General features: G+C 39.4%; 1 protein-coding gene across 2 annotated transcripts; it reads right to left on the bottom strand.

Moving 5' to 3' along the window:
- Positions 1 to 19,263: 19,263 nt before the first annotated feature.
- TXLNB (taxilin beta) lies at positions 19,264 to 56,414 on the bottom strand. 2 transcript variants are annotated; one of them, XM_082634015.1, is made up of 10 exons: positions 56,332 to 56,414; positions 53,666 to 54,118; positions 46,711 to 46,802; positions 41,031 to 41,201; positions 36,877 to 37,071; positions 34,875 to 34,994; positions 31,060 to 31,134; positions 24,182 to 24,274; positions 21,961 to 22,056; positions 19,264 to 20,714 (listed from the first exon to the last, which is right to left on the bottom strand). In XM_082634015.1, the coding sequence occupies exons 2-10, from the start codon at positions 54,102 to 54,104 to the stop codon at positions 19,668 to 19,670; spliced, it is 2,328 nt and encodes a 775-aa protein (XP_082490141.1). In that variant the 5' UTR covers positions 54,105 to 54,118; positions 56,332 to 56,414; the 3' UTR covers positions 19,264 to 19,667. The 2 variants fall into 2 exon arrangements, with proteins under 2 accessions (XP_082490141.1, XP_082490142.1); XM_082634016.1 differs by lacking the exon at positions 53,666 to 54,118.
- Positions 56,415 to 72,089: the final 15,675 nt, after the last annotated feature.

The following is a 72,089-nucleotide window of genomic DNA, read 5'->3' as shown; positions in this document are numbered from 1 at the left end:
ATCTAGAACTACACTCTCCATAAGGTATCCATTTAACACACCGGACTGTGCAAAATAAAATTAGTTAAATAAAATAAAACACAAATTTTAGTTCTTTGGTTTCAGTAACCACATTTCAAGCACCTGCTAGCCCAAGGAGGCTGGTAGTTACTGAGTGAGACAGTGCAGCTGTAGAACATTTCTGTCATTGCAGGAAGTTGTGTTGGATGGTGCCAGTCTAGAGTGCAGGCAGTGGTCACATCTTTCTACCATGCACTGGTCCTACCACATCAAGGATATGGTCATGCTGGGTCTGAGTAACACATTTCAGGGGGACATAGACCAAATAGAACATTTTAGATCAGAAGGCCTGGAAAATGAGAGAAATGAAAATCATGCCCTACGAGGCACGTGGAAGGACCTGGGTAATTAGCTAGGAGAAGGGACAGCACCTCCTCTATGCTGAGCATCAAGGCTAACACGAGGAAGAGGAAGGAGATGGCCTCATGGCCCAAGGGGTAAACCAAAGACTGAATTAGTGGACGTTAGAGGAAGCAGGAATTGTTATGCTATGCAAACTCAATAATTTAGAGGGATTCTGGAGTCAGACAGCCTGTGTTCAAATCCTGCACTGAATCTTCCTTTTTGGATGAATTTGGGCAGGTTATGTAACCTCTCTAAGCTCCATTTCTCTCATCTGTAGAATAGGATCATATTAGTATCTTCCTCACTGCGTTATTGAGGAGAATAAAAAATATTATATAGACAAAATTGAATATCTAACAAGTTAACTAGTATTATTATGTCATATTCTGTCTGATATAAGGAAGATTCATCTAAACACTGAATGAGCTGCTCTGGGGTTATCAGTTCCCGTCGCTGGAGATGTTTAATGTGATGACAATTTTTGGGCAGGGAGTATGGAGGGGACTGAAACTCTGAGTAAGAGGCTGAATTGGAGTATTAAGTTTCCTTCCTGTATAAGCATGTATGGTTATTTTGTTTTGTTTCATTTTCTGTCTGTTTTCACCAAGGCTGTCCCTAAGTCTTGAGCATTTTTGACTCGGTCAGGTGACAGTTCATACTTTCTTGCTGACCTTGAGGGATGGAGCAGGAGGGAGAGGAAGGGAGGGAAGGAGGATGAATGAAGGCTGAGCCTCAGCCTCTGGGTCCTCCCCAGTACCCACCAGTCGGTACTCCTCAAGAAGAGACTAGAGAAGCATAAGGCCAATCCTCAGACCAGTGCACGTGTTCTGGAGAGAACGAGGGCCAGAGCAGCCTCAGAGTTCTGTGGCAGGTTCTGAGCGAAGTCCAGAGTGGTGTATGCCTGTCCTCCCAGCAGCTCACCTAATGGCTAACTGTGGATTTGTAGTAGCTGATAGTTGCTGTAAGTGCCCTGTCTAAACTGAATTGTAGAAATTAAGGAATAAGGCATATAAGAAATTTTATCAGGTCAGCAGTCAAAATGATCGGATGGAAACATTTTCAAAACTACTTTGCACAGGGCTTCCCTGGTGGTGCAGTGGTTGAGAGTCTGCCTGCTGATGCAGGGAACACGGGTTCGTGCCCCGGTCTGGGAAGATCCCACATGCCGCGGAGCGGCTAGGCCCATGAGCCATGGCCGCTGAGCCTGCGCGTCCGGAGCCTGTGCTCGGCAACGGGAGAGGCCACAGCAGTGAGAGGCCTGCGTACTTCAAAAAAAAAACTACTTTGCACAGAACCTTGCAAAAAGAAGGGGGTTGGGTTGGATGGAAAACATGATGAATGAATCTTTATGGGTAAAAATATGAGCTAACATAAATATTTAATACCTAATACTCAAGTTTTTGCTCACCTGGACTGTATTCAAAAGTAAAATCATAGTAAAATACCAGATACCTTAGCAGGGCCTCAGATACAATTCTCACACTAGTAGCTTAAGAAGTTTTAGTTTGTGAATATTAATTTCTCCCTTAAGTCTATGTATCTTGCATCCAACAGGGCACTTCTTTGCCCATTTTCTATCATTTGCGTTTACCTGGTCTCCTGCCAGAGGAGGAGGCTCACCTGTACAGCTTATTAGAATATGCCTGGATGATGGCTGTGCCTCGTGGCTAAAACACCTGGATCTCTCTGTAGGGAAGGGGTGTTCAGGTTCTGCTGTCCAGCTGCAAAAGTGTGACCGCATCACTGTGTGTTGGGGTCTTGACTTAATAGGGTATTTATTTACTAACTAGCCTAATGTCTGTCTGTATTTTAAGATTTCCTGATGTCATTAGACACTAAAAACGTTTAAAAATGTATTTTCCTAATCATTGTCAGAAATATGCTATTAGCACATGTAGAGGAGTTTGTGAATACAGGGAAAGGATTTAACACTTTGAGAGTTTTCCTGGCAAGATTTTCTGAAAGGCAGGCCAAGAGGATGCTTAGGGCATCTGCAAAACAGCTATTTTGAGAACAAAATTCCAAATATTTTATTTGTTAATTGGTAACTCAAGAAACAAACCAAAACAAAACAATAAAGAAGTCATCATGACTTCTTAATCTAAGCTTAGTGACAGTAGGGATAGAACACAGGGAAACATGGGAAACCCGGATTCCCCCCAATTCCATACTTTGAGATATACTCTGTGGAGTGAATTGTGGCGGGTTCCTCGAGTGGGTTTGTCAGTTGTGGAGTAGAGATACAGCTTTATCATCTTTCTAGTGTAGATCATTCATTCTTCTGACCCTAATGCCTCACCCAGCATCTGGTTCAGGGTGAGTCCTTAGTAACTGTGGTCTGTGTCAAACTGCCCTGGCTGGCTTGCCCACTGCTCACTTAAGTGGAATACAGCCTGGATCCCAACTGTAGTTTAGTTTCGTTTGTTCAGAGCAAAATAAACTTTCTTGAGACTTTTTCAGCCTAACCATGGTAAACAATCACTAACTCTGGCAGAAGACGAGGTCACCTTAACCTCTGTGTAAAGGTGGTTCAGGCCCGTGGCTGGGTGCCGGGCCGACCCGGCTAGCCGCGACGCCGGCTACGTGTGCAGTGCTCAGTAGGTGGCGCTCGTGCTCTCTTTGTGCCAGAGCCGGCGGCAGCCAGCGCGGAGGCCGTGGGTTTGGTCCAGATGGTCAACTCAAAGCAGCTCCTTGGGCAAGCAGCTGCACAAACCCATGATCGGCGCGGTGGCAGCCGCTTCTGACTGTCCCTGCTCGCAGGTTGGTTCAAAGTAAAGGCCTTTGGAATCCGTGAGGCTGGAGACAAGAAGCGAAGCCACGGTCTAAAATAAGCAGGTTAGGAGTCTGCTCTCTGGTTCCGTGTAAGAGGGTCCGGGAGCAGCTTGGAGGCTGAGACGAGGCTGCAGGGAGGCTCTTCCCTCCTGTAACTCTGTTCTGGAAAATCTCATCAATGTGGCCAACTCTCTTGGAACCAAATTAGTGAAAATCAAGAACATCTTGAACCAGTGACAGAATTATATTTTTTATACCTATGTGCTGGCTTCTGGTCAGTCTTAATTTCTAACATTCTGTCTTATTGCCAGTATAAGAGCATTAGCCCTCCTCAGACAGCGCCTCCCTCTATTTGGGGTATAGAAAATATGGTCACCATAATTACCCTCCATTTTCTGACAGCTGAGTCTCAAGCAATGTTATGGACTGAATGTTTGTGTTCCCCCCAAGTTCCTTTGTTGAAATCCTAATCCCCAATGTGATGGTATTAACAGGGGGGGGCCCTTGAGAGGTGATTAGGTCATAAGGGTGGAGCCCTCATGAATGGGATTAATGCCCTTGGAAAAGAGGCTCCAGAGAGCTTTCTCACCCCTCCCACCAGGTGAGGACACAGTGAGAAGATGGCCATCTATCAACCAGGAAGCAGGCTCTCACCAGACACTGAATCTGGTGGCACCTTGATCTTGGGCTTCCCAGCCTCCAGAACTGTGAGAAATAAATTTATATTGTTTATAAGCCACTCAATCTGAGGTATTTTGCTATAGTTGCCTGAGTGAACTAAGACAACTGTATTCTATGTCAAACTCTGCAGTTGCTGGCTTGTCCCCTCTTCCTACCTAATTCAAACTTAAACTCTTATACAACTTGATGGGAAACCATGAGCCACTGGGATTTGGTTTTTGCTAGTCTCAGTTTATAGGATGAATACCTGCCATGTTAGCAAATCCTTGTCCACCTTGAAGAGAGAGGCAGTAGCTGTCTTTTTGAAATTTGAATGGATACAAAGCAACTTCTCAGAGAGATGAATCCACTTGTGGATCATCTCCTTTGTGTCTGACAAATGCCTGGCGAATATGCTGCCACCACTTCTCTCTAGGGTAGGCATTATTAATTTATCATGGCACACTTTCCTGCTGGACCAGTTGTGGCCTCAGATGCTTTGGCACACGGGAAAAAACTTATTTGTCTGGTTTCAACTATGGTTGATCTTTAATATTTTCATTATATTAGATAATAATAAAGGTCAAAATATTAGCTGAAACAAAAAAACAGATCCCTTAGAGTTGGTTCTTTAAAGAAACAGAAACTCTAAGGAAAGCCATAGGGAATCATTTAATTTTAGAGCTCAAAGGAAGTATGATGAATTTCCAGAATCTCAAGATGATGAAGTTGATGCTCAAAAGACAAGCTGGGTGAGAATTCTGCTTCTGGTGAGGGTGGAATCACTTGTTGCAGGGTAACCTTCCCTCCAAGAACAACTAGCAAAGATGGAGAATATGCATAGAATACCTGTGTGAAGGCACTGGAGTGCTACTCAGACAGCAAAAATTTGAAGGGACAAGGTCCTTAAGAAAAAGAAAAAAAAGAAATGAAGTGACATTCTGACTGGTTTTCTCCCTCAAGGCACTTGCAAATATCCAAGCTGTGGCTGAGAGGCTGAGAAGCTAAGCTAGGTTTCCAATAGTTTTATGGGGCACGAAGAACAAAAATTGGTGTTTAGGGACAGCCAGTGATCTAGGGTCTTGGCACCACTCAGGTTTTAGGTTGGGACCCTCAAATTACTATACCATAGGAAATAGAAGACTCTTTAAAAAGTCAGAAGCCCAACTTCAAGTCACTTCAATTTATGATTAGGTAAGATAATCTGCTCCAAGTTAACTGCCTGTTGGAAGCAAAAATAAACTCCCTTCAGGAAGATAATGCAATCTAGAGCTTTAAATTATCTCAAAAATTTTTAATAGAAAATGCCCTGCATTCAGACAAAAATTATCTAGTATTCCTCAAGGGAAAATTACTGAAAACTGAGTGGGGAAACACTCAAGAGATTTGAATATTGCAATTATCAGGCATGGAAGTTAAAATAATTGTGATTAGTATGTTCAAGAATTGAAATGATGAGAAAGAAATTGCACTGGAAACTATAAGAAATCAGATGGAATATCTAAACTTGAAAATTAATATCTAAAATTAAGATTTCAATGGATTCATTTCACAATGGTTTAGATATAGTTGAAGAGAGAGAACATAAGCTGAAAGATGACTCAGGGGAAGGCAGAAAAGGATTAGATGGAGTTAAACTGAACTAAGGCCCTGCTTTGGCCAGAAAGTGGTAAATTTAATACTATTTATTAGACTTTAATAGTCAGAGATGAATGCTGAAATCTCTATGGTAACCACTAAATACATAATGCAATATTGTATAATTAAAAATAGCCAGGTAAAGAGGGAGAAATGGGATAATAAAAATAAGAAAAATTCATAGTCTAAAGGAAGACACAAGAAGAAAGGGAAAAAAGAAACATAAAGCCGAAGGAACACATTAAAAACAAATAGCAAGATGGTGAGTTTGATTTTATATATATCACTTATTGTATGTAAATAAATACAAATTCTAATTAAAAGAGAAAAAATGTCAGAATGAATAAAACAAAATAAACAAACAAAAAACAAATCAAAACAAAACCCAACTCTATGTTGTACACAAGTGCATGATACAAAGTATAAGAATCCAAGAAAGTTGAAAGTAAAAGGATGGAAAATGACATAGCATGTAACTATTAACCAAAAGAAGCTCATTTACCTGTACATATATCAGATAAAGTAGACTTTAAGGCAACAAGTGTTAATAAAGATAAAAAGGAACATTTCATAATAATAAAATGGTCATTCCAACGTAAGAATATCACAATTGTAAATTTATATACACCTGATGTTGTATAAGGTAATGCTTGGTAGAACAAAATGGAGAAATATGAAAATCTGCAATTACAGTAGGAGATTTTAACATACCTTCCTCAGTAACTGATAGAACCAGTGACCAAAAATCAATCAGTCAACCAGGATAAAGAAGATTTGAACAACATGATTAACAAAACTGACCAAACTGGGACTTCCCTGGTAGCACAGTGGTTAAGAATCCACCTGCCAATGCAGGGGACACCGGTTCGAGCCCTGGTCTGGGAAAATCCCATATGCCATGGAGCAACTAAGCCTGTGTGCCACAACTACTAAGCCTGTGCTTTACAGCCCGCAAGCCACAACTACTGAGCCCGCATGCCACAACTACTGAAGCCTGCATGCCTAGAGCCCATGCTCCCCAACAAGAGAAGCCACCTCAATGAGAAGCCTGTGCACTGCAACGAAGAGTAGCCCCCGCTCGCCACAACTAGAGAAAGCCTGTGTGCAGCAATGAAGACCCAATGCAGCCAAAAATAAATAAATAAATTAATTAATTAAAAAAAAAATTGACCAAACTGTTGTATACCGAATATATAGAACATTGCACTGAACAACTACCCACAGAACATTTACCAAAATTGACCTATGCTGAACCATAAAGAATTTCAAATGAATTAAATCCTACAGAATATGGTTTATGACCATAACAGTATTAAACTATTAATTAAAAGCTTAAGCAAAGATAAATAGAAAATTTTCTGTTTAGAAATGAATCAATATACCTTTAAACATATGTCAAAGAAAAACTAGTGAAAATTAGAAAACATGTTGAATGATAATAATCAATATAATAGATCAAAACTTGTGGAATGCAGTTAAAAATATTCTTAAGTAGTCTTTAATTCATATGTTAGAAAAGAAGAAAGGAAGAAAATAATCTAAACATCTATCTCAAGAAGTTAGAAAAAGAACAGCAAATGAAACATCAAGAAATTAACACAAATTAATGAAACAAAACAAAATGTGCAATTAAAAAAGATAAAATAGATGAAAACAAAAGCCAATAGTTGGTTCTGTGAACAATATAATTGATAACCCTCTTATAAGACTTATAAAAGACATAGGGAGAAGGCATAAATTACCACTATCACAAGTGAAAAATACTACAGATATCACAAAATTTTTAAAAAATTTAAGAGGCTATCATGAATAATTTGTGCCAATAAATTTGAATATTTAGGTGCAATGGATTAATTTCTTGAAAATATGGCATTCAGTAACTGATAGAAACAATGGGAAAATTTATTAAAGAAAATTAAATCCATAATTTAAATCCTTTTCACGCAAAACTCCAGACCCAGATAACTTAACCCAAGAATTCTAATATTTAAAGATAGAAGAACACTTAACATACACAAACTCTCCCTAAGAATAGACAAATAAGGAACACTCCCCAACTCATAATGACAAGGACATTATAAGAAGAGAAAGTTAAAGCAATCTCTCTCATGAACATAGATGCAAACATCCTAAACAAAACATTAGCAAACCAAATCTACTAATGTAAAAAGGATATTACTTCATGACAGAGTTCAATTTATTCCAAAAATGTATATTTAGCCTAACATTTGAAAATCAATCACTGTTATCTATCACATTAACAGAAGAAAACAAGAAAAATCATGATTGTCTGACAGATACAGAAAAAACATTTTATAAAATTCATGTCTATTTACAATAAATATTCATAGCAAATGAAATAGAAGGTATCATACTTAATCTTATAGAAAATGTCTACAGAAGTCATAACAGCAAACATCCTATTTAATAGTGAAATATTATGTGTTCCCTTGAGATCAGAAACTAAAGAAAGAAGACTGCTGTCACCAGACATATTCAAATTCTATCAGAGGTCCTTACCAGTACAATAACTTAAGAAAAATGAATAAAAGGTATAATGAGTGGAAAGTGAGAAATAAATGACATTATTTGTAGATAACATTATTGTGTGCTCAGAAAATCCAAAAGCATCTAAAAATGGCCTATTAGAATTAGCTAGTGAATTTGATAACCTTGCTAGCTTCAAGGTCAATATGTAAAAAAAAATTATATTTCTACATAAAATCAACAAACATTTAGAAAGTAAAACTTGGCTATGTCGTTTTCAATATCATCAGAAAACACCAAACACCTAGAATTAAACCTAATGAAAAATGAGCAAAAACACCCCCAAAATGATAAATTGTTATTGGAAAATATTTAAAGAAAACTGAAATAAATGGAGATACTTACCACATTCATGGATTGGAAAACTCAATGTTGTAAAAATATAAATTCTCCCCAAATTGATTTATAGATTAAATCCAATCCCTATGAAAAATCCCTGTGTGTGTATGTGTATATATGTGTGTGTGTAAATTGATAAGCTGATTCTAAATTACACATGGAAGTAAAAGGCTAAGAATAGCCAATACTACCTTGAAGAACAACAAAGTAGGAAGATGTAGATTATCAGCTATAAATACTTATGATAAAGCTACAGTAATTAAAACAATGTGGTGTTCGTGCAAGCATGAACAAATCAATCAGTGGAACAGAAGTCTAGAAAAAGACCCACCCACATATGGACTTTCAATTTATGACTAAGATAACACTAAAGCAATGGAGAAAAATGTTTTGCTTAAATAAGTGGTGCTTGATGAATGGCCTATCTTTGTAGAAAAAATTGATCTGCCCCCTATGTCAATATTTATTCAAAAATTCATTCTGGGTGGACTGGTAATTCTGGTAAACACCAGAGCTTCTGTAAGATAATGTGAGAGAATATCTTCATTATTTTGGGGTTGACAAAGATTTCTTAAAGAGGACACACATGTATTTGTCAAAAGGTAAAATATTGATAATTGAACAACATTAAAATCGAGAAATTCTGTTTATCAAAATACATCATTAAAAGAATAAAAATTCACAGAGCCACAGATTAGGAGAATTGATTTGCAATTACAGCTATTAATAAAACATTTCTTTCCAGAAATATGAGAAAGTTACAAATGAACAAGAAAAAGACAGATGACCCAACAGGAAAAAAAGGGAAAAAAATCATGCATGTCAAAAAAGAGGATATCCATCCACTTGGCCAGTAACTATAAGAAAAGATGTTCAACCTCATTAATCATCCAGGAAAGGCAAATTCAAATGACAATCAGATACTGTTACACACACCCAAATGGCTAAAATTAAACTGCCTGATGATACCAAGAGGAGGACATGGAGCAACGGCAGCTCTCATACACTGGTTGTTGAAATAATCGGTACAATCTCTTTGGAAAACGATTTGGTAGTATCTCCTATAGCTGAAGAGGCACATGCCATATAACCCAACAATTCCTCTCCTAAGTATATAGTTAGGAAATGTCACAGCAAAGTTATTTGTAGCAGCCAATAATTGGAAACAATTTAAATGTCAGCCAGCATTAGAATGGACAAATAAATTGTGGAATAGTCATATAATAGATCACTGTATGACAGTGAAAATGAATGAACTACTCCTACAATCATGGATGTGTAACATGGATGAATCTCACATGTATAGTTTCGAACAAAAGAAGACAGACACAGAAGAATACTTTTATAAAGTAAAAAACCCAAACAGCAACAGCATACATATACATATATACACACAGAAGTAAAACAAATCCCTGTTGCTGTACATCAGGAAGGTTGCTCGCTCTGGAGGTGTGGAGGTGAGGGAACTTCTAGGACGCTCGGCTATGTTTTATTTCTTGACCTGGGTGGTAGTTTACACGAGAGAATTCTCGTTGTACTAATTCAGTATTTTTGCAATAAATGGATTTTAAAGATATGTTGAGAAATTAAAGAGAAAAATGAGATTTTTAAAACATTTTGATGTAAGTTCAATGATTATCATTGTAAACTCTTCTTTTTGGTGTGCCGCACTTCAGTGATTTCAGCTTTCTCCTCATCCTTCTTTCCCAGGGCTCTCTGAATGCAGATGGGCAGCAACCTGACTCTCACCCTCTTAAACAAAAGGGGAAATGTTTGATCTGTAAAGGCCAACTGGATTCAGGGGCTCAAATGTGGTTATCAGGATTATGTCTGTTCTCTCATCTTGCAACTCCACTCCCTTTCTCTTTTTTTTTTTTTTTTTTTTTTTGCGGTACGCGGACCTCTCACTGTTGTGGCCTCTCCCGTTGCAGAGCACAGGCTCCGGACGCGCAGGCCCAATGGCCATGGCTCATGGGGCCAGCCGCTCCGCAGCATGTGGGATCTTCCCGGACCGGGGCATGAACCTGTGTCCCCTGCATCGGCAGGTGGACTCTCAACCACTGTGCCACCAGGGAAGCCCCTCAGTCCCTTCCTCTTGACACTATTCTGCACGAAGACTATCTTCACGTGGTAGACAGAATTCCAGCAGAAAGAACCAAGAGGTAGATTTCACTGGGCCCTTCTGAGTAAACTTAGGCACACTGAATTCAAGGGGCTTCAGTGCCCACAAACCCCAAGATAACAGAAGAGTAAAAACAGTGTGGTTGCCGTGAAGCAAATGCAGCTTCATGACATGTCAAGTAGCCTCCCGCCCCTCTTTACAGCAGATTGAACCCCCTCCTCTGTGGAAATCCTGGAGCTGCTGCTGTCTGTGAACTAAACACCATATGGAGTGTGATGTTGCTTCAGGCTGCCCCGGAGGCTAGGATGGGTGAGGGCGGCTAAGGGTCTGTGCTTGATGGCCCCATCTATGTATCCAGGACACAGTGCTTCCTCCAAAGAAAGGATGCGGGCAGGCAAGAGCCATGTGTCCGCTCTTTGCTAAATAATTTTTACTTTTGCACATTAGAAAAAGTGTAATGCACACTGCCAAAATGCCCAAATGGACAAGAAAAAGACAGACACCCAATACTGTACCCACAGGTTATGACTACTGGTTTGCTTCATCCTTGCTAATATTTGATATTATCAATATTGAAATTTTTGTCAGTCTAATGAGAAAAAGTGATAGCATCTCATTGTTTTACTTTTTATTGGCCTGATGTGTTTCGGTCATTTTCATTTCTTCTTCTATGAACTGCCCATCCTATTCCATGCCAGTGGTGTACAAATGGGGGATGGGGCACACAGCAAGAGTGATCATCTCTGCCAGGGAGGACAATTTTACCACTGATGCTATTCAGGATTGCTGTGCATGATGATGATAAAAAGAAGACTGGCTTGCAGTTGGTCTCATTACCATTTAAAAATTCTCTGTAGACAATGCCCCCTCTCCCTCATCGCTGGTGCCTGGGTGGGGTGCTCCTACTGTCTCTCCCACGTTCTTCTGAGTTGTTTGTCTTATTGCTTTGTATGATTTCTGTTTATATTTGTTTTTTTTCTTTTTTTTTCTGTTTGTATTTTGGATATTAATGCTTTGTTGTATTTGTTGTGACTATCTTCTCCCATTCTGTTCTTTTTTTTTTTTTTTTTTTTTTTGCTGTCTGCGGGCCTCTCACTGTTGTGGCCTCTCCCGTTGCGGAGCACAGGCTCCGGACACGCAGGCTCAGCAGCCATGGCTCACGGGCCCAGCCGCTCCACGGCACGTGGGATCTTCCCGGACCGGGGCATGAACCCGTGTCTCCTGCATCGGCAGGCGGACTCTCAACCACTGTGCCACCAGGGAAGCCCTCCCATTCTGTTCTTGTCTTTTAATTTTATTTATGGTTAGTTGTTTTGTTCTCTTTAACTTTTGAAGATCATCAGTTAACTTGTATGGTAGGCAATTAATTTGTTTTAAAAACTCTCACTCTCCTTCCTTTGGGCATTGCTTTAAATTACTCCCAGACTGAATTGGAGGACTTCTGGATCAGTTTTCTAATGACTGACAAGGGAGCAGCCAGATGGTCTAGCTATGACAGCACAGCTCATCAATACTAGATATTTTTGGGATATGAATTGTATCAGAGCAAAAAAATCTCTCTGCGCAAAGGATGAGTCACGGGCATGACTGACTGGCTGCTAGCTTCTGCAATCAACTCTGGTTTGCTACCCTCTGACTCACTGATTAAAGCATAAATAGATTGGGCACGATCTTGGCTTTTAGTTCAGAGAAGCATTCTTGATATTCAGGGGGTTGGTAGTGGAGATTATAACTCTGCCTCCAAGGATGCCGCCTTTGTTAGAAACAGTGACCATGTGAGAAATTTCTTTTGCATGTAGAAAGACCAGAATAAAGTTAGCCTTTCTGCTGCCACTGCTTATGTCCCTTGCTCAAGCTATGGCTGGTCTTTGTGAATTTCCCCAGACATACCCATAGCCTTGCCTGAGGATGGGACCTGTGAGTCAGTGGTGGCCGTCACCTTGGGCTGGTGGTGTATGCACGTATTTCATGAATAGCTGCCACTACCACTTACAGCCTCACCCACCTGCATGTTTGTTCAGAGGCAGATTGTCAGCCAAAAAAGAATGAGCCCTGTGACACTGCAAGCAAAAAAAGGATTAGCTGTGCAAACAGAAGTCTGCAACAAGACATGATCCTATGAAAAACAAGCTAGCCACATGCCTAAAACCTCATCTATAGTATTTCAGCTTTTCCGTTCCCAGCCTCATCGTGCACACACCATTAACTTGCACACGCCAGAAACTCTCACACAGCCACACACTTATGTAGGCTCACGTCAACTTATTATGCAGAAATATAGTCACATACAATTATAAACATTCACATAGAACTACATTCATACCACACACCTGCACAAAACTACACACATACACTGATACATGTTGCACATGCATCCTCATACATGCCCTCACATTCAGGTACGCACTCACACACATTATACATACACACACATTTCATATAACCTTCCTTCTCTACCAGGAGCACACACTTTCTCACCTGGAGATCTGGGTAGCATTTGTAATAAAAATGCTCCCAGAAGTTTCCTTCCTGCTGTTTGGCTGCTGAAATTTGTGAGACAAGTAGTGGGAGGGACACTCAGGCCTGAGTCAGATGACCAGGTGCTCTGACTGGGAGCTCTGACTGGTGCTCTGACCAGGGGTGACCACAAAACCTCACACATAGAAAGACTTCAATATTTATTGAGAAAAATCAAAGAATTTGTGATTTACCCATTAACCTTTTCTTTGTCTAAATTTTAAAATTAAAAACAACATTTTATTAGAGTAATTTCTTGTCTCTTTCCCCTTGCCTAAGTTCTAACAGACATGCCCAAGGTGATATGCAGATCTCTTATACTAAAACCCTCTCTGGAGAGTAGAAAGCCCACATAACTTCCTAAGTCTTTTGAGAATTTATTCGGAGCTGTCAGAAACTTAGAGCTCATCTAATCCAAGGCTGTCATTTTATAGATGAGTGAACTGAGGCCCAGAGACATTAAGTGATTTCTCCAAAGTCACCCTGCTGGTTGGTAGCAGAACAGGGACAAGGGACTCAACAGCCTGATTCCTGGACCAGTGCTATCCTACACTTTTCACTTTGGACTTGACTGATTTTATTCCAGGGAATAACTTCTTGATAAGACTATTAAGAAAACAAGTCTTAACATATAATATACACTATATTACAATAGTCTATGAGGAATTATACTGGTTTGGGTAGAGCATTAGCTGTATTCTAATAAATCTTGCTTATACTATCACACTGCTAGTCCTCCAATCTGACATATGTTTAACCTTGTGACTTTAGATGTGATGAAAGCATCCCTGTTGTACTATTTCTATAAATTTCAACTCTGACTTTCTTAGTGTATGGGATCCCTGAATATTCCATGGTTGGTTGCATCTGCCTGGTAGTTATTAGAGCAATCTCAGGTCACAACAGTTTTTAGCCTGGCCCTACTTAATAGATATGCTATAGCTGGTGATGGTGACCATCATTTCATTAGAGCAACAAAGCCACTAACTGTCTCATTAACTTTAAAGAGATTAGATTTGTTTTAGATCATTGACCTTTATTTAGCCAATGTAATGATTTATGGTATTATCATATGTTTCCTGTCACTTCATAAACTGGAGTTGGACTTTTTTTTGTTTTGTTATTTAAAGCATTTGTATTTCTCTAGAGTTGGTTTTTGATATTTATATAATTTTTTGAGCTGTGTTAAGTTTAGACGTCTTACTCTAGCCCATGTCCAGTAGGTTTACTTGGAAATTTGTATATGTGTGGTGGAACTTTTTTTTTTTTTTGGTGGAACGTTTAAGTGCATTGCATGGCATAACTTTTTCAAACAACATATAAGTGTGCTGTGTATCTGTATTTGCACAGTCATGCTTATTCTAAAAACAGTATAATATGCTTCCATGTAAGCATATAAAATTTGAATACACAGTGTGAACGCACAAAGCTGGCAGCTATTAACAGCTATTACTCTCACTTGAACTACTGCACCCTCCCCCAAAGACAAACTAACACAACGTTAAATAAAAAAGATAGGTAATTTGGGCTTCCCTGGTGGCGCAGTGGTTGAGAATCTGCCTGCTAATGCAGGGGACACGGGTTCGAGCCCTGGTCTGGGAGGATCCCACATGCCGCGGAGCAACTAGGCCCGTGTGAGCCACAACTACTGAGCTGGTGCACCACAACTACTAAAACCCTCGCGCCTAGAGCCCGTGCTCCCCAACAAGAGAAGCCACCATGATGAGAAGCCCGCGCACTGCAATGAAGAGTGGCCCCCGCTCGCCGCAACTAGAAAAAGCCTGCACGCAGCAACGAAGACCCAACGCAGCCAAAAATAAATAAATAAATAAATAAAATAAATTTATAATAAAATAAAATACACTATTATATAGTGAATGCTGACAGTGGTTGTTAGGGTGATAGAGTATTGGGTAAATCTTCTCTTTTCTCTATTTTCTAAATGTTCTATAATTGTAGTATTTTAATACTAAAAAGACCACATTTATTATTTTAAAAGAAAGGCACCAAGAAGGAAGACAATAAAACAACAACACTGAGAAACATGTTTGTAAAAATTTCCCCAAGTTGACATTACGGTGTGGAGGTGTGTGAATGTCATTATGGTTCTTGCCCTTCATTATAATCCTGCTTTCACAGAAGGGACCACCAATTGATGTGCCACTTCCTTTATTGCTCTTAATAGTCTTAAAGTTTCATCTTTTTATTTCTTCTTTTATATAATAGCTCTCTCTCCTTTCTTCCCCTCTCTTAACCTATGTCTTCTTGCTTTTCTTGTTATGGTGGTTTTGTGTTATTTGTTATGTCATCCATTGACTGTCAGTTCTGAAATAATGAATCTGACACCTAGGTATCTTTTAATTATGATATGAGGTAATTGAACATTATGATATGCCACTTTTAAAAATTCAAAGTTAAAATATAAAATATAGCCAATATTTTATAATAACTGTAAATGGAAAGTAACCTTTAAAAACTGTATAAAAATTTTAAAAAGTGGATTTAATTAAAAAATTAATTTGGGGTTAAAAAAGAGTAAAAAAATTTTAAATATAATAAACAGTTCATTCATTCATTCACTCAAAAATATTTGCATATATTGCAAATAAATAAATTAATTAAATGGGATCAACGTTGATGTTAACAGAAAGTCCGAGGCTCTAATATCCAGCAGGAAGGACTTGCATTCAGATTTTGCCAAGGTTGATTGTCCTGCTGAAGTGATTTATCTTGTTTCTTATGTCCTGATAGAGTGAAACAGCTTCTGTGAATAGTTTTTTTGCCATGGATTAATGAATTTGTAGGCTTCTTTTGCTAGTTAAATGTTTCTGTCAAATATCCTTATTCATGAAGAAAATGATTCCTTTTTATACTTTGCCCTTGTCAGGAAACATGATAGTAGGTATCCTTTGAAAATACCGGTGTAAAGACTCACCTACAGGAACAGAATTAAATCTATGTCAAATTTTATACATGTGTGTTGTGTGCATGTGTGTGTGTACATTCACACACATGTGCATCAGTAACTAGCATTTGTGGAAATTCTATCAGGGAATACCACCAAGCAGACTCGACCTCAGGTATTGAGGATACAACTGAACAGTATTGAGGAAAACCTTTATTGCTATCACTTATGAATGTTTCTATTCTCACGGAATGCTCTCATGGTTGATCTAATGATAACTTTAATTTTCAGTTTCAGAAACGGAACTTAGTTAAGCCTTGTGAAAATTTAACCTATAAACTCTACTTGCCTACTTACTTCCTAAATCCCACTTGCCAGTTTATGATGGGAACAAATTTTAGAGACCGGAGTTATCATTTTTATTTCATATCTTCTTTTAGTGAATCCTTTACATTTTAATTACTTTCACTTTTTCTAAATACTGGATTTAACTACTGGTTAGAGCAGGGGCTAAGGAAATTTTCCTGAAATGATCTCTCTCCTCGCTATCTCTTAGTCTTATTGAAGAGCAGCTTCAGTTTTGCAACAAACACATAATACTTTCATTATTTTTTTTTAAAAGAGCTATTTTAAAAATGTGTATCTATACCATATGAAAAAAGCAAGGTTTAATCTTCTTTTTTTTCATTCTAGCTAAGCAACCCTCTTCTCCAAGCATGCTAGGAAATACTGCGTTCCAGAAGCCCCTCCTGGATCAAGATGGGTTGGGGAGAGGGAATAAGCAAAAGGCAGAACAGTGGGCCTCTTCCGGTCTTGTTAGAGAAAAGTCTTGAAGCAGGTAGAGAAAGGAAAATAAGCTGACACCTTCTACACTCCCTCCCTTACTCCTCAGAATATTTCTGAGAGGGCACATGCCAGAGAAGTTTGTGGAAACATGGTCTCACAGGAGACTGGAACTGAAGTGTGATAGGTCTGCAGCAGCGGATGGCCAGGCCAAGGAGCCTGGGTTCTGCTCTCTCATTAGGCCTGGGCCGTCACATTCTCTCTCTCTCTCCCTTCCTCCTTCCCTCTTTTCTCTCTCCAAGCACACACGTGCGCACACACCCACACCAAGATTTTCAAAGTGTTCATTCCATGTACATTCTACTCATAGACCAAAAATTCAACCAAGAGAATATAACCACAAACTTTGTTAGGTATTGTTGAAACATAGAAGTAACATAAGTAAAAATAAATATAAGTGAAAAAATTTAAAATAAAACCACTACTGGAGCATTTGGGAAGAGAAGCGCCTTTTTAGTAAATACATAAATTATAGTTATTTAATTTAGAAAACACCAATAACTTCAGTGTTTCTGGAAAGTAGACTTGGCATCTCTAGAAATAGTTATATGACCTTGATAAAGAACAGAAATTCCTTACTCTTTTGGGCCTTATGAGTTATTGTTATAATTAGTAAGGCCAAAGGACTATGATAAAACATTCTTTGAATATTAAAATAATTCTTCCAAAGCCTATATTAAGCCTTGCAAATTTCAGGCAAGTTATTGTATCTGAAAATCTGCCCAAGATATACACCATAGTGAGTAACGTGTTGCTATGAAAGCTTTTGGATTTAAAAAAATGAACTTTTTAGAATATTTATTAGAATATTTGATTTACTGGATTTCAGCTCGTCTCCTGCCTGTTTCTCTTGCTAAACATTCAGAGTGAGACTTTACTATGATTATCTAATCTTACCCCATTCTTGGAAGTTCAGCCTCTGTAAATAATGGGAAAGGAGACCCTCCTGCATTGTTGTAGTGCATATTTGGCTCTGAATTAAATGAATGTTTAAATAGCTAAGATTTTCAGTTAATGTTGAATTTGGCTGGATACCCTGTGGTTATAAAATTTTAAGCCTTTAAAAATACATGGGTTCTCAAATAGCATATGCTTTTTTCCTGATTTTTTTTTCCTGACTAGCATTTTGTTACTACCCTCACTGTCTGCTTCAAACAAATATTATGTAGTTTATAATTCTTATAGCATATGGTTGCTGCCTACAAGCACTTTGTGTGCTTTAGCAGACAGTCACATGCAACACTGAAAAATGATTTCTTGGATGAGTAGTAGAGAATCTTGCTTTTAACCATTTTTCTACTTGAGTTCAACTTTTAAGGTAGGGTTGGGTTAGATCTGTTTTTTCCCTCCCTCCCTCTCTTCCCTCCTATTTCTTTGTTTCAGTCTCTCTTTACTCTAGGTAGAGTAATTCATGCTGTCAGTATTATTAGAGGTTCTTGTCACGCAATAATAATGTAATACTCAAGTAGACAACCCCAGGTGTTTCTAGCTTTTGCGTCTCCTAAATCCTCACCTATTTTTCAAGTCATTTTGAGTAGGGACCCACTTGTCTTTTGCTTTGAACTTCTGGCTGTACAGAATTCATCAAAGCAGAAAATGTGTTGGTTTGCAAGCCTCATCACTCACATTTAAACCCTGTGTGGATTTGTTTTGGAAAAATAATAGCTTTTACTAAGCCATAATTGAGATGAGGGCTGAATGTAATTTCCTGCTGCCAAGGAGAGGGTTGGAAAGAAGGAGCAGAAGCTTTGAGAATATAGACTAGGGCAGTGACAGCAGGAGGTGGTGGGGAAACCCTCTGGAGAGAGTGGTAGACAACAGGGAGGCAACTGAAGAGTTGGCAGGGCCAGGTGAATATGCTCTCTCCAGACCTCTAGCTCAAAAGCCGGGGTACCAGAGCACAGACTCTCAGCCTGAGGGCGCTCAATCCCTCTATCCCCACCTCCCTTTCCCACTTCCAACCCTTTCCTTGCAGGAAGCCGTGAGTGGGCTGATTCACCACATGAGGGTGTTGCAAGGCAAGGGGCCGAGTTGTGTAGGAGAAGCAGCTGCAAGTGGTGAGCAGTCTACTGCTGTGATTGTTCCCCCATTTTTTAGGGCCTCTTTTGGCTATCTTTGTGTCTATGTGCTCTGTATAGCCTTGCAATCTAACCCAATGCTGTTCTGTCATTTAATCCATTGGTTGAATTTATTGACCTACCATTGGGTTACTTATTTTTACCCAACATTATGTAGCCTAATATTTGTGTTCTGAACCTATTTCCAATTCACAGAGCATTAGTCTACTGTAGTCCCAGGTGGAAGTAAGAGATAATTTTTTTGATAAGCGTCTAAATATTCTGCATGAGAGAAAGCCAAAAACAGATGATAGAAATGTATGTGTAATATATATTTGCATATATGTGTATAAAATATACACGTATATATAAGTGCATAAGCACATATATGTATATATTCATACATATACATATACACACACACACAATGTATATAATGTTTAAATGGAACCTGGTCATCCATTACTTACTATGGCACTTATTAAACTCTATGGAAATAAATAAAGCATCACATTTTCAGTATTTATATATTGTGATGGAAGTCTTTAAACACCAAATCTTACTGTTGATTAAGAAATTGAATTAAGTACCATCTTAATGGCAAATTAATATAAATTTGCTACTCGTATGTTTTCTTGCCATTTGAGAAAATTATCCTATCGGTGTTAAATAGAAAAGCTCCAAATCAGTTATAAATTGAGAATAGCAAAGGCTGAAGGTACTCCGCATAACATATTAAAATGTCTTGATTCTAAATAAGTCTCTTCCATTAGACGTCCCCAGCCCTTAATGCCTCTTTCAGGAGACAATCTGTTAGGACGATGGAAAGTCGGGAAGAACAGCCTCAGAAGGCAGAGGAGGCTTAGTCGACTCCTTCCAGATTGGTGTCGGCCACTTCGGGCAGCGGGGGCCCAGCTGAGGCCCCTCCTGGCAGCCCCTCTGCTGCTGCTGCTGCTGCTGCTGAGGGCTGCCTCCTGGGCTCACATCTAGACTCCCCAGCTGGCACGTGCTCTCCCGCTGCGGGCAGCGGGGCACGACCGCCAGCCTCCATCACCCATAGAAAGGCCTCTGCCGCAGGCTCCGGGGCCTGGCCGGAAGCTGCTGCTTCTGGCTTCCGGGGCTGCGCGTTGGCCTCCATCTCCCGTAGAAACGCTTCTGCCAGAGGCTCCGCGGCCTGGCTGGAAAATGCTGCCTCTGGCTTCCGGGGCTGCGCACTGGCCTTCATCTCCCGTAGAAACGCTTCTGCCAGAGGCTCCGCGGCCTGGCTGGAAAATGCTGCCTCTGGCTTCCGGGGCTGCGCGTTGGCCTCCATCTCCCGTAGAAACGCTTCTGCCGGAGGCTCCGCGGCGTGGCTGGAAAATGCTGCCTCTGGCTTCCAGGGCTGCGGATCAGCCTGTGGTCCAGCAGGGGGACCATTGCCTTGGGCCTGTGCTCCTGACCCTGATCTGAGGGGAGGTTCTGCCTCGTTGCCTCCCTCCGCCTCAGCCTGAGGACTTGGGGGTTGCAGGGGACTCCCTGAATGGCATGCTGGGCTCAGAGGGGCTTGTTCCAGCCCCGTGAGGGCCGTGCCGCCGCCCCCTTGAGGACTGCTGACTTCTGTTTGGATTTCTTTGGACGCCTCGAGGGTTGACTCTGGACGATGAATGACCATGAAGGCCGCGGCCAGATTTTGCACAGCATGGTGAACAACGTTGGCTTCCTCCGCATCAGCCTCTTCACCCACGGAGGTACTTGACTCTGGCTCGTCGTCGTCAGAGGTGAGCTGACCTTGGTCATCCTTTTCAGGCATTTTTGTTTCTCTAATTTTTTTATAGAGTTCGTTTCTCTCCTCTTGTAAAGCTCGGCAGAGGTTCTCCAGCCTTCCAATTTTCATCACGAAGCACTCATATTCTTTAGCTCTCAATGCTTTCTGTGATTTAAACAGACACACACACACATAAAACGACTTGAAAAGCCAAATTGCCAGGATGCTCTATGGAGAGAAGCAAAACCATTTGTTCAGGAATTTGTCTGTTAGGCTCTGACCACAGGGTGGTGGCTGGACAGATACTTGGTCAGGGACATCACTTCTAGTTTTGTACTGTGTTGGAGACTGGTAGAATTTTAAGCCACGTATTCTTTTCTTTAGAAAAGAGAGTTAGCAAAGCTTCTCTCTGCTTCAGTCTAGGGCTTTAAAAATCTTATAATAGATGAATTTTCTGCTTCTAAGACTTAGAAGGCGTAAGTAGAAGTTTATGGAAAAATGATTGAGATGGACTGGGTCTTGGCCATCAGCAATGCCGTATCTGTTCTGTAGATAAACTGCTCTATGCTAATCCAGCAACTGTTTGATTTATGTTTATGAATAATAAGCACATCTCTTTGGAATTGGTTGCAATTTGGGATGAATTGTTAGAACAGTAATTATATCCAGAGAAACTCACCACACACTCATTCATGATGCTGCTTGAACTGTTCAGTTCTCCTTTTCTCTAGAAATGTTGGTGTGTTTGTGCATGAAATCATCTTACTCCTTAAGCCCCACCTTTGTGCTACTCTGTACCTTTTAAGACTTTTCTTTTTCCACTTCTTTACGTGGAGAGGGCTTCACCTGAAAGCCCTGCCTCTCAGGTTAAGGACCATGTATCTTTGCCTTTATGGTCTCAGAATCTCCAGAGCCTGATGTAATATCAGTATTTAAATTCCTGTTGGAGGAATTAAACAATATATCTCCGTATCTGTCTATAAAATAGCACATACCCTGGGTGCTTGGGCTAGTGTCTTCTCTCAGTTATGTTCAGATCAACTAATTAATTTATTCTGCGCCTGTAATGTGTCAGGCACCAGGGAAATTCAAGGACAGGTAAAACACTCATCCTGCCTTTAAGGAATTCACAGTCCAGCAGGTGTGGTGCTGCTTTGGGGACAGCTTTGGAATCAACAAGTAGGCATGTGACTTAGGGTCACAACACTCTTTATGAGTCTGGACCTGAGACTAAATTACTAAATTGACGTTTGCTCTAATTATTTTTATTACAATATCATATACCACATCCCAGAAAAATTCAGCTCTTTTTCAAAAGTAATTATTTTGTGGTATTAGACCATAATTATTTTCTGAGTATAAATATATTGACCAGACAAGAGAAGGTGAACAAGGGGAAAAACTTCCTCACCTCTTCAATCATGTCCAACAGAGCTTTGTTACAGTTCTCAAACCGAGCTTTCCACGTGGCTGTGTCCTTTTCCAGCTTCTTCATTTTCTTAGTGGTCTACAAAAATGAGTGTTTTAATGTTCATTCTGAAGAGTTAATATATCAAAGAAACTATCAGTTCCGTATGTGACTTCAAGAAAAGTCCTTTCGTTACTAGCTGCTGAAGCAAGCAAAAATTCAGTGTCAAGAAATGATGACTGAGTGGAGACTCATGATTTATTTTTGAATCATCTCGGTCAGTGGTGAACAAGCTTACTTGCACCAGAGCCAATTAAGGAGACGGGAAAACTACTTAAGGCCTTTCTGTTTTGTCATTGCTTTTTCTTTTGTTTAAAATAAAAATAGCCTTATTGAGTTCCAAGAATAAGCTTGAAATTTAGATTATTTACTGTACTGAATGGAAGACTTTTGGTGAGAAAGTCAGCCTGGCTTTTCAGATGTTAAAATGTTGATAATATCTGGGCACATCTGAGAAGTAGCCACACAAAGGCAACTTTCTGCTTTCTCAGCCTTCACATTTGTAGAGTGCAGTAGGATTCACAGAATGTGATTACATGCGTTATTGCTTTCATCCTTGAGACAGTCCCCCAAGGAGGGTTCTGTTTTCACCTCCATTTTATAAACGGGGAAACTAAGGTTCAGAGAGGTGGAGTAGTATTCAGGTGAGTTAGCAGAAGAGTAGGGCTGGAGTTATTTCATTTAATGCAACATGTGCAGAGTGCATGCTAGTTGCCAGGCCGGGGCTGGGTGTAGGGCATCCAGAAGTTAACAAAATGCAGCCTGGCTTTTTCAGACCTGAAACTACTCACATTCCTGGTTATAGGATCTCCTCTCTGCTTGCCTGAAGTGAAGGACAAGGCGTGTGTTCAGGTGCAGTTACCCTGGATGAACCACACCTGGGCACTGGCTGCTTCATGCTAACCTGCCTGAGGCGGGTCTGCTTGGAGGCTAGAGGCTGGGCCCAGGCAGTTGTCCCCTGGGCCCTATAGAGAAGCTACGTGAGCCTTGAGTGCTTTTTTATTTTGATCATTTCTTAACTGAGTTAAACTTTTAAAAGTCATCAGCCCCTTTAGGAATTTGATGAAATCCATGGGACCACACCTAAAGAAATGCAATATGCACATCAAATTTTTTTGCTAATTCTGCTAAGAGTCTATAAATGAACTCCAGATAGAAAACTCCTCCTTTAATATTTATTCCAATCTTAAAACTATGTAATTTTGCAATAAATAACAGCATTTTTCCTACTCTAATATTTATTCCAAATTAAAACTCTATAATTAAAAAAATTTTTTTTAAATGGATGGATCCATCGTGGAGTGAGAAAGCTGTAACTTTTAACAAATGTTGGCCCATTAAGTTTGCTCATGAATTGTGAAATTTATCATATTAGTTTATGAAAATTTTTTCAAAGAGTGCTTTCTACACTTAAAAAGGGTTAATGCCAGTGCCTGTTCAGAAACACAATTCTGATGCTGATTTTATTTTGGGAAGACACTGAATTAAACAAAATGTAAACAGTATGTCCAACAATAATATTAGCACCTCATATTTGTAAAAGACTTTAAAAAAGTTTAAGACCCTTAAAAATACATTAACTTATTTGAACTTCACAATCTTGTGAAGTAGGCAAGGGAAATCGTTTCTTAATTTATAGATAAGGGGGAAGTTAAGTGAATTGTTCACCGCTACTTGATGAGTAAAAACACACCCAGACTTCATCTACTCATTCAAGGCCCTGTCCATTATATCTTATTACATATATTCTCTTCTGAGAAGGATCCTATGAAATGGTATTTTCTACTCTAACATTCTGCTTTTGCATATTTGTATGAAAATTAATTTTTTTAATCTTTAAAAGATTAGTTTTTAACTTCAGTATAAACAACATACTATTAAATTTCTAGCTCTTTTCTTTTTACACCTCTCCATGGCCTAGAAAAAGAAAATATTCTTCCTCAGAGTGAAAATGTATCCTAGTGTTTTCAGACTCTTCCTAAGACCAATTCACCAGATACTTACCAATAAAAAAATACAGTCCAAATCTCATTTGCATGTATAAATGTTTCATTACTTCATGAAATGCACTGAAATATCTTAGCAGGAGAACAATGAACCCAAAGGAGTGTTGCCTGTCGAACTAGAAGATGTCAGTATTTCGTGGGGGATAAGCAATACTCACTTTCTCCATTTCCTGTTTGAAGGTGGCAAACACTTCATTGCTTTTTGTCAGTGTGCTCTGAAACTCTTCAAACCTTCCAGAGTAGACAGTAAGCTGTAAACAGGGGAAAGAGTAGATCTGTTTTAGGACTGCTTTCAGAATGCTCCCAGAACAAAACAACATGTCATTGTTTATTATTTGAGAAGAAAAATGATTTAAGGTAATTTTTAATACAATGTTAGTGATATGTTCAATTCTTTTTACTACGAGATCAGCCCAGGTCAGTGAGTGTGATTGAAGTACTTCTTTAAAGAAAAATGAAATAATAAAATATGTCATCACCATTTCATTATATCTTTTACCAACAAACATTTTTTGAGCACTGAACATAAGCACGGACTCTGTGTACAAAAGCATTTAACCTGTAGTTCCTGTTTTTGAGGGACCTGCACTCCTGACAGGAAGATAATCCCAAAGACAACTTGATTATAGGACAGTGAATACAAAGTACCAAGTCAGTTAAGTACTGATCAGAGAAGGAGGTGAGTGTGGCAGGTGATCATTTGAGCCACGTTTTTGTGGAGAAGGTGAGCCTTGAACTTGGTCTTGAAGGAAGCACAAATGAAGACAAGTATGGGCCAGACATGGACTAGGGTTGCTGCCATTATGCAGGTTGTGCTATTATAAGCAATTGTCATTTCCCTTTTTGACATTGTGGTTTTGTGTATTTATGAATACAGTGTTCTAGCCAACAGCAGTTAATTGTCCCTTTTCAACAATCAGTTTATTATACCAATTTTTTTATACATGGAAATAATGGGCCTTGAGGAAGAAATGCCTTTTTCTAATTTGCACCAATAAAACATCATACGGGTTAGCTTGGGAGTATGGAGAAGAGGCTTTGTACCTCCACATCCTTAATTCTGAGGCTTGTATTTGGGGTAGGAATAGGGCAGGATAGGGAAGGAGAGTGTATAAATACTTGATTGTTACTGACAGTGATACAATAATAAAATCTTGCTTTTGAAAATAATTTTAGGATAGCACGTTTTGAGTGAGTGGAGATTTAATATGGATGATTCTTGTTTACTAACATGGAAAGTTTCCATTTTCAAATGAGACTTTGGTACTCTTGACTGTCTGGAACAGCCTCAAGTCCTCAGTTGGGCGCCATCTGGCTGGTGGTACTTGTGAGACTGTCCTTTCAAAGGCAGAGAAGAGTGACTGACCGAAAGCCAGTAGGTTGGAGAGTTCCCAGTCTTGGGGATGGGAGTTAGAGGGAGTGTGTGGGAATCAAACAACCCCTAGAACCAAGAAAATTTGCTTATCTCGAATGGCTCATTCTCACATGATTCAGAATAGCAGAGGTTTTACTGCAGTACACAAGAACAACAAAATAACGTAAAACTTTTCATAGGACACAGATTTTCCCAAGTCAGACAACAGCTGACCATCATTTTGAAATCAATCATTAACTCTGTGGATATGTGATAAAACTTGAGGTAACTCTAGTGGCCTAAAATTTTTCTCGTGATTCTTTGGCATACAGATTTAAAAAGATAGGGTAAAGTGGCAGAAGGGAATTCGTGGCCAGGAAGGTACCCTAGGGTTTTATACACATAGTGCATAAGACAATACAGCTCAGGGAGTTAGGGACACTGATCCTCCATGAAGCGCAAAATCTGTGTATAATTTATAGTCAGCCCTCTGTACTCCCGGGTGCTCATATCTGCGGTTCCCCATCTGCAGATTCAACCAACCTTGGATACTGCAGTACTATGGTATTTACGATTGAAAAAAATCGACGTGTAATTAGATTCAGCACAGTTCAAACTCATGTTGTTCGAGTGTCAACTGTACTTGATCATTACGTGCAATGCACTCTTGACATAGTCTATTTAATTGTTTCATTTTTTCCCGAAGTACTGGCTGAGATCCACTGAATTGATTTCAGGGTGCATGAATAGGTCAGGTCCCTCAATTTGAGGGTAAACTCCTGTGGGACTGGCTGCCTGTACTGCCCGTGGTCTCGTGGTATAAGGTGGGGAGAGCTACCCCCAAGCTGATCCTCTTCACCTATCACAAAATCCATTCATTTGTATTTTTTGGCCAAGCCTCCTGTTCACTTCTTTTCCTTACTTTCTCCTCTTTCTTTTTCCAGCTTTTCAGTAATTCCAGCAGAAGTACAGGGGGTTCACAGATATGGTCTCCTGAGCTGGTCCTCCCAGACCCTCTCCTGCAGCCCTCTAGTTGTAGGCTGCAGACAGGAAGGGAAGGAGTGGGCACGTGTGCGGTCCATTTCACCTGCGCAACCTTGACAGGCTCAACGGGGGCAACCACACCCACCCTGGCCAGCTCCCTCCCCATTCTTTGGGCAAAATGTTCTTTTTCTCTTGTTTTTCTTTTTTTTTTTTTTATTAGTTTCTGCTTTATAACAAAGTGAACCAGTCATACATATACATCTGTTCCCTTCCCTCTTGCGTCTCCCTCCCTCCCACCCTCAAAATGTTCTTTTGGTGTATAAATTGGGTAGATTTTGTTTCCCTTCCCCACGTTTTCTTGTGGTGTGGAGAAGACAGATATACCAGAGTTCTAAGGAGTAGTGTCTCACTTCATTACCACTTCTGGCTTTTTTCTAGTGACCATCAACTTTTTCTCTCTTTTCATCTTTTAAATTGGATAAAATACACATAAGATTTGCCATCTTAACCATTTTAAGTATATAGTTCAATATTGTTAAGTATATTCACATTGTTGTGCACCCCAATTTCCAGAACTTTTCATCATGCAAACTGAAACTCTACACCTGTTAAACGATAGCTCTCCATTTCTTCCTTTTAGTGACTGTTTTAATAGTCTGCTTTTCTTCCTATTTGACCTCTTTGTCATAGGTGGCAAAACCTGTATGAACTATACTTTTCTCAAGTAACCACCTCTGACACTCTTTATTGATACGAGCTAAGATGCACACTTCCTGTTTACTTTATGGATATGTGTTTGGTCACATTTTCCCTCTCACTATTATGCTGACTTGATGCATGTTTGATATGTCATACTCCCTCTTTCACTTTGGTATTTCAGGGAAGCATGGAAGGAACATCCAGAGGTCTTCCTCAGTATTTTTACCAGAGGCAGAAATAGAAACAAACTATTCTAGGGTTAGTAACAACAGTTGCCCTGACATTTCACTTTTAAATGGGCGGAGTGGCACACACATTCTTTTACCTGAGCACAAATTGTAATTACAAACATTCATAGCATATATGAAACAGAAGTGTGTCCAGGAATTGTCTTAGCCAACTTGGGAGATTTGGTTTGGGAACTAGTCCAATTATAATAGTAATTGCAGAGGAATCTCCTTTCATCTTATATAGATAAGGTGAGGCCTTCTGAGATTAAAGACTATGATTACCCACCTTTAACAGTTGACTCACTGATCTTTCCCCTGGGGTAGTATTTTGTGTCTGTGCTGCTATGTTGTGTTGGTATTGCTGACTTCCCACATCTACTGCCATCTTCATCCTTATCGATCCAATGAACACTCTATTTGTAGCCACAATTGCATCCCATTGATCATCTCTGACATTTACTCTATTGCCTTGGTTTGTATAATTGAAAGCTAGACATCTCTTCCCTAAGTGAGAATCATGCCCCAGATTGGCAAGCTGTTGTATTATGACTGAAAAGTGACTTCTGCCTAGGAAAACACAATCTATCCTTGATATTTCCTTTGCTCAGACCATAGAAATGGAGACTAAGGCCTCTCCTTCCTACCATCCACCTCCTTTAATTGTCAAACCAAAGGAAGTGTTTGAGTGCTTTGCAAGATCATCTGTGATAGACTTTGTTTTTCAAGGTTTAAACATTTAAAAAACATAATGCTGATATTTTTCACGAGGAGCTCATTTAAACATTATTACACATAGGGATTTGGGGCCTCTTATTCTTCGTGATGATTAAGTAATTATTGCAGTTCTGAAAATGCCTTGAAGACAAAAGAGATAGACAAGGGAGGGTCCTTACAGAGAGAGCCACGTGCCATGGAAAGCAAGGTGATGGAGGAGGCAGGGTTATCTAGTTTAGCTGAGTTCTTCAGCTCTGGATATTCTCTACATTCATAAACTAGAGCTGAACATGTTTTGAGATCATCTTTTCCAGTGGTTCTTAAACTTTTTTTCAAATAAAGACTTCTTTTGTCTCATATATCACTATGTGGATCCTTACCTATGAAATAATACTAATATTAGCTCATACACTAATCAGTTGTTAGCATTTTAATTAATATTTATCACTAGATTGTGAGTTTAATTAGGCAGGGATTTTTGATTCTCTTATTAAGTACTATATTTCTAACATCTAGAACTATGCCTAGCACTTAGATGCTCAATAAATATTAGTTGAATTAATTATGCTTACTATGGGGGCAGGCACTGAGCTAAGTGTTTTTTTTTAATTGTTGAATGTGTCTACTCTTTTTTTTAATTAGTTAATTTATTTATTTTTATTTTTGGCTGTGTTGGGTCTGTTGCTATGCGTGGGCCTTCTCTAGTTGTGGCGAGTGGGGGCTACTCTTTGTTGCGATGCACGGGCTTCTCATTGCAGTGGCTTCTCTTGTTGCGGAGTACGGGCTCTAGGCGTGGGCTTCAGTAGTTACAGCACACGGGCTCAGTAGTTGTGGCTCACGGGCTCTAGAGTGCAGGCTCAGTAGTTGTGGTGCACAGGCTTAGTTGCTCCGTGGCATGTGGGATCTTCCCAGAGCAGGGCTCGAACCCGTGTCCCCTGCATTGGCAGGCGGATTCTTAACCACTGTACCACCAGGGAAGCCCTGAGCTAAGTGTTTTGAGTGTATAACTTGAAAACAAACTGCATATACTACATGTTCATTAACTCATTTTCCTTCTATAAACTTAAACATATGAATAACTGCCATCCATGCTGCTAAGCAAAAGCTGATATAATGTCAGAAACAACCACATTTTAGATAGTAGCTTCTGCCTTATGTGCTGTTAGGTTTTGGAAATACTGAAAAGTAATGGGCCTCCCAGAGGTCAGAGGACTCCAGCTTGGGATCATTGATCCATTACAACATTCTTATTTTACACACCAGGAAATTTAGGTCCAGGGAGGTTTAGGTGAGCTGCACAGAATCAGACAGCTTCACAGTAGAAGGGCCAGGACTCTGACCCTGGTCCCTGGGTTCGACCCAGTATCAGGGATGAACGAGGAACACTGGCAAGTCTAGAACCCTGGGTCATACTTTTTCAAACTTGAGTGGGTATAGGTGGGAAATTGGATCACACTTTTATGTTATTTCACAGGTCATTAAAGACCTAGATTCTGATACCAGCCAAATGAGTCACTCTCTAGCCCAGAGTCTAATGGTATTAATCTATTCTTCATTTAGCATAGAGGAGTAGAGATTGCTTATAACAGATGGAACAATGAATAGCTTCAAGTACTGCCTGTTGTACCCCTCAAGGCTCTGTGCTGTGAATGGGACAGAGATAGAGCCAGAAGCCCTGACTTGCTTCTCTGGACTCTCCCCCCAGCAGCACCCCCATCACTGGACAGTGAGGTCACACCTCCTTTCCCCCCTGCCTGCCTCTGGTTAGAAAACTGCCACTGCCTGCCACCCACCCCACACCATGATATGATGTGTTCCGTGACTGCCTAAAGGATGACCTTGAGTTTGTAACTTTAGAGTTTAGTCCTTCGATTCTATTAATAGTGAAAAAATATTACGGTTGGTATTTCTATGTCATTAATATTTTAAAACTGTTTTGGTATATTAGTGGGGGAAACAATTCATCATTGTGTTTTGTACACACATTGGAAAGGTGCGCTTTAGGAAGGTTAGATATCAAAATGTTATTTATGTTTTTGTCTGTGTAGTGGTATAATTTGTGATTTTAAGTTTCTTGTTGTTCCTACTTTCCTTTTTGAAAAATGAACACGTATTCATTGAACTTGTTCATTCATACGGTGAAGAATTTTTTTTCACAATAAACAAATATTCAGCCGTCAGCACATAAACATTTACAAGTGAATTATTCAAATCTTAAATTAATGCTGCCCAGTTTGGAAGACTTCTGATTTTCTCGCTTTCTGTGAATTTGCTCTGTGAGATTTTACAGTCCCTTTAGCACTTGGGCATTTCTCCCAGCAGGGGAGCTAGAGCCCCTTTGTGGCCCGGCCTGTGGCAGGATGGCTCTCCTGGAACCTGATAGGGAACGTTTGCCAGCAGGGGCAGAGCCCCAAAGGGCACCAGCAAGATGAACAGGTCTGGCTTTCCTCCAGAGCCAGCTGTTGCATGAGGCTTTATTTTTGAGCCTGAAATACGAATTCCCATAGTCTAATCAAAACATACACATAACATCACGAAGCCAAATCAGAATGGTTTCTGACATCTGCCATCTCTAATCATGTGGCACTGACCAGGCCAACCTCTGATAGCACAGAAACGTGGGTGCTGACTCTATTTTTCTAATTTCCTTTTATTATAAATCATGTCAAACAAGTAAGGAAATTTTCAGTCTTGACAATTATAGATGGTGCATCTGGACCGTTTACATTTTACCCTTACCTTGACAGGTTAATGGGGGAGGAGAGAGAGGACATATCAACAGGTAGGCGAGGACCTGGCCACCAGCTTATTCTGGCTGACCCTCATTTGTATTGATATGTCAGCAGACCTTTTGACTAGAAGTTGTTGGTGCAGAGCATTTACTTTTCTTAGATATAATATTGTACTTTTATTTTTACTTAAAAATAATAAATAAGAAATTATTCTTCATTTCCAACTCCTGTCCCTACTTCCCCTCCCACATGGAAGGCCTCTTGCAGACTACCTTTGGTTCACAGCAAGGAGGGCACACCCATGCATTGTCCCCCTACTTCACCTGAGCCTGCAGGACTGTCTCTTGTTCCTTCAGCACTTTGGCCTGAAGTTTCCACTCTGCTGCCTGGTTCAGCAACTGTGAGAAGAGAATGCATGGAAAGACTGTCAACTTATCTTTTAGATTACCATTTGTTGTAACTTGTGTGTAAACTTAATTACTTGCTAAGTAATCCTCTTAAGCAATTTTGGGGGAACTTTGTAAAGAATCTAAGAAAGCTAAGAAGACAACTAGTTTAAAAAGTTTGATTCTCAACTAAAAATTAGTGATTCCAATGGAAAAAAAAAAAAAGAGGAAAAAAGTCTCCAACTCAAGCATGAATCACATGAAATTCAACCTCCCACCAAATTCTGGACCCGTCTGTAGCAATTCTGGCCAACTGTCATTCAGCCTCTGCTTGAACATTTCCATAATATTCCCACCTGGGGCATTGTTGTGAGCAACTGATCCTTTATATTAAACCCAACTGTTCCTTTATATTAGACCACTGTTCTCCACCATAGTATGCATCAGAATCTCCTCAGGAGCATGTTAAACTGCAGATCCTTCTCAGAGAAAATAAGTTAGGAAGTATAGGATGCGATTAGAATCTGTACTTAGAGCAAATACCCAAGATGGTTTGGATATTGGTGGTCTATGGATTATACTTTGAGAAACACCAGGTTAGAAATTTGACCTGTTACTCCAAATCCTATATAAGGTTTACAAAAGAAGTCTAACCCCTCTTCTATAAGGCAGCCCTTCAAATACAACCAAGGCCCTCATGTCAAACACGATCAGAACTGGAACTCATGGGTTAAACTGAAAAAGTCGTTTTAGGCGTAAAAATGACACATACTTATGTAAGACATGTTATTTTAACTTAAGATGTATGTTCATTTATTTATCAATTTTGATGTAGGGCTGTGATCTTTGTTTTGGGTATGTATCTTCTGATTGGAATTTGGAGGGTTTTTGCTTGTTTTTATGAAAATCATATCTATAATATGGCATATAAGATTGATAATTTTTTTAAAACAATACTGCTAGAACCTAAAGACCTAAGATATTTGTAAAGCAGCTTGATTGGATAATTCTCTAGAGTTTTACAACTTTCTTCCAGTCTTTTATAGTTGCTCACATCTAAGTTGACAATTGTGGTTTTGCTATTGGCCTACATCTAGGCTTTCAAATCATTAAGCATAGTTTTTTTTAGAAACAACTCTTTCTTTTAACACATATTTCATCAGTTTATGTATCATTCTGTGGATTTACATAATACAAAACCAAGGATAACTGGGAAGAAAAGGTTTGGGAGCAAAGACCCGATTCTTAGTAAGCTCTATCTTACTGAACATGGGCAACCACGTGTAGATATTCCAGAGTGGCTAACTAGCCCCAGGATTCAGCATGCTGTGGGCACCTGTCAGCGTGCTTCCAGAGAACGGTGAACATCATGGATAACCTCGTTAGTCAGTCAGGTGGCTGTCAGTTAAGAAGTTTCTATTTTATTTCAACATAGGCTGATATAATTTTTTTTGTTTATTCATGTTGTAAAAAAATGTTCATTTTTGCTATCAGAACCTAAAATAATAAAATCATTATTTGTAAAAACTTGGAGGCATCTTTTTTCTTATCCAAGTTAGTCTTGACCTCTCCATTTGTAAAAGGGGGTTGTATATGTCCCTCCATGCCTCCCAGTGAGCAGTGAGGATCAATTGTTATAGAAGTGCAATTGACTCACTGTAAGAGGGGTCTGAGGCAGCTGCGGAGTGGAAGACCTGCAGCGCCCCCTCTGGCCATCTGAGCTGTGTGGCTGCCATGTACACGGCCGGCCCCTGCTTGACACACGGGGGCCCTGTTGTGATGGGTGGTTCCCGATGAAGAAGGAAGAAGGAGGCTGCCTGTTCTTCTTGAAATGAAGAACGGCCCCTCCCCTCCCCCGCAGCTCTGACTTGATATTTCATCACTTTCAAAAAGAAGTGTCAGAGCTGGAACCCAGGAATGTAGCCGCTAGCTTTGAAGAACTGAGGGGGACTACCTTTCTTTGACTTGTACCTGCTGTTTTGCTAAATCAGGGAAGGAAAAGAGGGCAGCATGCTAGTTTCTTGCTAAGGTTGAGTCACTCCGTGGCTGCCCCCCAGTCTCTCTCACATGAATCTTTACCTGGTTGTTCCTCTGTCATGCCTCATAAATACCAAAGGTACTGATATTCTGTAGGAAGCATATTTTACCTGAGAGTAATTACATCAACAGTGGAGTATCCGTTTTCTTGGATTCTGAATAATAAATAAATGCTTTATTTCTTACTTTGAAAGCTAGGTTGTAGATGGATTTAATAAATTAATCTTTTTATTAAGAGCACATGGACATCTGATTTGAAATTGTGCAACGTCCACCAGGTTATGTTCTCCAGAATTCATCCTTTTGTTGCCAAGTTTGAAAACCGAAATTTAAAAAAAAACTGCTATTTTAACAAATTGAAATGATTATTGTCTGATTTTAGGTAAATGCAGAGCTTGTGATCAATTGTTAAATGGCTACATTTGAACAACTGGTCCATTGACTGTGTCAAATCTCTCTCTCCCCAGCAACAGACACGTGCTTTAACTCATGCCTCTGAAACACACCTCTGAGTGTGATGTACTATCACAGAGCTTGGGCTCTGGGGACAGATACACTGAAGACGTGACCAACACATCTTGGTCACTTAGCAGTGTGTGACCTTAAACAAGTCACATATCCTTTTTGAGCCTCAATTCTCTCATCTGTTTTGGAGTGTTTGGGGTTAATGAGATGTCAGTAAAAGACACCACTCAGTTTCTTAAACCAAAAACTCAGGAGTCATCCTTGACTCCTTCCTTTCCTCACTGTCACCATCTTCCTGTTCAAAGCCTTGCCTGTTGGTTTTACATTAAAAACATAACTTTTATCCACATCCAGCTCTCCTGCTCCACTGCCACCTCCCCAGTCCAAGCCGTCATCAGATCTTGCCCAGATTGCTGCCTAGCTCTCTTCTTGCTTTCTTGTCCCTCTTTAGTTCACTCTCCACCTACGAGCCAAATTCAGCTTTTGCAGATGCAAAGCAGATCATGTCACTTCCTTTGCTAAAACTACCCAGTACTTTCCTATTATATTTAGAATAAAATCCAAACTACATTTCAAGCTTACAAAGCTATACCATTTGGCCCCTGTTTACATCTACAATTTTCTTTTGAAATTTTCTCCCATGGGTCAACCTGCTCTTGCCACCCTGACCTTTTCCACTTTCTGGAGGATGCCACGCTGGTTCCAGCGTTAGGATCTTTGTCTCTTCTGCAGACACTGCTGCTGGAGACCTCCCCTCTGACTCCCTCTTACCAGGCAGGGCGCAGCTCAAGCGTCCTCCTCTCGGTAGGCCTTCCCGATCACCCAGTCTAAAGTAGGTCCTCTCTTTCTGCCCCATTTGAGGTTCCTCCTTATTTCCCTAGTAGCACTTACTATTATCTGCAATTATCCTTCCTTATTTGTTTTCTTGTTTATTGCGTCTCTTCCCAGTTTGATTCATGCTGGAGTGTGGCCTTCTTCTTGTTCACTGCTACACCCCAGCACCTAGAAGGGTGCATAGCTCATGAAAGGTGTTTGAAAAAGGTTTGGTGAATGGATGCACGACTGTTTTCGGTAAAAAACAGCGTAGGTACAGTGTTTCCTACTGGGCTAGCCAATTTCATTCTCCAGGGAAGCTTAGGCTCTTTCTCCATCAGTCTAGCGCTCTATGACCGTTGTCAAAAACAACATTCTCAGGGGCTCTCTGACCCCAAGGCAGACCAGACAAGCACACAGACTCAGGTGATAAGTACATATTCCTTTTCACGTTTGTGTCGTTCCTCTGCTTCCTTCATCATTTCTTGCGCCTGCTCGAGTTTTGCATCCACCAGCTTCTGCTGCAGTTCTCTGTGTTTAAATATTTTGTCCAGGTGCTAAGGAAAAATAAAGTGCACATTATCCAGCTTGACCTATTATTGGTGCTGAAAAAAATGTAAAAAAAAAAAAGTAATGTTGACCTAACCACGTGTTCGCTGGGTTTTAAGATTTAAAAAAAAGGGGAATAAATGCATTGGCATCAATTATGGTTTTATATGAACGTCATAAATTGGTGGAGTCCCCTGCATTTTGCACTACACAAAAGTGGCTGCAAAAGGTGGAGGTGCCAGAGTTCAGCAATGCTAACTCCAAAAGGTCCGAACAATGTTTTTCTAAATTTGGTAACTATCAGAGATGGCGCTAGTAATTATGGTAGGCAGCACAGACAATGATGTATGTTGCAAGGGCTACAGCACTATCACTTGGTATTTTGGCTCTTTCTGTGAATATAAAACCACTTTTAATCACAACATTAATTCAGTTTATCATGGTGAATTCTCCTCTACCTGCTTGCCTCAAAGGGTGGTGAGGAAGCCCTGAGGTGACAGCCCGTGGCCTTGGGTCTGGGACTGAAACAGGAGCCCCTGACATCAGCTCTGTTTCTCTGGTGGGCAAGACAGGGCTGAGGGTCACAGGCGAACTGACACGCAGATGTGCTGCCGCCTCCTCCACGCCTTGTGACCTCTTGACTACCGTGGTGAAGAGCATCTTCCAACTCTCCCTCAGTGTGGAGAATTTCTTGGTCATTAGGAGGTCCCATTGGCAAGAGGACACGTGGAATTCCATCCTTGGGCCTTACCTAGAACCAATCCTAGGCATATACAACTAGTCTACCAGGCCATTCCCATATGAGATCTCTCTGAAGAGTATGGACATTTTCTTTTTAGCTCCTTCCCTTTTGTTTTCTCCTGGACCTCCACTTCAGAGCAGGCTTGATCTTCGTAACAAGATAAAATGGTAGCATGGCATCATGGCTTACTGTGAGGAGTTTCTTGATCTACCTAACTGCTATTACCACCTTCTATTGGCTCAGGTTTTTTCTTGATAAAACCTTAGCATGTTGCCAACAGGGCTACTTTGACTATGTTATATTACATTTTAAGGCAGATATTTAAAATTTGGGTGGGATGGGAAAAGGGATATGATATATCAAAATACTGAGGGGGCATCTGGAGTCTTTAAAAACATATTGAATATTAAAATTTAATTTTGAAATAATAAAAGATCCTTATAGTCCCCCTAATGTAAACCATTGACAACAAAACTCTTTGGTTTTGTTGTCTTTGGCTTTTGTGTCTATGGATAAGTGATTGAAAACTCTGGCTTTTGTGTCTATGGATAAGTGATTGAATCTCGTAGCCTCTGCTTCCCATCTATAAATTGTGGATAATATGTTATCATCTGGTGCATAAGATTGTTGAGACAATTAAATGACATATTGTATGTAAAGTATAATACTTAGCACATTGCCTGGCACAAGCTAAGCATAAACAATAATGCCATTATTACTATAATTACTATATAGTAATATTTTATATATTATTTGATTGTGGGGTGTATACAATGCAGACTTTTAATTTAGATGACATAGTACTTCTTAAGAGGGAGTGTGTGAGGTATTTCTTGGTTCTGTAGAGAGAGTTTCAAAAAGGCTGAGAAATATTATTTTCAGGAATAACTGTGTTTACGGCCCACCACTTTCTATTTGTTACCTTTGCTTTGCAGTGATTCCAGTTTTGAAGAAATCCTGTATGACTTTCAGCCAGGTATTTTGTAATACCATCTGTTTTTATTTTGGCTAGTAAAAGAAATCCAATCCTAAATATTAATCAGTCGAGAGGGCTGGCCATAACTTTGTCATTAACCAGGTTCCCCACCTTCACAACCCAGATACGGTTTTATATGCAGTGCTTCTAAGTTGTTTGATGTGGTTCTCACCTCCTCTCTGAGCTCATACTGATCAATGATGCTTTTTAGTTTCTCTGCAAGCTCAGTGTTCTCCTGACAGAGCTTCATATTTCGCTCACTCTGCTGCTCGATCTGGGCCTGGATATCTGTGAGGGTGCTCTGGAAATGACTTGTGATCTCCTTCCTTTTCTCTTCTTCCTCACGTGCCCTCTGAAGGGTTTCCTCCTGGGGATAGAAAGCAAACTCTTTTGTTATGCTGGTTTACACGCAGCAGGGTTTACAGAACTCAGGATTTGGTCAATGAAAGATTAGTGTGCAGGGTAAGAAGGATGTTTTTTCCTCAGCTCTCTAGAGGTAACATTGCTCAGCCCCCAAATAAATGTTTGAGCAAAGGTTTCAGTTGTGAATACAGGGTCACTCAGAGCAGGTGCAGCAAGGGCCTTGAATTTGATAGCTGGTGATGAGTAGGCTTGTTTTAAAGACAACGGGTCCCCTGTTGAGTGAATAAACTGCAGGGATTTCTAACAGACATGCAGCCCTAAGGTTCTGATCTCTTGGCTGTAGCCTGGAAAAAAAGGCCACTTGGTTTTACTGATTGATGGGACATATCACGTGTTCCTTTGGTTTGGTATAGAAAGAAGAACAATAGATCTTATGCCTCTATAAAAATGATGGCATATTAATCACATAATTGTATTGCCCAAGTTTTTTAAATATAAGTGGTCACAATATAAATTTTTTTTTAGTTAAAGAAAAAAAACTTTCATCAAAAAGCTTGAAAAGGAAACTAAGATAACCATAGATGAATTACAGCAATTCAAGAATGTAAAAGGAAATCTTAGAAAATATGCTGGATATTTTTTAATATATATAAATTTATGTATTTATTTTTGGCGGTGTTGGCTCCCTGTTGCTGCACGTGGTCTCCCTCTAGTTGCAGCGAGCGGGGGCCACTTTTCGTTGCGGTGCACGGGCTTTGTGGTGGCCTCCCTTGTTGCGGAGCACAGGCTCCAGGCGCGCAGGCTTCAGTAGTGTGGCTCGCGGGCTCCAGAGTGTAGGCTCAGTAGTTCTGGCGCATGGGCTTACTTGCTCCACGGCATGTGGCATCCTCCCAGACCAGAGCTCAACCCATGTCCCCTGCATTGGCAGGTGGACTCCTAACCACTGTACCACCAGGGAAGTCCCCTGTGCTGGATATTTTTTGAAGGAACAATCATCCATTGTGTCACATAGGGTAATTGAAATGTTCAGTGTAAATTTTGAATTTGAAAGCAATATTATGTTTCAAATCTTCTTTAACTCTAAAATGAAATATCTAATATTCCCCTCTTCTACTTTGTTAACATTTAAGAATTGAAAATTAACTTTTATATCATTTCTGTTCTCTTTTCTCCTAAATCAGAAGTCCCCCTTCATTGCTAACTGCTGACAATGTACCCAAATTTCCCCCATATCGATATTGAGAATTATTTGCGTTGTACTTATTCCTCTCATTCTTTTAAAATAAAAGGGCTTAATCTTGCTACATCATACCAAAGATAGAGACACTGCTGACAAGTGAAACAGACATTTTAGGATTCCTTTAGTTCTGATTAATTGTTATTATGAAAGCTTGCTTCATTGTTGGCAAGTAAAATTATACTGCATTTAGTTGCCTACCATGATCAAATTATGTAACAGGATTTTTAAAAAGAAATGCTGATTGAAACAGAGGTAATTGTGCAAATCTTTATTATTACAGTAGAATAATGTGATCAAAATGAAAGTTGATGCTGAAAATACAGGCTCTGGAAATATTTTAATATATCATTACGTATCCCCTTTCTTCACAATATTTGCATATTTTCTAACTGTAATATGACTCCTAATATCAGAATCATAATTTATTCATGGTATAAACAGTTACTGAGTGGAAATTTCTTAGGGATATTGTAGAAGAAATCTACACTTCCTAATCTGAAGAAATTAACTATCGGAGATGTTATTTCCCTGAACTTTGAATGCTAACACTTACTATATGTATTTCACTAAAAGTGATTTTGGCGTCTGTTAAGAGCAGTTGAATATACATGTGATAGTGATTGTCTCCTTATTGTTCCCGATTAGTTTAGAAGCCAACAACCTCCTAGTCGTAGAATTATACTCCATGATCTGAATGTCATTTGCATTTATAACTATTCCATCCATGAATGATTGAGTAAGTGAAAGGACCACCCCATGCTACCCAGCGAGTCTGAGTTTTTCACTGGCCACTGGCTAGAGAAAGAAGGTATGGCTGTTAATATGGCATTAAACACATGTCAGACCATCATAGCACCCAATCCTGGCCCACAGAATGGCGTCTTGCATTTTACATTACATTGTTTTTCAATGAGAGAAAAATAAATGTACTGCAATCATAAAATTTGAGTCCACTGGTAAAGAAAATGCAATCATTTGGACAATGTCTGAGATAAAATTTTCTTTATCATGCACAAAATTCAAAGTGAAAATTAATAATGAAAAGAAAATTGAGGGACAAAATCTGAAATAACTAAGAAAACTTTTCAAGCATCATTGTGCATCTTAGAACCTGTGCTGTGCCTGGGACACAATCCATGGGTATTCAGTATATGTTTATTTAATGAATCAGTAAATTATTAATTTACATATAGACATATGAATAGCTTAAACTAGATGATTCCTATAGTCAAAAATTGATGTAATTAAAAGAAAGAAGTAGGCAATTTCACAATTATAGTAGGAGATTTTTTACACCCATCCCTCAGCAATTGATAGAGCAACAAGACAAAAATTCAGTAAAGACATAAATGATCTAGAGCTAATTTTTACTTATGGAACATTACACCTAATGTGTATGTAAAAGCACTCAGCACAAGTCCTGGCATAATAATGCTACTTAATTCCATTTCCATAACTGGAAGCCATTACTGAGGGTGTGTGGGTATAGCTACAGGATCTCCTGCCACTTCCGTCATTCTGTCTTTGAATGCTGTCCAAAGAGATCAAGCCACATCATTCCATCCACATCATTAAAGGAAATTTAACTTTTATCTCCTTACTATACAACACTACTGAAAGCCAGGAGATTTATGTAAGCACAGAGTGCTATTACTTGATTACATATCTGAAGTTGAGGATGATGACCCCATTCCCATATAACCTGGGTTTCGATTGTCCCAGTGCAATGATTAAAGAGATGCCAGAAGCCCATCCCGTACAACTCGTAATTTGAGAGTTAGAGTTCATCACACTGGCCTCTCATTTCCCAGATATCGGAAAACAGTTTTGGAATATGAGGAGCCATTATGCTCTTCTATTTTTCTTCCTAACTCCATTGTAAAAACTTAGCGATGATCTTAATCTCTCTGTTTCTTAAAGTATCTTCTTTTAAACACGTGTAATAATAACTGTCTCACAAGAATATTGCTATCTAATTAATTCTTGTTTGTCAAAAGCTTTAGGATCTTCAGCTGGAAAGGGGATTGTGGATGCATGCAGTATTATCTTGTAGAGCCCTGCATCTTGCTTCACTGGATGGAGCTAGTGTCTGTGTGTAATCAAATTAACCACACTGCTAGAGGCTTACGCTGTAATTAATGAAACCCATGCAGACTGACTGAAGTGATCAGTCTATTATTTTTAGATTGAATAATTAAGCTTGAAGAGCTTCATTGTTTTTTCGAGTAGCTTCTTTTTTCAGAGGACTATTGACATTTTAGCTCTGAATCTTGCCTTATTCTGTCAGTTAGCTTTGTGTCAATTTATTTCATGTCATGCAGATTTCATTATCGTACAAAAAATGTTGAATTTTTATAAATTTGTATTTTAAAGAGTAGAACTAAGACCTACCTTAAAAAACAAAACAAAACAAACTCAACATAAGGAAGAGGAATGGCACACATTTTACTAAAGTTCTGCTCCACATCAGGTACTATGTGAGCACCTTACACGTGTGGCCTCATTTAATTTTTCCCTGACCACGCAGCGAAGTTGGTATAATCCTCATTTTATGGATGAGGTAACAGGCTTGGGAGGTAAAATAATTTATTGCAAGTTACAGGTGAGCAAGTGGCAGGGCTAGTATCTGATTCTAAAACTCACACCCTTACCATAAGTAGCAGAAGCCTGTGCCTACCGAGCATGCAAGAAGGTGTGTTATGTGGGGCCTCGGTGACACATACCTTCAGTGTCTTGTTGTGTCTCTGCAGCTCCCGGCACAGACCCTCCAGTTTGCTTCGTGCAAGGATAGCTTTGCTGTGTTCACCTTGTAACTGGTCCTTTTCTTTTTGGATCTGTGCCTGTTTCTTCTGTAGGAGTTTTAACTTCCTTTGCTCAGTGCGATGCTCATCCAGCTGGATGTGGGGATGCAAATGTGAAAGAAAACGGCAGGGATCTCTGTTGAGTTGATAGAAAAGGACCCAAAGAGGAAACGCCTAAAGACCACTGTATGGTTGTTTGGAAAATGTTTTGCTATTATCACTGTCCCTCTGGAATAAAAAGAACTTCATAAATGTTAACTTGGCAGTACTTGTAGATATGGTTTTAAGAGCATAACATTTATGGGGTTTTTTCCTTCATCATTCTTATTATTGATCTCTTGCTTTGATCTTCTTGGTGGTCTAGAAACAGTTTTATCTTTCTTGAGTCTAATGAAGTCAGTCAGTATAGAAGCATGTCTCAGAATTCATGATAATGCCTTGCGTTAGGAGGATAGTCAGTGGTGTGTCTGCTTGGTTTACGTTTAGTTTTCACAATTCTTTCTCAAGACAAGCTTTAGTAACTATTTTTATTTTTATTTATTTATTTTTTTTGTGTGTGTGGTTCGCGGGCCTCTCCCGTTGGAGAGCACAGGCTCTGGATGCGCAGGCTCAGCGGCCGTGGCTCACGGGCCCAGCCGCTCCGCGGCATGTGGGATCTTCCTGGACCGGGGCACGAACCCGTGTCCCCTGCATCGGCAGGCGGACTCTCAACCGCTGTGCCACCAGGGAAGCCCAGTAACTATTTTTAAAAGTAGGAAAGCGAAAAGCAGCTTCCTAGCAAACAGAAGATGAAGTCTGTGGTTATGAGAAAGGGGGAGTGGAGAATGTACCCCTCGACTACTTAAGGATTGATGATCTGTCACCAAAGTTTCAGAAATAGCCACTGCTCAACCCAACAGCACACATGGCAAGTATCCTTAACAAGCCTTTTTCCCTGCCCATCTCCCTCCCCCTCTGTGCTTATGGTGAATAAACCATGACACTTGTCTCTGCGGAGCACAGGTGGGGCCTCTTCTCTCCCTCCTCCAGCAGCCACAGCTAAAGTATCGAAATCAAGGGCGGCGTGGAAAATGAAACCAATGAACCCCTGGGCTTTCCATCTCGGGATGCTAAAGTTCTGAGGTAGGGTTGCCAGGTAAGATGTAGGACACCCAGTTAAATTTGAATTTCAAATAAATAGGGAATAAGTTTTTAGTAAAAGTATATCCAAAGTATTGCATGGAAGGTACTTTTACTAAAAAAAAAAAATGTTGTTGGTTTACCTGAAATGCAAAGTTAACTGGGCGTTCTGTATTTTTATCTGGTAAACTTGGCAACACATTTTTATGGAAATCTAGTTGGAATGGGGGGAATTTGGGGTTCAGCCTCCAGAGACTAGCGTAGTAGGAGTGTGGATCCCAGATTGATGATCAGTGTGGCCACGAACAAGCTGGAGCCTTTTTCCAGACCCATTTCCTCTGCTGCACTTAGTTCCCTTAGAACCTGAATGGTGCATAGGCCAGGAGGGTACTCGTCCTAATGATGACCTTATTGGCTAATGAAGAGGAAAAGGCCTGGGAGCCTCTGGATGCTTCTGGACCCCAGGTGCTCCTGGTACCTCGCAGAGCCAGATGCAAATGGATACACACACAACGTGAGCCCTGATACATGTCTCAGTTACCCTGTCTTGAAAAAGCATTTGTTCTTTCTGAACTAGATGAACAGGACAGCCACACTTTCTTCAGTTTACATCTTATTTTAATCCTTTCCTCCCTCCCTCCCATCAGCCTGAAATGTCCATGATAAACCCTTGCCAGATTAAGCCGGGGGTATTCATACATGATATTCTATCTTCATACTTCAGGACATTTTTTACTTATTAGTGAGAATTAGCATCAGGAAAAACTAAGTCCATATTACTATAAACATTGATTGAAATTGGTATCCTTCTTGAGGTTCAATTGGAAAACCAGTTATATTTTATTATATATTTCTCATGCTAACCTCATTTTGCACCATAGTTATTAGACAGGGGTGAAACTTCTCATACTTGTGTTCGTACTTTACATGACCTATTGTCCTTTCTTGACATTTATATGTTGTTATTATTGTTATTGCCGTTTTGGTTCAGACTTTACCTTTGGAAGATTAAACCATTTGTCAGGGTTTCTCAACCTTAGCACTGTTGACATTTGGGGACAGATCGTCCTTTGCTGTGGAGGCTGTCCCCTGCATTGTAGGCTGTTTAGCTGCATCCCCGGCCCCTACCCACTGGATGCCAGTGGCACCCCCAACTGGGACGTCCAGAGTATCTCCAGAGACATTGCCTACTGGCCCATGGTTGGCAAAACTTCCCCTGTTTGGGGGAACACTGCCCTATGTGTGGATTTATCTGAGCATCAGGAGGAGGATACCTTGCATGTGTTTCATAAGTTGGAAGAGAGGATTTGTGCTATACCTCACTGGCCATTTAAATGTTCCAGTTTTAAGGCAGGATCATACACATCTGAAATATAGCTAGGTCTGTCTTGCTTTGCTCTAAATAGAACCCCTTAACTTGCTGACGATTTTTTTTTTAGAGTGTGGCTAATTTTGTTCAATACTTCAGATTTATGTGAATGCATATGGGGTTTCTTAATGAATGAAAGCAAACATATTGCAGCTGGGTCAACTTCAGTCAAATGCTGGCCTTGTGATTTAATAATAAATACCCTTAGACATGTGTCTTCTGTACAATTCTAACAGGCATATAAGATTTTTATCTGGAATTTCTCTTGTTCTCTCTTTCTTCTTTACTATTAAGTTAAAAAAGTAAAATTAATGCCAAGTAGTTAGTAACGTAACTACTTTTAAATGGAGGAAATTTGCAAAAAACATTTCTTCCAGGTCATTTCTTAATTTAGTCATGAGGTGTCCTTATTTATTAATGAACTTATCCTTATTTATTAATAAATACAATAGTTGATGATATTACAGGATTTAGAATCTATAAGGATGAGTGAGCTAGGGGGACAGTTGGATTCACAGCCTTGAATTTAATGATTTATTCTATGTTAACACTTGTATTTCAGACACTCTCTGTATTAATATCTGAATCAGTGAGCAGGGAATATAGCTTTTAGTGTCCAAGTAAAAGATTGAAATTCTTCATAATTTTTCCTTTCTGAAAAGGATATGTGATGGGGTTTGGGGGTCAATTTTCTCCTATTCATTTTTTCTAGAATGATATTTTGAGTTTAAAAGTTTATTATGGGGTATGATACAAATGCCAAAGTATAGTTAAGACTTGAATTGAGTAGAATTTCTGGAAAAATAACCTCTGTGGGGTTGACTTCTTGGCTAGGAGAGTGAGTGGGCTTGGGGCCCTGGAGACCAGGGTGAACAGCCCTGGCTCATGAAGAAAATCTTGGAAAGACTGGATAAGTGGTTCTTTCCCGATATTCTGCTGTGGGGCTACAGCACCATAAAGAGTAGTAGTCTAGAAGATGCCCAGTTCATCCAAGTATGCAACATGGCACTAGGAACTAAACATGAATGGCCTTGGTATGAGTGAATAAATTGAAGGGCAAAGGGAAATCAATGCAGTAATTATTGAAAAGAGCAAGGGTGGACAGGTGAGGATGGGGCCAGATTTGGGGGAAAAATATTAAATTTGACACCTACCATTTTATGGCACTGAAATTGCTCATGAGTGGTTAACAGCCAATGTTAAACAAGTTGCAATAAAATTGATACACTAATACTTGCTTTATAAATTTCTACCATTCTTTTGGAAAACAATATAGCCATTTAAAAAAGCATGTATACTGCTTGATTTAGTAATCCCAATTCTGAAACTTTTTCCTAAGATCATAAAAGAGAATGAACAAATCTCATGCATGATGATGTTCACTGCAGCAATATTTGGTAAAACAAACACTGGAAGGAGTCTAAATGTCCCCAAATTAGAGAACCAGTAGATAAAGTCAATTAATGGAAAATTACCTAGCTTTGACAAAATATAATTATGAAGACTACAAACTACATGGGAAAATGTCTGTCATATGAGCCAAAAAAACAGATACTAAATTATATGCACCTTATGATGGTAGTTATACAAAAGGTATCTCTGAGTGTATAGCAGAACGGGAAAGGAAGACAGATAAATCAACAACTGTGTTTTAGATTGTAGGATTAGAGATATTTTTACTTGTGTATTCAGCATTTTCCTTATATTATTGTGATGTGGTTTATGTGATCAAAAAATAATTTAAGAGTATTGTTGGTAGAGTTAAGCAATCACTAGTCATTCAGGTTTTCAGAATTTCTCTGGGTCTATTGCGTGACAGTTCAGCATAACAGGATGCCTCGAGGTACAAGGAAGAAAGGAAAGAATAAATAGGGATCACAGGGCTAAAATTAGAGTAAAAACAGAAGGAAAACAAGTCACTCAACTAAACTCTACTCCCTCAATCGGGATAAGATGCAGCCAGAGACCTGAGGGGTTTGTGGGTCTCAGTTTTGGAGACCTTCTTTTAAAAAAAAAGGAAAAAATTTAAAAAAAGAGAATTATGTTCAGGGCCTCAGAGGGGCCCATGCAAGTGAGAGGCACTGACTCTTAAGCTTCTTTGCTGTAAGGTAAATCTGCCTTCAGGGGCAGTTCAATCTACTGCCTGGAGGAATTGTTTTGTTGTGTGTAGGGGCTTAAGTTTCATTTTCCTGTCACTGCTTCTCCAAAAGAAAAAAGAAAGTGGAAAAAAATGAGGAGAAGAAGCAGAAACGAGGGAGAGGTACATTGCCCAGCCTCACTTGAGAGGACACCACATCTCCTCAGTGGGTCTCGTACACCTCAGGGGTGGTGCACGGACCTCAGGTGCAACTCCTTTAGCCAGTTTTTGTGAGGGTTCACTGAAACTAGGGGGTCTGGCTTCACTGAACCCTCCTCTTTCTTCCAACTGGCCTATTATAAGAGTACTGGCGAGGAGACCATCCACTTCACAGATTCTCTGAAGTCTGGGAGTGGCCTCCCTTCCTGCCAGTGGTCCTACCTTATTGAGAGGGAGACTGCATGGGAGGACCTATAACCAGAAACAAAACAATGCACGTCAAATGCTTTGCCATCGTGGGGGACAAGGAGAAGAATGTAGATCAAAGAGAATGAATGAATGAATGAATCAATCGAGTCATCAGGAATAAACGAGCATGTGTCACAAACTGAGGGGTGGGATTAACTCAACCCTCTGCCTTCCTGAGGGGACCACCCCCTCAAAAAATCTGTGTACAAGAACCGGATGAAGGTTTACCTTTATTCTAGGGTATTTCTGTTTTATTGCAAAGGCAAAAGGAACTTTTAAATATTCACAATTTTTAATTATCTATGATTCTCTCTTCCATCTCCCGAATTATGCACATAATTGAAGGTGGAGTGTATCCTCTTTCTTCCTTTTGCTGTTATTCCTCAGTTTTTCTGTTTCTTTTTATTTCTTTCTTTCTTTTTTAAAAATTCTGCCTTTATGAATTCTGGCTTTGACTTGTCTGAGGTAACCAGCTATAATGATATACCTGAAAAACTAACAGCATCCTTTTCTCAGCTCTAACCAGAGCTTGAATCTTTCTGACAAAAAGGGCTAATCAGAGAACTTACCAATTCAGCATACTTCTTGAATAAAAAATCAAGCTTTTCCTCAGGAGTTTGCAACTTGTTCAGGTTTTGCATTAGCAGATTGGCTTCTTTGCCTTAAAAGAAAACAAAAACCATAAAGACGTTTTAAAATATAAGTGCTGAACTTGATGTCAGATGATAAGAGTTAGAATCTCAGGTTGTCTGCTTGTTAGCTGCTATCCAGCCTTGGCCAAGCCACTTCACTTGTCTGAGCCGCAGATGTAATTTTGGTTTTTTTCCCCTGTATGAAGGAATGATACCCATTTTGCAGAATAAGTGATTAGATGAGAAGTTTGTAAAGATGTGTGGTACAGTGTCAGGCTCATGGTAGATTCTCAATAAATGTCTGCTATAAGGGTAGTCCCCAAATTTTCATCCCAAGAATCCATTCTTGTTACTTCCCCCCCATGTTCTAAATATTCCAAGGGATTTTGAACATTCTGAAAATATTCAAAAGAATAAAAAACGCTGACTTTATGAAAGAATAGTCATCCACTTCCCCATGTTAATTATCTAAAAAAAGAAGCAAACCAGCCTATCCAAATATCTGACTACTGTGAAACAGCCAGGATTAATACATGGAGCTGTTAAAATTCCAGCCTGAAGCAGAGAAACATGACAGTTTAGTCTGCCCATTTTTTTGGTTTTGTTCCTTTAGTACCTCTTTGCTCTTTCTTTGGGGGGGAACCAATTCTCTTGTTTCTGTGCATGAGCCTACTCCATGAAGTTTGGGTGGAATGACTCTGATTGTATTTCCTAACAAGTGGGGAATAAAGTCAAAATATAGAGAAAATGGACCCAAGACATGCAGGGCCTTTTTTTCACAGGCCTTTTTGTGTCTCTCTGGCTGCAGATTTAGCCTCCCCAGGTCTTCCCTTCTCTCATCCAGGCCTTAATCTCTGTTGGCAGTTTCATTTTCTGTTTCCAGTCGGAGTTTATGCTACATTTAAAAGCTCACCTGGGGCTTCCCTGGTGGCGCAGTGGTTGAGAGTCTGCCTGCCAGTGCAGGGGACATGGGTTCGAGCCCTGGTCTGGGAGGATCCCACATGCTGCGGAGCAACTGGGCCCGTGAGCCACAATTGCTGAGCCTGCGCGGCTGGAGCCTGTGCTCCGCAACGGGAGAGGCTGCGATAGTGAGAGGCCTGCGCACCGTGATGAAGAGTGGCCCCCACTTGCCACAACTAGAGAAAGCCCTCACACAGAAACGAAGACCCAACACAGCCATAAATAAATAAATAAAATAAAAAATAAAGCAAAAAAAAAAAAAAAAGCTCATCTGTTCATGATTATTTGACAGTGAACCTCAGATTCTTTCTTTTCTTTCCCCATTGTTCTTCCTTTTGTCCTCTTCAGCTCAAACTGCCTGGTTAGCCTTTCTATGATGCCTGGAAATCTTGTCTTTCAGTGCCCACTGGGCTGAGCGTTGTAGGCAGGAGCCGGACCCTGAGGCCTACGTGTATGTACCACTGAATGTATCTTTGCAAACAGTAGGGTCAAGGCGGAGCAGCTTCCCCGTCCTCACCCACCTGTGACAGCCACCCTTTCTAATCAGGGTTGGGAGGTCAGACCATACAGTGGAGCCCAAGTTTCCTGATATAAATCTGCTTAAGAATATTAACAACTTTGACAACCTCTCCCCCAAGAACAGCCATGTCTCCTGTGCTGGAATTTTTGCTTTCATCCTGGAGAGGCAGATATATCATGGAATTAGGATTGCCAGATGAAATACAGGACATGGGACACACTCGTAGTAAAAAAATAATGGTTTGTTTATCTGAAATTCAAAGTTCCCTGGGCAGCTTGTATTTTCATTTGCTAAAACTGGTAACTCTAACGGCATCAAAGAATTTTAGGTCTAGAAGGAACTTCAAAGAGCACCCAGACAACTGGTTAATTTTATAGATTAAGAATCAAAAGCCCAGAGAAGTCCAAAGTTACATAATCAGTACTGGCAGAGCCAAGACTTGAATCCAAGGTTTGTCTACTTGCTCTAAATCGCTCCACTCCCATGTGGAATTTTGATGCCAGGGAAACCTAGAGAAATTAAAGGAAACTTTTTTTGAAAAAAGTGACCTCATTCCTAACAGCTGGTTTCATCTATATTTGCCCAGTGAGTCAGGTCAGATTAGAGACACAGTCTGAGACAGGGGAGAAGGTGGGGGTGAGTGGTGCCCCACCAGCAATCCAATATGGCCTGTGGCATAACACTGCTTCTAAACTGGTAAGCTCTGCGCTCTGCCGCCACCAGGCGTGGCTTTGAGTGATTTCTGTAGCAGCAGGGACAGACTTGTGTTGGTCAGGCCATCCCCTCACCCTTGTCTTCAGTTTGTGCTCACGTGATGACTGCTGTCCTGAGTTGGAGGATCATCCGTTAAAGGCAAGAGACTGCACTGTTGGTCAGATTTGGCCCAGGACCCCACACAGTGTTTGGCCCATGGCAAGTGTTTAGTAAATCTTGGTAATAATGGAACAAAGCCAACCTGTGCACTAATATCATGTAAGTCAAGTAAACACTGTCCAGAAGACCACTCTGTGATCAGCTAGAGGAAAGACAGGTCTTACTCTCCCCTGTGACATTTAATGTATGCTTAGCATACCTTTCAGTGTGAGTATTGACGTAGAAAACCGTATCGTGTCTTGAGTGAGTCCAGTGGGTCTCTTTTTCTCTCCACATTCAGTATCTTCTCCCCCTTTTGTTTTCTTTAATGATGAGAACAGGTGTTTTTTTTTTTAATTGTCACACTCACTGAGGTGTCTTTCTGCTCTCATATTCTCTTATTTTGTATAGAAGTTTAACATTCAGATGCATCAGTCTACCCTTCAAAAATGATTTCAACAAAAAAATCCAAGAAACTGGAGACAAGCATGTATGGAATACGTAACTTTGTAACATCAGAGAGCTTCATTTGTAAACTTCCATTGGTTTCACTGGACTAGAGTGCTGTGTGGGATTATGTTGAGGAGGGGGATAGACAGAGACCCACTCATCTTCTAAGAAAGGCTATAATTACAATTTTAGGAAATGGGGTCATTTGGTGACAGTGTCAGACACAAGAGGAAAAATCGGCTTTATGTGTTTAAACTGCTAGCAGTTTCTTAGCTATAACTATAAAGAAAACTTTCTTAAAAAGAAAACAACTTTTAGCCTAATAATGAGGAGATTATTCCAGGAAAACAAAATAAAGCAAAACCTTACAATAAAAAAGAATAATATCAGAAAAAGCAGTAAGAAATAAATACATCCATTCCCAACTTGGGTCAGAAGAAAGTACTAATCATTTTGCCCAAGACATTTTTTTTTCTCTTATTTCACTTACTCCTCTAAACCCTCCTCTCCTTTCAGGATCTGGCCTAAGTTTGAGCTTCTCTGTGAATCTACTCATGGACCCTTCAGTCTCTGTGGATTCCTCTCTCTCCTAAATTCTTCTGGTTTTCTACCATTTCTTCCAGAAAATTTAGCATTTGTATCAAAGCAACAGTTTATTTCCTTCTCAGAGTGAAACTAGAGAAAAATCAAGCTAAAATCTTATAAAACAGACTACCTGGGAAGGTGACCATTCTAAGGCAGAGTAAGTCAATGGCCCAAAAGATTTTAGAAAATCAATGTCCTAGTCAAGATGCTACTCAGAAGGTAGAACTGAAACTCACCTGTCACTGGAAAGGTGAAACCAATGAACTGAACTATAGCTCAATTAAATGCTCCTCAACCAACATACCAATTATTTTTATATATCTTTGGCCCTGTAATATTAGTGACTTCAGGTCTGCATCTTGCTTTCTTTATGACTAATCTCACAACCACATCAATTAGTTGAATAATTTTTATTTTTGGCAGACTTTAAAACTCTCTAGGCTTTAATTTCCCTCTCAGTAAATCAATGGGTTGACTAGATAGATTCTGAGCTCAGAAAGGACCTGTGGATCAGCTTTGCTTTTCTCGTGGGTTTATGCTTCAGACCTATGAATTCCTACTCAATCAGTTATCAGTCTAAATATCAGAAGGGATATTACATTTTATCATTGTTTGTGCTTCTTACTATGTGGGACTTGTGCAGCCCACATAACGTTGACAGAGAAGAGATTAATAAGACACTTGTGGGCTGGAAGATGGGGTGGGGGAAGGCAGGGGGACACTTAGATGTTAAGAGGACATGTCATGGTGCCGTCTAATGTGGAATCTGTTTTTTGTTTTAGTCAATGCCAAGGAGAAAGTGACTCCACCAACTAAAGAGATTTTAAAGTGTTCCCTCAGCTGCTCCAGTGTATAGTGTGTTAACTGTGGGAGGATATGCAGCCTGTAAAGGAAAAACAAGTCTTGAGTGCTTGGGTTGTAGAGACATTTCCCAAATATTCAAAGGTGTTCTGTGAAAGAAGGGTGTTTTTGGTCCAATAAATTCAGGAAATGTTGTAAACTGTGCCCATCACTATTGGAGATTTTTCACTATTGTATATATTAGAGGTCAGAGAATTCTGGCAGTTAGGAAACAAGCTTGGTCTGAAATGTCAAATATCCCAAAGTACATACTTTGGAAAATTTGGGGTTAGAGAGTCAGAACATTTCGGTATCTCAAAAGTATCAATAAAGCAAATGTTATTTGATAAACATACAATAATTAAAGACTCATCTTTGATCAAATATGTAAGCAAAGACTAAAGATATATCTTCAGGTATGAATTGAATGACATACTAATATTCTATAAAAGCTCCAAATAGTTTCTAAAAGAAGACCACAGCCGGCACTTTATATTTTCTCCAAATGGGTGGAGGAAGAACTTTCTGAAGCATCAGAACCACTGCTTCCACAATCTGTTTGTGTCAGAATTACCCAGGGTGCCTTGGCCCCAGTCCAGACCTACCAATTCTGAATCTTTCTGCTCAGCAACAGCATTTTTGACAAATTCTGCATTTGATTGCAATGCACAGTAAATTTGAAATCATTGGTCTAGACCATAGTGTAGTATCATTTAATTGATAAATAGCCAAGAAACCTGTTAAAACCACTTGCAGATAATTGAAATGATGTTTAAAATATTTAAATTAGCTTAAAAATATTGTTTTGGGCTTCCCTGGTGGCGCAGTGGTTGAGAATCTGCCTGCCAATGCAGGGGACACGGGTTCGAGCCCTGGTCTGGGAGGATCCCACATGCCGTGGAGCAACTAGGCCCGTGAGCCACAACTACTGAGCCTGCGTATCTGGAGCCTGTGCTCCGCAACAGGGAGGCCGCGATAGAGGCCTGCACACCGCGATGAAGAGTGGCCCCCGCTCGCCACAACTAGAGAAAGGCCTGGCACAGAAACGAAGACCCAACACAGCAAAAATAAATAAATAATTAATTTAAAAAATACATTGTTTTAACTCAAAATATAGCTGAAATAGTACAGTGTTTAGAAGAATATACTGATAGTGTTCAGAGGAACAGCATGAACGTGTCAGCAGCTTGTACACATGTAATTAGAGTGGACCCACCTGGGCACTCTGATCACAAACATTGGTTCTGATAAACACATTCAGTTGAACTTTGGTAACTTATAGAAAGTGGCAGAATTAGTTGTGAAATTTTTTCTTTCTCTGGGAATTTTTTTGATTATTTGGTAAGTATGAGGTTAATACAGACTTTGAAATAACTCGTGGAAGACAGAGTAGAAACCAAAATTGGTCATCTTTAACTTCACCCCTGCTTTCTTCATACCTATCCCCCCATTATAACACATACAAATTGCTATGTAGATGTAGTTTCAAAATGATAAAGCCAAAGAACTTTCCTGGTTAGGAATACTTAAAATCATTTACCTCTGCGATGTGATTTTGTTGTATCTTACAGAAAGTTTCACAATGACTAATGCAAAAGGTTATTTCTGAGATGCCTTGGATAGAGAAGAAAAAATAGCTCTGTAACACAGAGCAACTTTATTCTGTTTCCCAGAGTTCCAAAACACTACAGTGATTCTGATCTTGCACTTTAGAACTTGGTGTTATCTGGGTTGATCTTTATGCTCAGTAGGTAAAGTAGCTGTCTGAATGTGTCCTTTAGCCCTTCTTGAAAGCACTGCCAGCAGTGGTTTCACGTGCCAAAGTGAGGTCCTGTGACAGCATAGACATACTTTGGGGTTTACACGTAACCTGTTCACTGGAGTCTGAACCCAGTTCTGACTCCAGTGCCCATGATCTGTTTTACTCTTCCACACTGTCTTCCAGAAATGAGTAAGATGTGACCACTGTCTCAATAGATTCTCCCTCCAGCTTGGGAGGCAGGTATATAAACAAATGATTGCTGCAGAAAATTTCATGGAGAGCGACGGAAGGTGATGCTAACGCTACCTGGGCATGTTAGGGAATGTATCACATAGGAGGTGGTGATTGTAGTGAGTGTTTCAGTGAAATTCACCGAGACAGGCAGACGCTCCTATGTGCAGTAACATGCTCTCACTTATAGCTGAAAAATTAACTCTCTCATCCTTCTTTCACAGCCATTTTTGGTGTTACCAATCCTCCATGCTCTCCTAACAATTTTCCTGTGCCTATTGTAGCACTTATCCTATATAACAATTAGTGTACACGTCTGTTTTTCTCTCCAGACCTAGAGCTCCTTAACCAAAGACTTTTTTATCTTTGTGTACCTCATAGAGACTAGGCATTAGTAAATATTTGCTGAACCAGTGAACTAATGAGAATAAAATTGTTTTCTGAGATTTTCAACATTCTATAATTAATACATTTCTGAAGAGCTTTGTTAAATTAAAAAATATTTTATATATGTAGTAATGGAACACACCACTAAGGGGCTGAGGATAAGTACAGTAAGGTACTGGTGATCCTGAAGGAAGCTATTGTGGTAAAATCCAAATATGAGATGTGGCTCTTAGCAAGATTGGAGGAAGTGCCCCTTTTTGGGAATAATTCAAAGAAAAGTCATGCATTAGAACGTAACTACTTGCCTAATCCTTTTAGAATTTTCTTCTCCAGTTTTTGCTCTTTATTGCTGACAGGCTCTTTGGCTGTGGGCGGCTCTCCAGAGGCCGGAGGTTCTCTCTCCGTCTCTTCAGCGGCCTCCTCGCAGTCCCTGTCCTCACTGTCGGGTGGTGCCGTGTTCTCAGGCTGCTCCTTGGGCATGGTGGGACCCTCTTTCCCTGCCGTGCCGGCAGCAGACCCGTACGTGTTAATGATGTCTTCCAGCTGTCGGTTCAGTTCTTCAGAGATATCATGGACTCCTCGTTCAGGCTGCACACCTGCCTCCTCCTCAGGTGCTGGGAGTGGGGTTGAGGAATCCTGATCATCCTGCTTCTCCAGGCCATTTTGACTGGGCAATACTGAACTGTCCCCCACAGGTGTTGACTGTGGCTCCCCCGACAGCTGTACAGACTGATTGGTCTCCATACTGGGCGTGGTATCTGGTGGTAAGCACAGCCAGCGTTGATGTAGTTAACCCAGTTACAGGTAAATGGTAAGGCTATTCCCACATGGGCACCTACTAATTACAGTTTCTAACATAGAATGAATGTACTTCCACAAACCATCAATATTGCAATTAGTTGAGTAGGAACAGTGAGAAGCATCTTTCCAAATCGAGTCATACTTTTAGCATATTTTTGGTTTTGGTCTTTAAATTCCGATAGTATCTCCTATTATTGACGTTAACAGAGTAATTCAAGATACCGTTTTTCATGGTCGTATTTGTCATTTTGCTTAGAATAGCCAGTTTGTGTTACCATTCTCTTATATAATTCTATGTAGATTTACAATTGTTATAAATACATAGATGTATACATTTAATGTTTAAATTTAAATTGGTGCTTTTTTCCCCAAAGTTAAAACATTGAATACAAGAGCCATTGACCTTACTAAAATCATTCATAATGATAACATTCTAAACTCTATTTTAATCCATATTGATTAGTATGAGTCCATTAATATAAATGAATTATTATATTGGATACAGGAGATACTTGCTTGTCTAGTATTTTCCTTTTCCCAAATGAGCAACATGTAATTATCAATCAGAAAAACACTTTTTGTCCCCCTGAGGTTCAAACCAGCCTCATTTTTGGAATAAGATAGAATGAGGAAAGGTATAAATTAACTAATGAACTTGTATGGAAACATGGTGATGCTCATAATAACAATTCCTTGAGTTTCTATACCTTTTTGTTCTGATATAAAAACTGACTTTCTTTTAGAAAAAAAACAGATTACAACTTTCTTTTCTCAGTCAAGGAGGTCTAGGATAACAATACTTTTTAAGAAGTAGAAATGTCTAAAAAGCAGGGAGGGAATGAACTAGGGGAATAATCCAGGTATAATATGGGCTCTTTGGAAATAGGGGGTGAGGAATGGGCTGAGGGTTTCTGGCTATCACCATTTCTAGTGTTGCAGTACCTTTGGCTTAGACCTTTAAGTTATGGTGCGTTTTATTTGTAAATAATATTTAATGGTGATGCTGCTAATTAGCAGCATACAATTATGACAGGGTCCTAATAACACACAGGTTTTGCTGTTGTGGTGGCAGGAAAGCGAAAACTAAAACATACTGCTCCATGTACTATGCAGCTTCCTCCTCTGGTTCTTAGGGCAGGCGATGTCAAATGCTCGAATGCAAACAAGAACAGAAAATTCAATGTACAGACATTGTCATCTACCTGTGGCCCTCACCAAGTACTCATTAACTTTGAAGGAAGTACTTTTTTCTCTCAATTATTTTAATTCACCATCTTTATTATCAAACGATGCAGTAAACAGCTTCATTGTCTTCATCACTGGAATTCTTTATCCTGACCCCTGCTTGTTGGGCACACACATCTATATATAACTTATGCTTCCCCTGAACTTGGAGAAAGACACATGGCACCTGCTGTCCAGCCAGAAGTTATTTTAAGCTCTTCTAAAAGGAGCCCTGGCCTTTAGCACTTCATCTTTGGAAATCAAGGGAAGAGAATACTTTTTAAATCAAATTGAAAACAGTAAACATTTATTGGTTTAAATCCATATGTGGGTTTTAAAGTGTTAGGGAGCCTCCTGAGGATGAAATAAAATCTAAAGTAAACCAAACTTTAAAGCAATGAATTTAAAACCGACTGTCCGTAGGAATTTTAGTGTTTTGTTTGTATTTGATTTATTCTTCATTCATCAGAGGCCATAATCATTGATTTTTTTTTATATTAAGTCCATGGATCTCCTTTAAACTCATGCTCCACATTTACTTTAAAACAGAATAACTGAGCTGTTGTAAACCACAGGACAACTCAATTCCTAAGAGTAGCCTTAAGACAAATCCACAAGAGGAAAAAAACAGTCAAAGAACTCTGTTACTTTTAAATTCTCTTTCTCTATCCATCAGTTTTACAGCAAGAAATTATTTCTGTTTTATCTTCTCTAAACTTCATTGCCCATCTTTTGCCTCCTCTGAGAGAGAATTTTTCACTTGTCCTGGCAGTCCCAACAGATTCCCACACACACATCCCTTCCTGAGCAACACATTTTAATTGTAAATAGAACAATGGAAAGTTCTTCAACAGTTCCCTGGCAGTCTCAAAGTTGCAAGTTTCGAACACCACAAACCACACCCTACATCATCTCACAGGGCTCGGGGGAGTGTTTGCATACTTACCAGAAGGCAAGGCGCTAAGCAGAGAGAGAAAGGAGAGGCAGGAGGCAGCAAGCTAGTCAAGCAGCAGCAACAGCAGGAGACAGGCGGGGGCTGAGTTCTTAGGAGGGAGAGAGAAACCAAACACACACACACACACACACACACACACACACACACACACACGCAGCAGGAGAGCAGGGAGGGGGTGGGGAGGGGAGAGGGACATCCTGTGACACAGCAAGAGAGAAATACACTCAAGCTTTAGTAGCTGTCTCCTGGGCAAATGTCTTAGAAAAGAGAAGCAGCTGGTACATCTTATCAGACTCCATGTTTTGTCCTTTAAAAAATATTTAAACTCTCAGTACATAGCCCCTTTGCTAGTGCAGTTTTTCACCATTGTTTTTCTTTGGGGCAGAGATCAGTTTTTCTTATTTCTTGGTTTATTTCCAGTGTGGTCTATGATTCATCTTCTTTTTTTACCACCTTCTTATGCTAGCTTAATTAGTGTCAAGTTTCTTATAGGAATCAAGGAAAAAGAAGAAACATGGCATAACAAAAAGGAGACGGTAGAAGCACTTTAATTCTGATGTCATTGTTTGGTTTCGTCCTAAAATTTGAAATAAAAATTTAGACAGCTCTTTTGGCACTGGGTTTAGTGCCATCTTCATGTACATGCTAATTGGCGTGACCTCAGACCCCACGTCTTACTCAGGTAACTGCCTTTACTCAGGTAAGCCCTGGGGAAGCAGTTGCTTTTTGTTTAGTTGCAGGCTTTCCCACCTTCCACAGTGACTTTTCCAAGTCTTTCCCACCATCTCAAGCCTTCAACCTTTTCCTTAATCCTCCTCAGAAAAAGAACCTCCTCTTCATTCACCATATAATGCCTCTTTCTCTTAACCTATGTCCATCCCCCTTTTCTTCTCTTTCTGGAGAATGTGTTCCCACACTTTTCCAAGTTGGGTTCCCCCATCAGAGTTTCTGCTCTTGGGACTGGCTGGGCAAACTGATACCCACTGTGTTAGGCAGAATCATGCCACCAGAAAGACTTCCACATCCTAATCCCAGGAACCTGTGAATATGCTATGTTACATGGTGAAAGAGACTTTGCAGATGTGATCAAGTTGAGGATCTTGAGATAGACACATTATCCAGAATTACTGGGTGGGTCCCTTGTAATCACAAGGGTCCTTGTAAATGAAAGAGAGAAGCAGGAGGGTCAGAGTCAGAAAAGAAGATTTGATGATCCAAGCAGAGGTCAGAGTGATGGAGGGACACAAGCCAAGGAATGTGAGGAGCCCCTAGAAGCTGGGAAAGACAAGGAAGCACATTCTTCTTGAGATCCTCCAGAAGGAATGCAATTCTGCTGACACCTGATTTCAGCCCAGTGAAACTCATTTTGGATTTTTTGACCTCCAGAACTGTAAAAGAAGAAGTCTGTGTTGTTTATAAGCCACTAGATTTGTGGTAACCTGTTATAGTAGCAAAAGGAAACTGAAATATCCTCCTCCCCAACTTTTTTCCGCCCCTTTCTCCGAGTTCAGGGAAGACATAGGTTATAGATAGATGAGTACCCAGTAAGTGGAGGTCAGGATAAAGAAATTCCAGAGAGGAAGACAGTGAAGCTGTTTACTGCATCATTTGATAATAAACTTGTTGAATTAAAATGGGTGAGAGAAAAAAGTACTTCCTTCGAAGTTAATGAGTACTTGGTGAGGGCCACAGTGAGTGATATTTCATATTGGATTGTAGCAAACCAGCCCAGAGAGATCTCTCAGTAAATACAAACAATAAGTTAGTGCTTCACAAATTTAAGTAATGTACATATGCTCTTAACAGAATAACTTAATGTTGAAATTAATTATATATAATATATAATTATATATATTAGTATATATTAATTATGTATATAATATATATAATTAATATATATTATATATTAATTATATATATAAACTTCTGATACTTAGTTATTATATGATACAATTAAAAAAATATTATTTAGAAAACCCTACAGAACCATTAAATACAATTCAAACTAACATTACTTTTATGTGACAGATAATACTTTGCTGAACCCAAATTGCTACTTGCAACATGAATATGGTACTGGCTACTGGTCCTTTTGAGTTCCTGGCACTCTTCTGCAATAGGCTTTATGAAATGACTCAATTTCATCAACACTTGGTCCATTCAGATAACTACATAAGTTTCCTTCACATGACCTGCCATAATTTCAACTGGACTTCCTTTGATATTAATGCATCATTTATTGCTCTTTCTCATCTTCCTGCAATTATTAAAATAATTGGTGCTAACTTAACTAGATGTACACATGATAATGAAGGCACAAAATGAACGATGTACATGGTAACACCGAAATGACAGCTACCCAGATAATCCAGAATTGACTTACACAGGCATACCTTGGAGATATTGCGAGTTAAGTTTCAGACCACCAAAATAAAGCTAATATTGCAATAAATCAAGTCACATGAACTTTTTTGTTTTTCAGTGTATATTAAAGTTATGTTTATTTACACTGTACTGTAATCTGTTAAGGGTGCCATAGCATTATGTCTAAAAAAACCCAGTGTACATAGCTTAATTAAAAAATACTGTTTTGATCAAACATGCTAGCCATGATCTGAGCCTTCAGTGAGTTGGAATCTTTTTGTTGATAGAGGGTCTTGCCTCAGTGTTGGCTGCTGATTTATCAGGATGGTGGCTGCTCAAGGCTGGGGTGGCTGGGGTAATTTCTTAAATAAGGCAACAGTGAAGTTTGCCACACTGATTAACTCTTCCTTTCACAAATGATTTCTCTGTAGCATGCAATCCTGTTTGATAACATCTTACCCACAGTAGAGCTTTCAAAATTAGAGTCTGTCCTCTCCAACCCTGCTGCTGCTTTATGAACGAAGTTTATGTAACATTCTAAATCGTTTACTGTCATTTCAACAGTCTTCACAGCATCTTCACCAGGAGTAGATTCCATCTCAAAAAACCACTTTCTTTGTTCATACATAAGAAGCAACTCCTCATGTTAAGAGTTTTACTGTGAGATTGCAGCAATTCAGTCACACCTTCAGGCTCCACTTCTAATTCTATTTCACATCTGCAGTTACTTCCTCTACTGAAGTCTTGAACCCCTCAAAATCATCCATGAGGGTTGGAATCAACTTCTGCCAAACTCTAGTGAATGTTGATACTTTGACCTCTTCCCATGAATCATGAATGTTCTTAAAGGTATCTAGAATGGTGAACCCTTTCCAGAAAGTTTTCAATTTACTTTACCCAGATCTGTCAGGGAAATCTATCTCTATCAGAGAAATCTGTCTCTATCAGAGAAATCTATCTATGGCAGCTATAACCTTACAAAATGTATTTCTTAAATAATAAGACTTAAAAGTTGAAATAATTCCTTGATCTATGGACTGCAGAATGGGTGTTTTGTCAGCAGTCATGAAAACAACACTAATCTCATAGTACATCTCCTTCAGAGCTCTTGGATGACCAGGTCCTTTGTCAATGAACAGTAATCTTTTGAAAGGAATCTTTTTTTCTGGGCAGTAGGTCTCAACAGTTGGCTTAAAATATTCAGTAAACTATGTTGTACATAGATGTACTGTCATCCAGGCTTTGTTGTTCCACTGATAGAGCACAGGCAGAGTAGATTTAGCATAATTCTTGAGGGCCGTAGGATTTTTGGAATGGCAAATGAGCATTGGTTTCAACTTCTCTTCCTAACAAGAGAGTCAGCCTGTCCTTTGAAGCTTTGAAGCCAAGCATTGACTCCTCCTCTCTAGCTGTGAAAGTCCTAGATGGCATCTTCTTCCAATATAAGACTGTTCTGTCTACACTAAAAATCTGTTTAGTGTTGCCACCTTCATTAATTATCTTAGCTGGATCTTCTGGATAACTTGCTGCAGCTTCTATATCAGGGACTTGCTGCTTCACCTTATACTTTTATATGATGGAGACAGCTTCTTTTCTTAAACCTCATGAACCAACCTCTGCTAGATTCAGACTTCTCTTCTGCAGCTTCCTGACCTCTCTCAGCCTTTATAGAATTGAAGAGGGTTAAGGCCTTGCTCTGGATTAGGCTTTGGCTTAAGGGAATATTGTGACTGGTTTGATCTTCTATCCAGACCACTAAAACATTTTCCCTAACAGTGAGAAGGCTGTTTTGCTTTCTTATCATTCATGTGTTCACTGGAATAGCACTTTTAATTTCCTTCAAGAATGTTTACATTCACAACTTGTGCACGAGACTTAGCTTTCAGCCTATCTTGGCTTTCAACAGGGCTTCCTCACGAAGCATAGTCATTTCTAGCTTTTGATTTAAAGTAAGAAATGTATGACTCTTCCTTTCACTTAGAGGCCATTGTAGGGTTATTACTTGGCCTAATCTTAATATTGTCATGTCTCAGGGAATAGGGAGGCCTGAGGAGAAGGAGAGAGGCAGGGAAATAGCTGGTCGGTGGACAAGCAACACTTATCCATTAAGTTCCACATCTTATATGAGCGTGGTTTGTGGTGTTCCAACAAATTACAATAATAACATCAAAGATTACTAATTACAGATTGCCATAAGAAATATGATAATAATGAAGAAGTTTGAAATATTTGGAGAAGTACCAAAACGTGATACAGAGACATGAAGTGAGCAAATACTATTAGAAAAAAATGGTATCAGTAGACTTGCTAGATGCAGGGTTGCCTCAAACCTTCAATTGTAAAAAATGCAATATATGTGAAGCACAGTAAAGCAAAACTCAATAAAATGAGGTATGCCTGTACATATTAATTACAATTAACGTGGATATACAAACACACTAACTAGCGGATCCCAAGAATCTGTCTGTAACCTGGTAGGGGCTCAAAGAACTGCAGTAGGCAACGAAAAAGACAAATGAATAGAGCTCAGTGCTTTCTTATAAAATCAATCTTTGAGCTAATGTAAGGAATAAATTTACTTTTTGAAAATAACATTGTTATGTAAGTATTACAAGAAAATAGTTGAAAATGATACTAAAAATCTTATCACGAGAAACGGTATTCCTTTGTTCTCCCCACTATCCCTTCCTCCAACTTGGCCATGCTCCCCAAAGCTCCCCAGGCAAAAATATTAAACGATTACAGATACTGCTTCTGTGATTTACTTTCTCATTTGTAAATAAGATGCCTAGATTGCTATCTGTCAACTCATCAGTTTTTGTTTTTGTTTTTTTAAAAATAAATTTATTTATTTATTTATTTTTAGCTGTGTTGGGTCTTTGTTTCTGTGCGAGGGCTTTCTCTAGTTGCGGCGAGCGGGGGCCATTCTTCATCGCGGTGCACGGGCCTCTCACTATCGCAGCCTCTCTTGTTGCAGAGCACAGGCTCCAGACGTGCAGGCTCAGTAGTTGTGGCTCACGATCCCAGTTGCTCCGCGGCATGTGGGATCTTCCCAGACCAGGACTCGAACCCGTGTCCCCTGCATTGGCAGGCAGATTCTCAACCACTGCACCACCAGGGAAGCCCAACTCATCAGTTTTTGACATTACCTATTGTCTTCCCACAATGATAAGTAAAGATTTAAATTATTTACACCACTTTTCCTTTCCTTATTTCTCAAGAAAATTACATCTCAATTTTTAATTCATATCCTATGTTCTCATTATTGAAATAAAGTTCAATGCTAAATCAGGTAGAACATTGTGATAATAGTTCCATTCTTTTGCAATTTTCTGTTTTTCCTGGAGTTAATGATTACCTTTTCTTTTTATTTGTTTGGTATTGAGAACACTCTGTCTTCCCAACCTGTACAAGAACTCTGTAAAATACCTCTCTATGCAATTTCCTCCAAGATCAAATCTATCAGGTAATTTTATGCATTCTGATATTTCTTGGAGACATCACTTCCACATACGAACACCCTCAGAGCCTTGACTTCCTGCTCTGGTCCAGTTTGGTAACTTTCTTGGTCTGCTGCACAGCTGTGGTCCTAGCACTTCCTTTGCTGTCATCCTGGGAATTCCCTTTACCTTTCTCATGTTTCCTAATTTCCATTCTTCCTCTTTCTTGGTTTACTTCCTCATTTAGTGAAACATATTGTCTATTGGCTTCCTGAGAAAGCATTTATGGGAAACTTTGTACTCCTCAAATGCCTTTTTGCTACTCTTGTACTTATTCGATTAATTGGTTAGATATAAACCTTTTTACAAAATGTAAAAAAAAAATGTTGGATAAAACGTTTTTACATCTCTATCAAAGTTTTTAGGCATTATTCCCTTGTCTATTCATTTAAAATTTTTTTCTTAAAATTTTATTCCCGGTCCTTTGTATGATCTCTTTCTTTTTTCCTCTCTGGAACCTCCTAGAATCTACTCTTTATCTCTGATATCATGAAGCTTCACAATAATAAAATTTGATGTGGGCCTTTTTTCATTTATTGTGTTGGGTGCCTAATGGGTTCTTAAATCTGGAGACTCATGTATTTAACCTCCTTCCCGCTTTATAATTTGTTCCTCACCTTGTCCTCCTCTGGGCCTCATATCCCTGAGTCCAGAACCTTTCTGGTTAACTTTCTCCAGAGAACAATCCTCAGGTATCCCAAAAAGGTGGAGAGAGGTTACTTGACTTTGTGATGTGGAGTTGGGGGCCCTTCGGTTTAACTGTTCTCCTAGTTAAAAAACCAAATAGAAAAACCAACCAAACAAAAGACTAGCCATCAAATGATCCCATTGTAGTCCCCTGCCTTACTGTAACTTTTGATAGTATCACCACTTGCTGAGTATTAACTTCAAATTCTTTAGTAGTCTTTTCAGAGTCTACCAGGCAAATTAGCTTGCTTTTCACTTTCTCACTGCCTTTCCTGTGGCCGTCCAACCCCGTTTCTGTCAAGCACACTTTTTCTGTGGGATCATTTGCCATTATGTCTTGTGTTGTAGTCCTCATTCATTGTGGTTTGGGGTTTACGGATTCAGTTCTTCTGATTTCATTGATGTTAGAGTTTCTATTTCTGTTTCTTGTTCTTGTTTGCTAGTGAATTTTAGAGGAGAAAGAGGTCAGAAAAAAATCTTTATAATGTCATCTTGGATTCAGGGAGATCTACTTAACCATTATAATAGTCCAGCAATGAAATGAACTATCTTCCAAAGAAAGAAGCTCCAGTTTTGGAAATATCCAATAAAGCCTGGTTGTTCTTTCTTTTAAAGATACTGAAGAAGAAATTTCTGCATGGTAGGAGTAGTGGGGGAGGATTAGATTAAATGACTCACTTATGATCTCTTTCAAATATAAGAGTTTATGAATTCTACCACGGGCTTAAGAGAAGCAGAAATCATATAATAATTATGGCTATAATCCTGAAAATTAGGCAGCCTCCATATGAATTCCAGTTCTGTCTTTTACTTAGGCTCTATTTTAATTTCTTCAGATTTTAATTTCTTTAGATTTGTCTTGGGGTAAGGAGCAAGTCTGTACACTCTGTTTTCCTCAGCAGACATCACCTTTGTGTTTCTAGAATAGGAGAAAGCGTGGGCTTGTGGTCAAGCAGAGATTATTTTCAATTAGTCTAAATACAAAACCATGCAGCAAGTTACAATATTCGATTCCTATGGTGATACCTCTTTAATTTGTACTAGTTGTGTGTAGATGGTCTCCAGAAGTGAAATGTATGATTCACACCCTATGAAAAGAATTTAGTTTTATTACTTTAAAGTGATAATTAGTTAAACAAGGATTGTTTCTGTTAAAGGGCTATGTGAAGTAGCTTTCACAAATAAAATAAATCATTTGTAATTTGCATAAGGATTGGGTGCCCCACTTGGAAAGAAAAGCTCCACTTCTTAAGTGTAAAAATATTTACACTTAAATATTTTTTCATGATAACAATTTAATCATGAATTTCTTCTTATAAATAATGCAGATAAATTTTAGAGTAAGCTCCTTTACACAGATTCTCTAATCTCAATTTAAAAGATTTGCTGCATGCATTCCACAAGGGAGATTTGGCTCATGTCAATATTTTGTTCAAGGAAGGTCAGAATAAAATCTGTCATATTGCAGTAATATTGGATTCATCTCTGAAGAGTCCCTCCCTACTGCATTGCTGAATGTAGTAGAGACCCAGGAGCATGGGACTGTGTACTTACTGCCTTGTTCACATGAAATGTGTGCACTGAGGGTAGAGCTGAGTTTTCATGGCCACCAAGGACTGCAGCAATGACATTCTCCAGAACAGGCTTCACTGTTCTAACCTGCCGGCAAGGGGGCTGGAAGACCATATGGCTGAAGCATGGTGATGTTTCTCCCCTCCATCCTGTCTAAACCTGTGTCACCAACAGTTTATCCAGCAGAGTTCTAGGATACTATTTTGGGTAGTGGTCTGCTTGTTGCTGCAGCTTGGCAGGAAAACCCTGCTGGCATTTGAATACTCTAGCATAACCCTGGGGGCAGAATTCCCGAACTCCAGGGTTACAGTCACTTCGTGGTGTCCCACTTCCTCTGGCTCATGTTCGCCACAGGAGACTTGGGAAATATATCCCTTTTGAAAGAACTCTGGTCATAAGATACCAAAATTAATGGCAAGAAGGCAATGATGCAGACTGACTGAAATGTCAGTTGCTGATGTTCCCAACTTTGAGGACCTGTGGTTTTGCACTGGGACTTGACTGTCAGGTGTATTTCTTTCCTCCATCCCCTCTTCTCGTTCCTCCTTGTTCTGGGGTTTGATGGTTATAGTGGCATCTGCAGAATCTTGGCAAGGGAAGGGATCCCACAGATCATCTTCCCACCTCCCTTGGACTCAGAGGTCCTGTCCAGAGCCACCCTGATCCATCCTCAGGTAGATGAGATTTGAAAAAAAAATCAGCCCTTCCTAATAAGACAGCACTGCTTGCCAATAGTTAAATAAAGGAATCAATTCTCCAAAAATGATAGATCCATGGTGTTTTGCCATTCGAGCACTGTGCCTACTTTCAAAGGTTTGCCAAAGACATCTCTTTCAAATAGCTATTTTTTTGAGGTTTGGTAACTAACACTTTTAGTGTTTTTTTTTTTTTTTAAAGATGTTGGGGGTAGGAGTTTATTAATTAATTAATTAAATATTTTGCTGTGTTGGGTCTTCATTTCTGTGCGAGGGCTTTCTCTAGTTGTGGCAGGCGGGGACCACTCTTCATCGCGGTGCGCGGGCCTCTCACTATCGCGGGCCCTCTTGTTGCGGAGCACAGGCTCCAGACGCGCAGGCTCAGTAGTTGTGGCGCATGGGCCTAGTTGCTCCGCGGCATGTGGGATCCTCCCAGACCAGGGCTCGATCCCATGTCCCCTGCATTAGCAGGCAGATTCTCACCCAGTGCGCCACCAGGGAAGCCCCTAGTGTTAGTTTTTGATTGATTTGATTTTGATTTTCTTCCCTAAGGCTCACGAGTTCTCCTTTTCCCTACCTGAGTGTCATGAGGCTCCACTTCTGCTGTTGATCACAAAGCAATTCTAAGAAGGGGTCTAAGGTTGAAATTATGTTTAAAGGAAAGCCTGTCATTTTGATGTGTTAAAAAACAGGGGTGTGGTGGTCACCTAATTACGATGCGGTGAGTACTCTTTTCCTTCCTTCTTGCAGTGCAGTTCTTATCAAAGAGTATGGACCTATTTTAAAATTCTAAGTGTGTGGTCTTTTTCTCCACAATAAGTTGATGTAGTTTTGATAGAATCTGGAACAACAGAAACCCTGAGAAGGCAGAGGTGGTCAGCGGGTTAGAAGGCAGTGAGCAAATGGTTAGAACTCTGATCCTTTGCTTTTTAATCCTCTTTATTATGTCACCTCCTTACCTCCCTCTGTGTTGCAGGGATGCCTAGGCTTTGTTATTTTAGAAACAGACTATTAATTGAGTTTGTCTGTCTGCCTCCCTAGTCTTTAAGAACACTTTCCTGTTCTAAATATCTTTTGTGACTGGTTGTCCCTAGATTCGATTAATTTACCACGTGCGGGCCTTGATTCAAGTTCAGGAACTGGAAAGGAAGCACCTCACCTCTTCCATTCATTCATCTTTAAACCATTTTGTAATCCATTCTGTATCAATTTGAATTGTACCAAATTAATCATGTTAATCAGTTAATCTTGTTTATCAGTTATGATCCTAAATTGTAGCTGAATCCTGACAGAGCTGCCTTGTTGCCTAACTCCAGGGGTCACTGTTCAAACAAGATAAATGTGGGCCCCACTGGTTTTCTGCAACATGATGGTCCTAGACTCAACCTGGAACTATGGCCAGATGCAGTCATGGTATCCTTGGAAAGGACAAATTCCTAACTGCCTTCCCCACCGATATGCAAGAGAGATTGCAGAATCATTAAAAGCATGAAGAAAAAATGCAGGGGAATCCTCTCAGCTATCTGTATGGTGCCACCAAGTGCAAAAGATGACTTCTTTAAAGACTTTCTTGTGGGAAAATGTAACTATTATTAAAAAGTAATGAAAGCCCAGCTGTAAACTTCCACTCTTAGCCCCAAATCTACCTTCCTATGAGGGTCCCCATTGGTGAAAAGAAGTTTTCTATAGATTGTCTGGAAATAAGATTAAGTCCCTGAGATGGATCACTACATCCCCATGGATTAGAAGAGTACAGCCTAGAAGTAATGGGTTTGGATCCTCACCTAAGGAAGTGCAGTCCTGCAGTGTCCCACACAGAACGGAAAAAGGGGCCTCGCCAGAAGTCTGTTCACAGAAATCAACACTTCCACTGCCTGAACCTTACTTTTAGAGTCACAGGATGTAGATAAAAATGGACTAATTCCCCCCAGAGTACATATTTAAATATGTATAATCATAAATAAGTGTGTGTGCATTAACAAAACAAAACAGAAAAACAAGAAACAGAAAAGCAAGACAGAACAAACCACACTTGGCAGGCTACTAATATATTTAACATTTTTAAAATTCAAAATGTAAAATTCAGAGATCTTAGAATCTAAAGAATGAGTATCTTTTGGGGGGGGTAAGCAACAACAAGCAAACAAACAAAAACCATACACTTAATTGAAACTATGAAGCTTTATTGGTAAGAAGCATATCTGTAGAATTTGAATATTTTGCTTGAATGTGTTTAGTATATTTAGCTAAAAAAATAGGATGACATATAAATTTATGTATATAAAGTTAAATATTATATGAACTAAGCTGTTTTAAACGAACACTTTTTTATATCAGAGACTTAAACTCAAGAAGAGAAATTTAACTTTGTACGAATAAGAAAAAAATAAGGTCATGGAAAGGATCGGAATCTTGGGCCTGAGTCTGAGAAGGGAAAAATGTGATAGTTTTAAAATCTGTCCTAAATAGTAAAAGTCCCAGTTATAGAAAAACAGGGGTTGAAAAATAGCAACAACAAAAATTAATCTGGTGGGTTTTTAAATAATATTTATTCCAAAATTTGGTGTTTTTAAAATTAAAAACCTGTTAAAATTTCAAAGGGTAACCACACCTATATTGTATAATGGAACTGGTAAATTAAATGTGATGTTGTGTTTTTTCTCTATAAGTGACAGAAAAACTGAAGTGAAAATATGCAATTACCTTATGTAAAGGTACATAGTATTTCTATTGAACTGTCTCATTTTGATGCATTCTGCTTGTTTTCTGATATTCTAAAGTAGTTTCTGGAAGATTGAAAAATGGAGTCCACGACTGAAAAATTGGAGTTCTACACCAGTGTCATCTGTAATTAAAGATATGTGTTTTTGATACATGAAAATTTATCAGATGATATATTCAAAATAAGTGAATTTTGGATCATGGGTCAAAGGAGAGACTTTTAGTCTAAACTTCAAAACTCTTGAGCTTACATGTAATGTTATTTGCACACAAAGTCTTTCTTTGATCTTCCTGCAGAAAATTAAACACTTTGAATTGGCCCGGGCTGGATGGAAGTAGTATTCACTGGGACAATCACTTAGGTTCATTCATGCAAATACAACATTCCATGATATATCAGTTTGCTAAGGGAATGAGAAAATGTTTTGTGTTATATACAAGGAAGTGCTTTTGGCTTAGGAAAGAGACCAGGGTACATTTAAAGAGTTTTATGATAAGGGCAAAATTTAGGAGAGCTAAATTTTAATTTAATTTAATTACTAGAAATTAAAGAGAAGTGGGAAGAATCAATTTGCCCAGCATCCCCTTGGATAAATGAATTTGTACTTTTAATTGTGCAGTAAGTTATAATGGAGCACATAGGGAAATGTTTCCATCCTCTCAGAGTGAACTAGACTAGCTGTTGGACTGTCTTCCAAAACTGGGTATTAGAACCAAGAAGGGTAGTGACCCAAAGCTTCCACTTCTGACAGTGCAGAGCTGGCAGTGATGAGGATGCAAAAGACCTCAGACTCAAAACCAGTTGAAAAAAGTGAAGCAAACTATCTGTCGAACAAGCACCTACATAGCCACGGAGAATGAAGGCTGAAGAGTGAACCTATAACTGAGTAGCTGGAAGGATCCCATCCTTCCTGGGATCCCTTCTCAAAACAGTACGGCTACCCAGAAAATACTGAGTTTTAGTTAGTACTTTATCGTCCATATTGATGTTGGGGTGGGTGTCTTGGAACTCTTAGTTCAATAAGGAAAATAGGAATTATTCTTGCTTGTGTAAGAGAAAAAGTGCTACAATTATAGAATCCCTCAAATTACGTAGGAACATTGTAATTTTAGAACAGAATTAGAAATATCGATGTAAACTTTAAAAGAAAAATTTGTACCTTTGATACTGCAATAACCTAGGGACAGTGGTACCCCATGTTGCACTCTATCACCCAGTTCTTGCTCTCTGTATTTTTTCACTAAAGGAAACTAAGGATCCTTGGAGAAACATCTCAGTCTATGCTTGGCTTAGAAATATACCAGATAGCTTGGATCATCTTGTGCCAGAAAGCAAGAAAGCTTTCAAAGATTAATAAACTCATACCAAAAAGACATAGGAACCTACCTAAAAATCTACCACTGAAGCTACTGCTGGCCAAAGTTGTGACATTAAAAATTATAATAAATCTTCCAGTTAACTTAAACACATTTAATCTATTAAAAAGCCATGATTCCCCAATGATGAACAAAAGGAAAAAAAATTACATTAAGTTTTGGAAAGAAGATGAAGGGACTAGAATTTATTACTGCTGAACCTTGTCATTTATTTGGTGTCCTTGGCTCATTTATTGTGTCTATAAAGAGTATAGAAATTAGCTAATGCTAAATACATCAGTTGGGAGGCATTTTCTGACGCAAGGTGGGATTGTCAGTAGAAGATTCTGTTATGCTGTGCCTACAAGTCAGACAAACGCCACAGGAAGTAGCCACAATTCATTTGTATCAGTTTTAAAGAATGTGAAAGAATGCAGCGCATGCAAACGTTGTTCTAGGTAAGTGGAAAAGGCAAACATTACCACAAGGCAAAAAAGGAGGTCCATTCAACCGAAGGAGCAGAAGCCAAGCCTGCAAGTGCATGTTGAAAACGCCACGAAAGGCCCAGGACAGGACAGCTCTTCAGATAAAAATAAATGCAAACAAAAGAGAAAAGCCTGGGGTGGCTAATGAAGAAACTACAGGAGACTCCTCTGCAGAAAGCAGAGTGGCTAAACATGAAGGCAGTCTGGTCTCTGATGAAGCAAGTGAAAAAGAAACCAAGTCCAGCTGTGTAAACCAAGTCTTAGCAGTGATCCTCATGTGTTTCTTTTTGTTAATCTCAAGGTAAACATTTGTATCAATTCATTTATAAATGCAAATATTTGGTAGCTCTAGGAGGACGTTTGAAAGGGAAGAATCTCACCTCTTATTCTATTTTTTTCTTTTTAACATATTTAGGTAGGTGGGTTTGTTTTGTTTTCTTTTCTTCTTAGTGCAAACCCTTGTTAAAAAAGTGAATACTGTTTTGTTTGTCAACTTAGCATTCGATAGGCTGCAGGAGTGCAGTTTTAATAGCCTACAATATGACATGTAACTAAATAGCAATTTGAAGTCATATTCATGCATTCACATGACATATTTTAAATGACTTAACCTTTTTTACCCATTTTTAAAAGTAGAATTGTTCCCACAAATGCCTGCCTCCTGTCCTTAGCTCTTCCATTAGAACTGTGACATCTCTGATAGTGGTCCAATTTTCCTTATTACTTTAATAATGTGTTGAGAAAGATTGGAAATTTTTGAGCATGTGGTGTATATGTATTAAATTACAAGTTGGAGGGAAATTAGGTCTAACAGCTTATCATTATTTTAAAATATTGGTATTTGAAATCCTCTAAGAACAATTTGTCTGCAAATTTTAAGATAGAAAATCATTGGAAATTTGCTATGGATTATAACTCATGAATTTAAAATTTTTCAGTATTAAGAATTATTTACAAATAGTTTCATAACATCTGTGGGCTGATTATGGAACAAAAATTTCAATTATGAAAAAGATTAAGTGGAAAGGCATCTATATGTTTTATGTTGTTACAATCAGTTTATAAGTCTTTAGAGTCAAAGACATATTTACATAGTTTAAGAATCCCAAACACACCAAATGGATCATCCTGTATAGCAGTTATAGATTCCTATAGGTAGATGAGAGAGTTAGATACTGTAAATCCAGGAAAGTGGACTGGATGATAACCTTGATCAGAGTTATGGAATATTAACATAATAACTATTAGTAGAGTTTGCATGTATCTTCAACTCTTGGGAACATGTATCCTCAGGTGTTGGGAATGATCCATATCCTCCGTCTGTCTCTAAATAGTAAATAACCTCAGTTAATTAGGAAGGGAAATATCTTTCATAATAAGTATGCATCTGTTAATCCCCAGAACATTTAGAATTAAGTATGGAAAACTTAAAAAATCAAAATGATTTATTAATATTAGTGTCAAGTAGGGAACTATAAGATGTACCTAGGAAAATATTCATGATTATAACATTTCATTGAGTTTCATTACAATGATCTATTTACCCATATCACCACTAGACTGTGAGTTCCTTGGGAACAAAGATGGTGTCTTTTATCTAAGTGTTCTCAACACAGTGACGGGCCCAGAGTCAGTGCTCAGTAGATTTTTATGAGTAAATAAATGAAGTCCTTAAGGTTGTAGACAGATTTGGTTCTTACAGTATCTTCTTCCAAGGAGATCAGAGGAAAGTCTGTCTCATTTCAGTACTGCTGAGCTGCCCCCACTTTGAAGGCTCCTTCCGGTAGCCATTTCAGAATGTAGTGGAAATAGAGGAAAAGATTTCTCTGATGTTTTTGATGTTTAGTCCAGGTCATGTTTACAGATGGGAAGGGTCAAACTTCAGGGATGCTCCAGAGACACGGCCCTTGACATTCTCTGTGAAAGGATGTGCTGTACAAAGGTCTGCCTGCCAGCAACTGTGCTTGAATGCCACATGGTTTAGGCATGGAGACAGTTTTCCTGTCAGACCCTGACTAAGCATTTGTTATGCAGAGCGATGGATCATAAATTTCAAACCACTTCCGCATGACAACCCTTAAAATGTCTGAAAACCATATCCCTTTTATCTAACGACTCCTGCTTTCTTCCGCTGTTCCTCATATGACACAGTCTCCAGACCTTTCCTGCACCGGGTTTTCCTCTTTTAATTTGTCTGTGTTTCTCCTACGTTTTGTCTCGAAGATCCAGAAATGGGAACCTTATGGCCTGACTAAAGCAGAGAGTGGGGAACCATTGCTGTCCTTCTTCTGGGCACCGCACATCATTGTAGTCAAAATGTCATCTACCTGGCAGCCTTACTCTCACCATACTTGCAGTCAACTCAAATC

The sequence above is a fragment of the Mesoplodon mirus genome (genome assembly GCF_964341445.2).
Source record: "Mesoplodon mirus genome assembly, chromosome: 10".
NCBI classification, from domain to species: domain Eukaryota; kingdom Metazoa; phylum Chordata; class Mammalia; order Artiodactyla; family Ziphiidae; genus Mesoplodon; species Mesoplodon mirus.
The sequence above is the reverse complement of the archived record's forward strand: the minus strand, read 5'-3'. Positions and strand labels throughout refer to the sequence as shown.

Excerpts from the sequence above, each read along its gene's own strand:
- TXLNB (XM_082634015.1), bottom strand. The coding sequence starts at position 54,104 with ATGGAGACCAATCAGTCTGTACAGCTGTCGGGGGAGCCACAGTCAACA. Across the intron at positions 31,135-34,874 it reads ACAAACGTGAAAAGGAATAT|TTGCTGAACCAGGCAGCAGA; the intron begins GTACTTATCACC and ends CTCTTCTCACAG. Across the intron at positions 20,715-21,960 it reads TGTTGGACATGATTGAAGAG|AAAGCATTGAGAGCTAAAGA; the intron begins GTGAGGAAGTTT and ends TTTAAATCACAG.